Genomic DNA, 72,089 nt, shown 5'->3' on the forward strand with positions numbered 1-72,089 from the left:
ATAGCTGTTGAAAACGGCATGGAACTGACAAAGATGTTTTTGTTTATAAATAAACAAATAAATAAATAAATAAATAACATTATGCTGATACCTTTTGCTTTTCCCAAATACAATGTAACCTACAGGTGTAAATGACCTTTCATCAATCCAGTTGCAATGGATGAACTGTGATGAACTGCCCTACTTGTGATTTGTTTAGAGATTTTAAAGGTTTTATAACAATGCTACATCTTCTTTGGCTATTCTACAATCTATTCACCTTTTCAGCACCAGTAGGCTACTTTCTGTGCAGCCGCTCACACACACTCAGGCATGCCAAACAAGCATACACAAAAGTTTCAAGAGTGGGGGATGGAGTAAAAGATGGAGACAAATTGAAGTGTGATTTATTTTCGCGGAACGGATGTACAGGACTGAGCGGCGGTCATATTTTGTACCGCTATGCGGTACATCTAGTTTTATTTCTGTGTTCAAAATAAGCTGGTGGAATCTGATTAACCTGATGTGAGAAAATGTACATGAGTTCTTTATCTGTGGTTGATGAAACTGAGTTGCATACCAGTTTAGTAATTAATAAGCAGTATTGAAGACTGTTCCTGCCAATGGATTACATGATCTTATATTATATATACATGTATGTTGTGTAAGAAAACTGAGCCTTTTCTTAGAAGGGGGAAATGTTGTGTTCACTGCTTAATTAAACAGGAAGTAGGTGTACAGGATGTTTACAAATGATGTAGTTATGCTTCCGTACTGCCATGTTCTACTGATGCCATGCTTTGTGACTGAGTGAAGTACCGTCCGTTATACTCTGTCTACGCTGTCATTCCTTACATAAAACATTACAGAGACGTCTTCATATTTTGCTGCCCAGACATAAGATTAGATTAAATTAGATTCAACTTTATTGTCATTTAGCAGAGTACAGGTACAGAGCCAGTGAAATGCAGTTGACATCCAACCAGAAGTGCAAAAAGAAGCATTAAATACCGAAGTGTAGGTTGAGTACATTATTCTGTGCAGTTATGTAGACGATGGAGATTAATTATGTACAACAGTGAGTCATTTATAGGAGATGAAAATAAGATATGGAATTGTGTCCATTGCAGTGGTTACTACAGGAGTCATGGCAAAGCTGTTTATTTGGTTATACTCCAAAAAGATCCAGGACCACAGAGAAGGGGGTTTGTCTAAAACAAGATAAATACTGTCCACATCACATAGAGACTGCTTCATCCACCTGTGGGAGGTATGTCCGGATTATGCAGGTTTATGTAGATGTGCTGAGAAAAAACATCACATTGTAACGCCACCCTGCAGTGAGTAGCATACCTATTATCTCTATACCTATTATACCTACAGTACCAACCTATTATCTCTCTCTTTCCCTCTTTCTGTATTAAGGCAAACTTTGATCCATACCACCAAACTACATTTACTACTGTTTTTTTTTTTTACATATCTAGTCTATTGCAATATTATGGGAGCAAAATGGCCATTCCATTGAGCTCCTAAAATGGCCAACAACTCTGCTCAAGGAGCCATGCATAATTTATGCCCCACCAGGTAAAAGAACTGTGTATTGGTCAACATGTTTACGTTGTTCGCTGTATGAATTATTTATTGACTGCGTGTCATTTTACAGTGGTTCATTATTTATTTAAAACTCAAGCAAAGGTCAATTCTCTGCTATTATTACAAACCATCCAGAGCTAGATTTTGAATCACATCTGACCTGAGAGGGAATTTGTTTTTATAACCATGTCTGTTGTAACCGCAGTTTATACGCTTCTGTATGCAATATTCTACAGTAGTCATTGTGATTATGCAGTATATGACTCCGTGCTGACGGTGGCCGCTATTGCCTTGGCAATGGATAATAATGTCCCATTTTTACAGACATTCTGTGTTCATCGCTCTCATAACTACCCCCCAACCCAACCCCCTCCCCCATAGGTTACTGTGCTGGCATCATCAGCAAGGAGCCCTGTTGTTATGAAAGGACAAGACCCAGACACTGGAGGTTGAAAGGGAGCCGTACAGTACATGTGGAGGGAGTCTCCTCACTCTCTCGCGTCCTCCCCGGTCTTTCCTCCTCTTTTCCTACATCCTATTCTGTTCTGTTCTCTCACAGACTGCCAGAGCACCTTTGACTAAAAACCTTCCCTCCGCATCTTCTGTCCTCTCCTCTGCCCTCCTCTCAGGCCTCTCTCTCTCTCTCTCTCTCTCTCTCTCTCTCTCTCTCTCTCTCTCTCTCTCTCTCAGTCAGGCCACCTGAGAGTCTTTAGCATGAAGGACACACCAGAAGCGGTAATTTACTGTAATTAACATGGCTACAGGCTGCACTTAGCATGGGGCTGCCCACAGATGGAAGAAGGGTAAAAGTGTAATTACTTGTGTCGGAATGCCGGAAAAAAATGCTTCCTTTCTTTCTTCCCTTCCTTCTCTCTCACTCTCTCATTCTTTACCCTCCACTGTGCCAATGCCAGGCCCTGCCCTTGATTGTCCCTGCTGGCACTGTGAGATGAAACATCAGGATGTGTCCGCACAATGCCAGCTGCACAGTAATTTCGGTGTTTGCTTGCTGTGTTGTCACACTCAAGAACGTTTTGTCCCCAGAAACAGCAGCAATAGTTATTATTGGGACATTAGGCTGTTGACTCATTAGCTGTTATCAGTTCTCATCTTGTGATAGTACAAATGTTCTAATTTCAAAATGAAACAATGCTATATTGACAACAAAATATTTTTTTGCTCTCCAGTCAAGGACAGTGGACTACTCACACAGCCTATAGGTCAAGACTAAGGGAGTGTTCTTGTAAAGTATAAGGGGCCCATTGTTTAAATGGTCTCAACACAAGATCGACATGCAGCCTACGTTCTGAACCACAGCATTGAGCAGCACTGTATTATCTACTAAATCTCATTGAAGTGTGGCCTAAAGAGATCAATAGTGATTGACTGCACAGTGAATCAAAAAAAATTATAGATACTGAACATATCTTTTTGGACAGACCTGCCTCTGTGAGTGTGTGTGTCAGGCCAGAGCTGCTGGAGGAATATGTAATGCGTTATCCCTCATCTGAACTCATTTGCATTGCAAATACAATGAAGGGCCTTAGAGCTCCCTACTGCCTCTACAGGAAGCAGTTAGTGTGCATTTCCAAAAGTGTCAAAAGCACAAAGAAAAAATAAAATGGGTTCTCTGAGCGTGTTTAGTTTGTGATCTGGGTTATACTGTTAGATTCTCTGGTTGTTGCGTTGTGTTTTAGTTCTAATTTCTGTATTTCTGTGAACACATCAGAATACAGTGAGAATACCCCAGAATTCTACAGTCCCCCCTCTTGATCAATCAAAAAACAGATTTTTTATAGATCAAACAATCGCAAACAAATCTGATGTGTCCTAACAAAAAATAGAAAAATAATAAAACCAAGCATTACTTCTCAGGCACTTTAAGGAAAAGAAAAGAAGTGCAGGCACCTTGAAAGAAAACTTAAAAACTGATTATGTTGCTGATGATTATCTCACATTCTAAGGGTCAAAAGAAAAGGAAAACAATGTCTTTTGGAAGTTCAGGAAACCGGCCAGTAACAGTTCAGTTCAAAGGCAAAGTCTCTGTCCCAGATGTTGTCTGTGGCTCCCGGCAACCTCAGAGGCACATGTGGAGTGAAAAGAAAGAGCAGTATCAGTTGAAGGATAGTCATGAAAACAATAGTATATATGATCATTTATTATAGGGGTGTAGCAACCTCCCAACCCTGGTCCCCCAGTGAGTCCCTGGTTAACCCGTTGCTGTGTGTTCAGCTACCTTACGGGTGTCTCCAGAAACCCACCTTTAGAACCAGGACTACAGGATTACTCCCCCCTCTTAATCTATCTTAACTGTAATCATTCTCAAAAATCGGCAATTGTAATTGTATCCTCAGATTAAACATTTCACATATCAGTAATCACACATATTTAATCATCAAAATCAATTATAAGACTTATCTAAGTCTATCATTTTTCATAACATGAGTTTGTGTCAAGAAGAGTCCACTACCACAACACCCTGGGCATGTTCTCAAAGGAAGATTCTACGCTCGGATACCTAACCTTTCATTTCTCCTCTGACGTAATAAATTCCCCGTCAAAATGAAAGTCTCCCATGAATCTTCCCCCCTCTAGTTCACACATCACCCCTAAAAGAAGATCGGCGGAAACTCAGAAAGAATTCGTACCCTACCCAAGCGCGTCATGTTTCAGGCGGTTCTATTAGTTTGCAATGGTTTGCATGTATCCACTTTTCTCTCACCCTGGACCTTCACTGCCGACTATGTTATGGCAATCCGCATCGGGGAATGATGTCTTTCACGAGGACTTTGGCAGTGTGTAGTGCAGTTCCAGATCGTGCAGGGAATGCCTCAATCCACCTGGAGAACTTGCACGGGACAACCAGAACATCTCGGTAGCCTTTGCACTTGGGAAGAGTGATGTAATCTATCTGGAGAACTCTGAATGGTCCTGGTGGAGCTGGTGTCTTCAGCATTGGCAACTTAACCTTCTTGTCGTGATTGTTTTGCCGACAGGTGACACACTGCTAGACCTATATGAATCTGTTCCTTATCTTCTCCACTCCCACGTGTCCAAGCGAATGAATTTGCGCCGCCAGATATGGTAGAAGACTTTCTGGAGCCACTGTTCGTGTTCCAAACCTCCACAAGTTGTCATCATAGAGCTTCGCCGCATTTTCAATCCAAATCCACTTTTCTTCTCGGCTTCAGCTGTTCTGCATGTCTATGATGTTGGCCAAACTATCCCGTTTTCCCTCTTCAGATGTTTCCTTGACTTTCTTTGTCACTCTCATCATGCATTTCTCATCGTCATTTTCAAAAATGTTCCTGTTACCGTTAGATCCGTCCGTGTTTCCATTTCCGTGTCCATTCTCGTTAGTCGTTTCGTTATCTCCTCCCTCTCTTTTTCTTGCGGCTGTTCTTGACACCGCATCCGCCATTGCATTGCCTCTTGCTTCAATGGTGTCTTGCCTTGTATGTGCCTTTACTTTGATGATCGGTCTAAGTCCATCAAGGGCAGCTCGGTTGATGGGACATTGTTTCACACACGGAGGTGGTTTTCCAGTCAGTTCACAGTCATTCTTTCCCCTAGCCCATGCAGGATGTTCCAGGAGATCCTCTCTTTTTAGCCTTCTCAGGTTCCACAAGACTTCTCCATCTCCTTCTCCAATGGCTATGGTGACTGGGGCTGTCTGCTTCAGACTGAATTTTTCTCCGGTTGGTCCACCAGCTGTCTTGATGATGCCTGACAGAGGTATTTCGTGTTTCTTCAATAGGTTCAGTTCAGTTCAGCACCAGTATTAATCAAGAATTCAATTTTGATGTGTTCTTCAAGCAAGGTAGTAGCATAGAGGGTGTTGTCAGTTCTCGCTGGTTGGTAAAGCACAGACACGCCGTCGGTGGTGGCTACTGTGCGCACAGGGCATATGAGTGCCTCGTCAGCTGACTCATCCCAGGCATTCCCGTCCTCCATCGCTGGCCTGGTTTTCATTGTCTTTGGCCTTGTTACCGGAGCAGTCGCTCCCTGGGCAGCATTGGATGTAGATGCCCCATCATTCACTGGTGCAGGTGGGGGTGGGTGAGGTGGGGGTGGGTGAGGTAAAGAGTTGACAGGTGGGGGTGGTGGTGGTGGTGGTGGGGTAGGGAAAGAGTTGACAGGTGGGTGAGGTGGGTAAGGGCTTGTAGCCAGTGGCATTGGTAACAACAATGGGGGAGTGGGGGGTAGGCCTAGTGGCATTGGGTAGCCATCCTGGATTGGAACAGTTTGATGATGGTTGGTTGCAGACGTTGTTCCTTGTCTTTGTGGATTGTAGAAAGCAGTGGCTGCTGATGGGGCCAGAATGATTTGTTTTGTGTCACCTGCTGGCTGTTGATCAGGTGGGGTGCTGTTTCTTGGCCCATCTGGGGTTCCCATAACAGCAGCATTCTGTCCAATGAAGCTGTCTTTATCAATGTCCACTGCACTTCTAGATGTCTCCACCATGGCATATGGTGCTGTTGAGTCCAAGTCAGGCAGAGTCGGATTGAGGCGGGTGCTTGGTTGCCTGTTGCGACCCCCGCCCACAATAGGTGCCGGGGGTTGAGTGGGCCTCTGAGACTACTCCTCTTTGACTCATTACACTCTGTTCTGGCAACACATCCGCTTCCATGAGTTGTTCCTCCAAATCACGTCTGTCCATCTCTGTTCTCCAAATCCTGTCTCGGATCTCTAATTCCAACTTCTCTATTTTTCTTTGTAATTTTTTCTCAAATTTGCCCAATTGTAATTTCACTGCCATCCAATCTGACACATAGTCTTGTATCTCAGCTAAGGCCTGCAACTTATCTAATAAATTAGCTTTACTTTGGTTCTTTTTCCCGCATAAAGGAGTAAAGACTTTTTGCTTTCATCTGGTCAGAATGTCTTCACTGCATGCAGGGTGCGCAGTGCAGCAGTGTTTCCCCTCTTGGCAGGCTTCCAGCTGGGATTCAGTCACGTCAATCAGGGTGCCAAGAAGGACTCTTCTTACAGATGTTCAAAATCCAAAATCTGCCCCCGAAGTCTCTTTAAACCCGTTGGATGTTCTCATCTTTCCTCTCCTCTTGCGGTCGGTTCACGATAACCAAATGCTGTTGTCTTTCTTCTCCTTTTGCGAGAAGGGTCACGGCACCAAATGTTAGATTCTCTGGTTGTTGCGTTGTGTTTTAGTTCTAATTTCTGTATTGAAGATGGTCAATAAAGCTTGATGGCGGGATCAGGATCGGCGATTAGATGATGATTTATTGTAGATGGTACAACAATGAATAACAGCACACAGGCTAAGTCTCAAACAGTAAAACTGTGCAGAGTCTAACAGTTGTGGTTGTTATTAGAAGCGGCTGCTGAACCTTCCGACAGAAGATGCTCCTCGGGTCGCTTCCTCGATCCGTCTCTGTGTCAAAACCTAAGACAAAGCCTGTTATGCTAAAACATACAAACGTCAATCATGCCAACGTGGCAGGTGACAACCAGTGTACAAAACCCGACCCTGGCCAGATGGAGATACTAGCCCGAATAGGCAGACATGCTGTCTCCCTCGGCCCATGTTCTCACTGATGTTCCTTGGATGTTCCTAAACATCGGCCTGTATGACCTTCCTGCTGGTACACAGGCCTAAGGCACAGTTATGTACAATAATATGGACCTCCCCCTGTTGTATACTACACACAGATGTAACATATGAACACATCAGAATACAGTGAGAATACCCCAGAATTCTACAATACTTAGGGAAAACATTAATTCCGATACTCAATAGTTGAGTAACCCTGAGGATAGAGTTGCCATTTTTATTTATGGCTTTCATTATTGAAATAGTATTCGTGCTCAGGTCTAAAATCAAGAAATAGAAGTCGGGGTTGATTTAATACTTCTCATTACGTTCTCATACTGCAATGTAGATTTATAGCTGTTTAACCCAATGCATAGTAACCATTCAGGCAGCATTGTAGCATAGTGTTTTCATTTCCTAAAACAATACAATATCATATTGCAGATGTTGTGGGTTACCTGGCTGTAAAAATATTCTGTTCTCCATTCTCTGCATGTTTATTGTAACTAAAGTTTTCTCCGGGTTTCATTTAGAACAAATCAATTTGTCAGAGCAAGGACTGTTCCTCCATTGTGTATAATGAAATGACACGTCTCAAACAAACAATGCCTAGGTAGGTCCAACTGCACGCCATCCCAATTCCCCTCTCGCATTACAACAACATATCATCCAGATAAAACACAAATTAGTCGAAGTTTGTGTAACCATTACAAACACAAGGCACCAATCTAAAAACCCATATTACCTGAAAAAAGTCATCTGAGAGTATTTTTTTTTGTTTACACAGCCACATTATTGATCGGCCATAATTGACGTCTCAGTCAAACACGAAAAAAAAAAAAATGAAGCCTATGCTCTCATCAGGTTGAAAGGACGGCCCCTCGGCATAAAGAGGATTAAATAATATCTGAAGAGATGGGTGATGGGCATGGGGCCAAGGGAAGCTACTCCTCTCCAAAATGAATAACCTCATCCTTCTGGGGCGGGTAGGGTCCTCTTCAACTCGACTCCTCTGATGGGTCTGGCAGTGGACCAGAGTCAGGCCCATCCCCTGCGGTCTGACAGCACACTGTAAATTTGGGAGCAAGCCCATGCTAACTGACAGGCTTTTAGAAGTTTCCAGAGCTTTGGCATGGGGAAATGTACCGCCCTGGGGGCACATCCAGACTCATGGAAGCTTCTGGAAGCAGTGTTGCCCTTCAAAACGAGTTTGCATGCCTATGGTGAAGCCCGCTGAGTTCTGTTAAGATGGGCTCCAAAGTTTGGCACTGTTAGATATACTAAGCAAATATTATGGACATGCTCAATGTGATGATGTGGACACATTTATAGCCTATTTTCCAGTTTGTATTTTTCCCTATTTGTTGACAGGATTTTAACAGACTGAAATGCATAAACTCAACAAATGTTTGGTTTTTTGGTGTTTTCTTACATTTCTTCTTTCTCAGCAGTCCTATGGGGTGACAGACATCACTGTGTTCCTCCTGCCGGATCCTTCAGTACAGCTTTAAAAGCTCATCTTTCTCCCCTCTGGCTTACAGCCTTTCTCTGTCTTTCTTCCTGCTCTTATTCTCTCTCTCTCTCTCTTCTCGTCTTTCTCCACTCTCCAATACACAGACAACACTTGACCTCTGGCCAGCTCCAAACTCAATATTCTGACAGCCATATTTTCATAGGCTGTTATTATAATGATACAATGTGGCGGTTTCCGTTCCAGCCAAACACTTTCTGGTGACATTAATGGTCACTCTCTCGGACCATGAGAAAGTGAAGTCTCATTTCCGGGGGCCAGAATGGTCAGGAAGGCTACGGTACACTCTGTCCAGGAAACATGAGGCCACAATTAGTTCTTCATAAGTGTGACTGGGGCTATGACTTTGCCATTATGTTTTTACTCAGAGTGACCAGAAGAGGAAATGAGGGGGACATCTCCATAATGGAGGAATTGAACAGGGTGTTGAGATAAAACATTGTCCTCTCCAAGACACAGTGTGGGGCCTCCCTGTAGTCATTCATTCGACTTGACATTTTAGTTTAAGACCGCTTAAATCTGAGTTGACCCCCAAGGGTTGGTAAATACACTTTAATCAGGGATTTGCCCCCATGTCTACTGTCTGCCCCATAGTACTGACCCCCAAGGGTTGGTAAATACACTTTAATCAGGGATTTGCCCCCATGTCTACTGTCTGCCCCATAGTACTGGGCACTCTCTCTCTCTTTCTGTATCTCTCTCTGAATTCAAATGGGTCCACTGCTTTCTGATTTTGTATCTAGTGCAGATGTTTTACAGTTTGATATATTTATATCAGCAGATATTTGCTATTGTTAATATGAATGGGTGTTGCTATGGAGCAGGGGCTATTGTGGATTACTTTTTTGTTAGTGATCTAAATCAATAGGCAGAGGTGTGTTTAGGATGGGTCTAAATCCACATTTGCTAATTTGACAGAGAAATGGTTGATGCAACTAATCAATGATAACCCATTCCCAATGATGAGTGCTTACATGTGTTGAAACAACAGTCTCCACCAAAACCTGCTTTGCTGAAACAGGTGTGTATATGTGATACACCAAAGCTTGCTTTTCTGAAACAGGTGTGTTTGTGTGATACACCAAAGCTTGCTTTGCTGAAACAGGTGTGTATGTGTGAGAAGCAAAGTCTATACACACATTACTCTATGCACTCCATGTGCACTTGTCTACAGCTATCAAATATGTTGCTAATGTTCTTATGGTAGCAGTCTCATCTTTAGTTGGTATGGTATTGGGGCCAATGTTGTCCATCACGAGGGCTTTAAGCATAAGGTCACATTACTATTACCTCACCCGCCTTCACCCAGCAGGTCCTGGTGCCATGTGTGGCAATCTCTCCAGAGGTGGGCTGGGCGTGCTCAGTGTGGTTTATGGGCAAGCACTCAGGCGTAAAATGACCACAGACACAAGGGCCGGACCACTGAGTGGAAGGAATGTGTGTTTGGGGGGGGTTATAGATGGCACTTGACATTGTAAAGATCGATCATCAAGGAAACTATCATTGCTTTCCTCAAACATGGTATCAAATCAACCAGTGAGGGTTGTCACAAGCTGTTATTGGATACACACACACACGCTCACACACACACACAGGGTGAGAGAGACAGCACGAGAGACAAATACATAGACACACATGCAGATAAAGTGAGAGAGAATCTATATATTATTTATCTACTACATACCTTTCCTTTCCAGCTCCAGATTGTGGCGTATGGGGCCTCTTCAGTATGTCCATTCGTCTCCCCTCATGTGGCTGTCTCCAGTCCCACTCCAGACCAATCAGTCATCATTACGGGAGGGCCATTTCAACTAATGAGCTTTATAAAAAGACTCATAAAGGCTTAACTAGTATTAGACATTAGATGTGTGGAGGATTCTGTTGAGTTAAGCCACTGAGATTAATGCAGTCATTTGATGTGTCTTTAGCTATTAATAATACTGGAATGGTGTTAACACTGAGTGAAACCTAGCCTGAGAATACCCATACGAACCTTTGGAATTTGCTCTGCAGGTCCGTCTGGCCAAGAGGCCATTGAAGCCCATTTCCAATGTCCCTAAAACATAGCCACGCAAATACAATCGCTAATCCGGCATTGAGATGTATTTCTTTGGAACTGAGTAAACATTTAAAACTTTACACTAACATAAGGAGATTGCTTCACTTCTGAAACAATTTGGTAAGAGTTTAATGCACCAATTTAAGTTTAAAGTCAACAAACCTTTTCCAGACCCACTGTAAATTACAACTGAGAAAGTATGCGTGCTAACCAGGCTAAGTGTAATTGGGGGTCAGTCTGGGGTATTACACAAAACAAACATGAAAATACTGAGATATTTAAGACACAAGTACAACGTATAAGTATACTCTTTTGATCCCGTGATGGAAAAGTAAAACAAAAGATTAATTTGATGATGAACTACTCAATTTCATACACTTACAATTTACATTTATTCATTCAGCAGACACTTTTTATCCAAAGTGACTTGCATACTGTATGTATTCTATTACAAGGGACTACATTGTGCCCGGAGCAACTTGGGGTTAAGTGTCTTGCTCAAGGGCCCAACGGTGGAAGCCAGGAATTGAACCCACAACTTTTCAGGCAACTGCACGCTATCCCAGTTCCTTATTCACTACTCTATAAGATGTATAACCTTAACTAAACTGTAGGAAGAAATGTTAACCTTAAGGGGATGTGCCTTATACATACTGATCTATATTTACTCATTTACACTTTTGGTCTTGTTTGTGAGCAAGTTATTCACGGAAATGTACAAGTAGACAGAAACTGAGATGATGATTTGTAACTAGCATCTGTGGTATGCCTGTTCTTTTCAAAGTGTTTTGGAGTACATGCTGTTTCTGTATGGATAGTATGGGACTTAAAATAGAAAACTGTCAGGCCTCGAGAAAGCTGGCACCCATTATTTACAGGGATCAGGTCAATATTGAGGGAATACCACAGATGTCGGTCGTTAGGGGATACATCCTTGTGGTCACTGTTGATGAGTTAGGTAATGGAGTCATAAGATGATTGACATACTACAGATGGAGATGTAAGCCTGACAGAGGGGCATAAGAAGAAGTGTATTTGTATCGTATCTTCGGACTGCGCCTGTTAGCGACATGACGTAAGTCCCAGGTACCGTGAATAAAGCTTTCTGAGATTTATGATTGACTACTGACTCTGCCTGAGAACTTTCGAGCAAATCCAGAATTTTACACCACAAAACACAATGTCATGACTACTGTACATTGAAAGTTAGACATTTGGTGTGTATGGTTATGGACTGTGTTTCCACTGGCAAAGAGGGCTATGTCTGGCACGGTTATTTCCCATAAGCATTCCCCAAAGTGAGTAATTTCTCTGCCAATTCACTTCCGCTAATGAAATATTTACTGTAGATCCTTCAATGGTGCACAAAACCTCTCAAATTGTGCTCTCAGTCCCATGGAGAGCAGAGGTATGTAGGTATGTGAGATAGGTATGTAGATATGTGAGGTAGGTTGGTGGGTATAGGATGTCTGCATGGGCAGTGGTGAGGGCTGTGACTTAAGTCTAAGGTACAGATGGGGAGAACCACTGTGATTATTGTTCTCGATAATTCTTGCATTTTGTATCTTCTCTTGACATAGGGGTGAATTCTCCAATGTGCATTTCAGCCTGGGTGAATTTTCTAATTCACTTAAATCTGTCCTTTTTTGCAAGGAGCAAGCCCAAAATCTGGGCATTTCTTATACAACTCTTGCACGCATTCTGCCACTGATTGTTATGCCAGTCTCTCTACTGTAAACTGCAACTGCAGGTTTAAAGCTTTGTTGGCATAGATAAATTATTAGATAGCATCTGCTATTGGCATAGATATTATTAGAAGCAGCTGCTATTGAAACTTTGCCTTTATAAACGTTTGCCTTTATAAACAAACCACAAAGCAAAAGGAACATTTTGTTAAGTCAATTCTTTGTTAGGCTATGTGATGGGGCAGCCGTGGCCTACTGGGGGGCAGCCTAGCCTACTGGTTAGCGTTTCGGACTTGTAACCGGAGGGTTGCCGGTTCGAACCCCGACCAGTAGGCATGGCTGAAGTGCTCCTGTGCAAGGCACTTAACCCCTCACTGCTCCCTGAGCACCACTGTTGTTGCAAGCAGCTCACTGCACCGGGATTAGTTTGTGCTTCACCTCACTGTGTGTTCACTGTGTGCTGAGTGTGTTTCACTAATTTATGGATTGGGATAAATGCAGAGACCAAATTTCCCTCACGGGATCAAAAGAGTATATAAACTTATACTATGACACACCGTTTTACTGAAGGTCGTCCACTATTCAGTTCACCATCCTTACGTTTTCAAAATCAATATTAACATCAGTTATCCATGCGTCTGTTTTCACTGAGTTGTCCCAAACCGCAAGAGGCAGCGATATCCCTCATTTATTTAAATTTACCTCAGGCTCTGAGATTCTGAAACCGGACATCCCACAAAGCACAAAGCAAAATATCAGCAACTCCACTGGTAAAGGTACTAGCAAAGTCTTTATAGGCAAGCCCCCCCACTCGGCGGCCATCTTGGGCATCGGGCAGCTATTTTCCTATTCAAGTGAATGGGGAGGCATACAGGAAGGAACTCCCATATTGTCGTTATGAACTAACCCCATGTATTTCTATGGAGGATTATTTGAGTGCTGTGTCTCCTCGTTAGAAATTCTCTGGTACTAGTAGAAAAGCTCAATGCCCTTAAAAACATGCAGTATTAGAAAAGCATACTTTATACCTCAGTAGAAGTTAGTACTTAAGAAAAACTATTGCTAAAATCACACAGTGTATGTCCGGTCTGAGTCAGTCTGAGGGTAGGTGGCCTTTGGCCACCCTTTTCAAAGTGACACTTTTGAAGTTTGTTGATTGAGTGGACTTATTATTATTAAATTGTTATTATTATATATACTTTTTTGATCCCGTGAGGGAAATTTGGTCTCTGCATTTAACCCAATCCGTGAATTAGTGAAACACAAACAGCACACAGTGTACACACAGTGAGGTGAAGCGCACACACACTAATCCCGGCGCAGCTCGGGGAGCAGTGAGGGGTTAGGTGCCTTGCTCAAGGGCACTTCAGCCGCAGCCCACTGGTCGGGGCTCGAACCGGCAACCCTCCGGTTACAAATCCAGAGTGCTAACCAGTGGGCCACGGCTGCCCCACTTGTCCTGCTGCTGGAGGCTCGGAAACGGAACTAGAAAGAAGATCTAAAAACAGGAGGGAAAAATGGGGGATACCAAAACGAGTCATTGGGGGCTCCCACTCCTCTTTTCCCACATATTAGAAATACATTTGTTTCACTGCACTTTCAATTTGTCTCGTGTGTGTGTAAACATATGGTGATTGAACCCGATTGATGGAGTCAAAATTGTCCTACTCCTGTTGTGATCAATACGTGTCACAGGTTGTGTAAATATGCTGTTAAATTCGCATTACAGGAAAAGTAGCCCCTGGTAACTGACGCCATTTCCACTTTCAGAATATCAAATATTGCCTGCCGGTAAAGTACAGCTTTTCCAAATGGAAATGTGCTGACTGTCACTGACCAAAGCACGCCTCTGACAGATATTAGAGCCAATCTTTTTGGCTGTCTGTTTGTGAGAGTAACTTTCTCACACTTGGGAGCGGGGAGCGAGAGAATGTTATGTTAATACGACTCACTGCACAAACAACAAAGCAGCGAGAGGAATGACAATGTCAAAAGCTTTGGCTCAGAATGGCAATTCTGTTTCGGTGACTAACAGAGAAAATGGAGCATGTAAAGCCACAGAGCAGTACGTAATGATGCCAAACATGTGAAAATGCTTTACTTGACTTTTCAGCGCTGGGTTGGCGCCCACTTTCATTCATCATCCAATTCAAGGGTCTCAGTAGCATACAGACATCACACACAACATGCACTTACAGCAGAAATGGTAAACATAAGTATAAGTATAAACATATAACTAAACTCCACTGTACAATAAAGACAGTAGAAGATAAGAAAACTAACAAAACGAAATACTAAATATACTATATAAATTAAATTTAAAAAGTCCAATGTGCTTGATGGTGATCAAGCATAAGACGCTTGTAGTGACAGGGCCGGGACTGATAAGGTGCTCAAGGGAGTGAGTGTCATGGTGAAGGTGCAAAAAGTAGTCCAACCATAGTCCTTTAGTTATGTGTGCATGGTAAGGTGCTCAAGAGAGTTAGTGTCATGGTGAAGGTGCAAAAAGTAGTCCAACATTAGTCCAACAGTGCAAGAATAAGGTCTAGAGACCAGCATAAATAATATGGACAAATAGGAGAGTAAAGTATAATGTAGACAAGGTAATATAAAAAACTATGTCAGTGCAAGAGGTAATTCGGTAGTTGCACGATTAGAATGTTTACGATTTCCGCTTTAGCTTTGGTGAGCGCCCTCATTTCCGTTGTTCCTGAAGATGGCGCTGTTTTACACAAGGTGTCTGCTCGACCTTCCCAAGGTCACCATTAATGATGTTCATCGCATCATTCAGTCAGCATAGTCAGCGCCGAGGAGTAAGAGGGAGAAAGGTTTCAAGATGTACATATCAAGCTACATCGACCATTACGAAGGTAAGTAAATATAATCCGACCCTCACACCGAAGGTGGCACTAACGTTAACGTTAGCTATTGCCAACCTTGCTTAGCGCAGCTATGTTGCAGTGAAGTTAATTTAGCGGAAGCTTTTACTCTCGACTATAAGTTTATTTAATCGATGTTTTCCTGTGTTTTGAGTAATGTTAATGTTGTTCTGCTTTCATAATGATAATATGATGCTATACCCATATTAGTGTCGAACAAAGAGCCAGGGACAGGGAGAGTCAGCGTCCGAGCTACCTGCCACAGGTCTCTCAGGAAGAGTGAGAAACCTCACGACCTCAGAGTAGGAATTTTATATAGTAAAGTTATATTTTCCAAGCCAGTTCTGCACTAATTATGTTCTGGGTTTTCATGTAGGCATTATAAACGGATGTTGCCCTCTGAATGCCATTATATAGTATTTAATCAATACAGCACTTGAACATGGAACCGAAAATTAGTGAGCGCCCTCCCTCTCCCCCTTCCTTCCACTGTAAAGCGCTTTGGATCAACTGTTTTGAGTTAAAATCCACAAACTTCACTTGATAGGCTATCTGAAAACCCCAGAAACTGATTGTGACAACGGTTTTTAGTTACTGTATGTTAAGTTTCAGTTATACTGTGAAATAATTTCCACTTATGACACTGTAACATTGTTTATTGTAACATTAGATACATCTAACATTGATTATATTAATGGACCAGAGGGATGTTATTTTGTTGTACATTTAGCCTAAGCTTTGAGCGTAAACATGATTAATTATGGACTTTTCTATGTTTGTACTTTTTTTCTTTTTTTTCAAATATCATGTTAGTGGTTATGGTTATATGGATGGCTTAAATACATGTATTTTCTGTTTGTTTTGTTTTGTTTTAAAATGAAGATCATCCTTGATGGCTCCACTCCAGTGCAGCTTTGTGAGGCTGTGTGTTCCTGTGTGGCTGGCAAGGTTCTTTGGAACCACAACGTTGCCCTGCTTTACCAGACGGCGCATTATTCACAGCTCCACCTAAGTGCTGTACCACCTGTCCTGAGCTGTACTGAGACAGAGCAACGCTGGCACAAGCCACGGACTATGGTAACCCTGAAAGTATTATGAACTGCATAGCACATTGTGTTTGGTCTTTCTTGAATGGGCATGCAAAGATTTGATCTGAAATCATTACTACATTTTAACAGGGTATGAAACCAGGTCGCGTAAGGGACATGGTTGTCATGGCAGCTAAGCCAAAACAGCGGACCGTAGGAGGTGGTGTCAGGTAATATATTATCAATCTGAAACTACTTACATACTCTACTTTTATAAATGGCTTGGAACAAATAAAAAAAATTATTACTGTACTGAAAATAAATGTTACTGTTTGCATACAGGAGCACACTGTATGAAGCGGTGAAGGGGGAGCTGCCAGATCCAAATGTGCTGAGAGTTGCTGAGGTTTACGCTGACTTCCCTGCGGAGTTGGCGCCTCTCATCACCACCCTGGCAATCAGCCCTGATATCCCTCTGGTCGATTCAGCCCTCGGGAAGGTCCAGGAGGGAAGCCTCATTGCCATGCAGCACCCGGTCGTCGTCAGTAGGTGTATCCAGTACCATCCCGACGCACCTCCACCACCACCTCTACCGCTGGCTGATTACAGATTGGAGCCTACAACCTGCCAGTTTGTTTGCAGTCTTCAAGAACAGCTGCATCTAGTTTCCCTCCAAACCAGTTGGGAAGCAGCCAGACAGGTGGAGGCCTCTACTCGCGACCAAAGCCTTTCAGCTGAGTCAAAGTCAAAGTCAAAGTCAGCTTTATTGTCAATTTCTTCACATGTTCCAGATATACAAAGAGATCGAAATTACGTTTCTCACTATCCCGCGGTGAAGACAAGACATATTTTACCAATTTAAGTCCACAGACAAACATAACATTCAAGTAAACAAAAAAGTAAGTAAATAAGTAAATAAGAGGGCACATATAATAATGAAAAAAATAAGAGCAGCAAAATTTGGTTGAAATTGTGCATAGACAGTCAATAAAATACTAGTGCAAAGTCAGGCCAATAAAAGGCTTGGGTAGTTCTGTTTGACCTAAGTAAGAAAGAAAGTGGCATAGTGGTGCAAGTTATGTAAGAGCAGCAGAAGTGTTGTGTTTTCAGGACAACAACAACAAGTTGTAAAGTGTACAAGTGTGCAAGTGGAGTAGTGCAGGCGGCCATTGTGGGTCCAATGTCCAGGATGTTATGTAGCTGAGGGTGGAGGAGGGAGAGAGTTCAGCATCCTTACAGCTTGGTGTATGAAGCTGTTGGTGAGTCTGGTAGTGCGGGAGCGCAGGCTTCTGTACCTCTTCCCAGAGGGCAGTAGATCAAACAGATTGTGAGCCGGGTGACTTGCATCACTCACAATTTTGGTCAGCCTTGGGCGGGTGAGGTGGGTGCTGTAAATGTCCTTCAGAGAGGGGAGTGAAGCACCAATAATCCCTTCCAACTGTGTTCACTATGCTGCAGGGCTTTCCTGTTGTATTCAGTGCAGCTTCCGCCCCACACAGCGATACAGCTGGAGAGGATGCTCTCAGTGGTGCCTCGGTAGAATGTGGTCATGATGGCTGGTGGAGCACTTGCTTTCGCCTGAGTTTCCGCTTGGGAAGTACAGGCGGCTGAGCTCTCTTAGCCAGTGATGCAGTGTTGGTGGTCCAGGAGAGGTCTTCGCTGATGTGCACCCCCAGGAATTTGGTGCTGCTGCTCGCTCTCTCCACCACAGCACCGTCGATGGTCAGTGGCAGGTGTTGGGTGTGACCTCTCCGGAAGTCAACAACAATCTCTTTTGGTCTTGCTGACGCTCAGCAGGAGGTTGTTGTCCCTGCACCACGCGGGTCAGATGGTCGACCTCCAACCTGTATTGAGTCTAAATTAAGCCCTTGGTGATGAGACCCACCAGAGTTGTGTCGTCAGCAAATTTCACTATGTGATTGTTGCTGTAGGTTGCAGTGCAGTCATGCGTCAGCAGGGTGAAGAGCAGCGGACTGAGCACGCAGCCTTGGGGGGCCCCTGTGCTCAGTGTGATGCTGCTTGAGGTATTGTTGCCAACACGTACTACTTGAGGCCTCTGACAGAGGAAGTCCAGTAGCCAGTTGCAGAGGGAGGTACTGAGTCCCAGTTTGTCAAGTTTGCAGATGAGTTGTGGTATTATGGTGTTGAATGCAGAACTGAAGTCTATAATCAGCAATCTCACATATGAGTCTCTTTTTTCCAGGTGGGTGAGGGCTGGGTGGAGGGCAGAGCAGATTGCATCCTCTGTAGACCGCTTGGCTCGGTATGCAAACTGGAAGGGGTCCAGGGTGGGGGGGAGAATGGATTTGATATGTGACATGACAAGCCGCTCAAAGCACTTCATGATGAATGGTGTCAGTGCCACAGGGCGGTAGTCATTGAAGCAGGATGGAGCAGTTTTCTTCGGCACAGGTATGATGGTGGCAGCTTTGAAACATGATGGGACGATGGCTTGCTTCAGGGAAGTGTTAAAGATGTCTGTGAAGACATCCTTAAGCTCCCCTGAGCAGTCCTTCAGCGCCGCGACCTGGGATGTTGCCTGGACCTGTTGCCTTCACGGGTGTTGATAGCAGCAAGTGTCCTCTTCACGCTGTCGGCAGAGAGGCACAGGGGCTGCTCATGTAGAGGGGGATGGGTCTTCTGTGGGCAGGTGCTGTTTTGTGCTTCAAAGCGAGCAAAGAAGCGGTTCAGGTTGTTGAGCTGAGGGATGTTGCTCTCACAGCTCTGTGGCGCGGGCTTGTAGTCCGTGAGGGACTGAATGCCCTGCCATAGGCTTTGTGCTACTGCCTTCAAACAAATATGTCTCATTCGAATTCCATGCCATCACAGTGATCGCCCCAGCAAAACTCTACGTGCTGGTCATCTACCGCCCCAGGCCAACTAGGCGACTTTTATTGACGAACTTGACACTCTGCTATCCTCCATCCCTGAGCATGACTGTCCGCTTCTTGTTCTCGGTGATATGAACATCCACTTAGATGCCCCAGGCTCAGCGGACTTTTTGGCCCTGGTCCACTCCTTTGACCTCGAACTGGTTCAAAGCCCACCGACTCACAAAGCTGGCAAAGAGCTTGACTTGATTTTCACTCGGAACTGCAGCACAGACACCCTCATGGTGACGCCTCCATCTTTTCTGACCACTTCTTCATCCAGTTCAACGCCAGCCTGACAGAACAGCCTCCGCTCCTCAGCCGATGGTCACGCTCCGCCGCAACATCCGAACCTGTCTCCAACGCACTTCTCCTCTGTGGTTGCCTCCGGTCCACCTCCACTCAACACCTTCTCCTCTCTGGAGGTTAATGAAGCCACTGACTCGCTCTGCTCCAAACTGACCTCGTGTCTAGACGAGCTGTGCCCTCTTACCACAAGGCCAGCTCGATCCAAACATTCTCATCCATGGCTAAATGATACCCTCCGATCACAGCGCACCAAACTCAGAGCCGCGGAGAGGAAATGGCACAAATCCAAACTAGCTGACGACCTCATAAACTACCAGACACTCCTGACCTCCTTCTCAGCCAGCATCACTGCTGCTAAGACTGCTTTCTACAATGACAAAATCAACAGCGCTACAGACACTCGAAAAACTTTTTCTCAACCTTCAAATCGCTACTCAACCCTCAGCTGCCTCCTCCTCCATCCAGCCTTACTGCAGATACCCTCGCCTCATTTTTTTACAAACAAAGTGGCGGCAATCAGCAGTCAATTCTCTACATGCCCACTCAACGCATCTGACTCAGATACCGCGACTCCTACAACCTCTAGGGACTGCTGGAACATCTTTTTTCAGCATTCACGCCTCTCCGAGAGTGAAGTGTCCAGACTCCTGACATGCAGCCGCCCTACCACATGCTCGCTGGACCCTATACCCACGAGCCTACTTCAGTCCATCAGCCCGACCATCGCTCCAGCTATCACACATGTGATCAATGCCTCGCTAACCTCCGGCACATTTCCAACAGCGTTCAAAATGGCCCGGTAACACCGTTATTTAAGAAAAGCTTTCTCAACCCTGCTCAAGTCGAGAACTACCGCCCTGTCTCACTACTACCTTTCCTATCCAAAGGCATTGAACGAGCAGTCTCCAAACAGGTCTCTGACTTCCTTTCACAGAACAACCTTCTGGATCCAAATCAGTCTGGGTTCAAAAGCGGCCACTCTACCGAAACGGCTCTGCTGTCTGTAACAGAAGCCTTAAAGAAGCCAGGGCGACCGCCGATCATCAGTACTCATTCTGCTTGACTTATCGGGTGCCTTTGACACGGTTAATCACCGTATCCTTCTCTCTATACTATATCTGACATGGGAATCTCCTACCTCACAGGACGCTCGTTTAACGTATCATGGCTTGGTCAGCTATCTGCACCTCACCATCTCACCACAGGGGTCCCCAGGGCTCAGTGCTGGGCCCCCTCCTCTTGCTATCTACACCACCTCCTTGGGACAGATTATCCGTTTCAAAGGCTTCTCATACCACTGCTATGCAGACGACACACAGCTCTATCTGTCCTTTCCACCTGATCTACCCCTGGTTTCAGCACGGATCTCAGTTTGCCTTTCAGACATAGCTACATGGATGAAGGCACACCACCTCCAGCTGAACCTCTCAAAGACTGAACTGCTGGTCATCCCAGCTAAACCTACCATACACCACGACATCAACATCAAATTTGACTCCCTGTCTGTTTCACCGACTAGGACTGCAAGAAATCTAGGAGTTGTTCTCGACAACCAACTAAACTTCTATGAACATACGGAAAATCAGGACTTACTTGACTCAAGATGCTACCCAACTTCTGGTTCAGGCAATAGTCATCTCACGACTCGACTACTGCAATGCCCTCCTGACAGGTCTCCCAGCCTGCGCAGTGAAACCACTTCAGATGATCCAGAACGCGGCGGGCCAGCCTGGTCTACAACCAACCCAAAGGGCACATGTTACCCCGCTGCTCATCCAGCTACACTGGCTACCTATGGCAGCCCGCATCAAATTCAAGTCTCTAACGCTTGCCTACAAAGTAGTCTCTGGTTCTGCTCCCACCTACTTGAATGCCCTCATACAGACTTACACTACCTCCAGACCGCTCGCCCCTCTGACTAACGACGCCTAGCTCTACCACACCGCACGCCAAGCCAATCCAAACTTTTCTCATCTGTTGTTCCTCGTTGGGAACACACTGCCAGTTCCTACAAGGGCAGGGGAAATCCTTTTCCACTTTCAAAAAAAACTCCTGAAGACCCAGCTCTTTAGAGAACATCTACCTCATAGCAACACTTACAACAAGTCTTACTGATCCTAGCACTCACCAGCCGTTAAACTGACAAGTAACTGTTAAAATACAGCACTCACCCGGCACTTATTCTTACTGTACTCTAATGTGTTTTTTTAAACTGTCCTAAAATTGTGAGAATTGTTCTAAAACTTACTGTTTACCATGTTGTTAGTCGCTTTGGTTAAAAAAGCGTCAGCCAAATGTAATGTAATGTAATGTAATGTAATCCCACTTCAAAGAGGTCTGCCACATACGAGGTGAGAGTGCTGCACAACATCTTGCAGAGAGGATGCGGAAGGGCGTGGTTCAGACCGCTGCAATGAAGAGGGGCCTGGCACTAGAGCCAGTTGCTGTTGAGGAATACAGCAGGGTCAAGAACATCAACTATTGGCCCTGTGGATTTGTAATCCATCCTGACGCCCCTGGTTAGGGTTGTTCCCCTGATGGCCTTCTATTTGATCCCACAGAAAACCCTCCATTTGGCTTGGTGGAAATCAAATGCCCCAATGCTAAGAGCTATGTTGACTGCAAGTACTTGCGATCAAATGGCAACACCATGTCACTTAAACGGCAACACGTCTACTATTGGCAGGTCCAGGGGCAGCTTCTTGTCACTGGCATGGAATGGTGTGACTTTGTTGTCTTTGCAGAAGATGACATGGTCATTCAAAGAATATACAGAGACACAGAGATTGCTGAAGTGATACGGGAGAGGGGAGATCACTTTTTCTTTTATTTTTACATGTCTGTTTAAAATAATCTTTGTTCAATTACAACTGTTTAAAATTATCTTTGTTCACTTACAATAGTTCCACATTCAGTGTTCAGTTTACAATTGTTGTTGTTGTAGATTACTCAACTTTTTAAAATCATTTAATCAGTTCAAGTTTTAGTTTAGTAAAAATGAACAAAAACATCTCTACATTTGGCGATACCTGTGCACTTATTAAAATGAACAAAAACATCTCTACATTTGGCGATACCTGTGCACTTATAAAAATGAACAAAAACATCTCTACATTTGGCGATACCTGTGCACTTGTAAAAATGAACAAAAACATCTCTACATTTGATGATCTCATTGCTTGTGCAGACATGACCACCTGTGCCTTGTTTTCTGGTACACAAGTCTTGTATAGATTTGTAAAAATGAAGATAACATTGCTTGTGCAAACATAGCCACCTGTGCCTTGTTTTCTGGTACACAAGTCTTGTATAGATTTGTAAAATGAAGATAACATTGCTTGTGCAAACATAGCCACCTGTGCCTTGTTTTCTGGTACACAAGTCTTGTATAGATTTGTAAAATGAAGATAACATTGCTTGTGCAAACACTAATAACAATAACTTGTTTGTAACCGAACAACAGAAATCTGTTCAGTTGTATAGATTTGTAAAAATGAACAATAAAACATTTAAACCATTAAGAACTGATTATTTGCATAACTGATCATTAGATGAAAGAACTGATTATTAGGCCTAAGTGACAGAACTAATTCTAAAAACTAACCACTTTAAAGCTCTCACTTCTTTGCAGCCCATGCCTTAACCAGCGGTCCATTCTGATAATTGGACAGGAGGCATGCAACAGAAAACAGCTGGTTAATGCTTCCACACATGGACAGAGGGATGACAGCATCAAATAGTTTGTTCTCCTTCACCCTCCTGATGCTGCGCTCGACATGGACTCTCAAACGGGCAATTGCCTGTGTCTTCTGGACATCCTCTTTGGTCATTTGTGCGTTCTTCGACAGGAAAGCTGGTCGGTACACTTTTCCTGGGCAGAGATTGTCCACCAAGAAGCCCTTATCCACCATAATGGCCATCTCTGGTGTAAGAAGTTTAGTGATGCCTACAGTGGTGAGACAAAGGTAATTGCACCATGTGGTGCAATGCCAATCATGGCCTTGAAGGTGGTGTGCGACTTGTATGTAGAGTAGACTTCACTCTGCAGAAGGAGAGAGGAGGGAGTGACAGTAGATCTCTGTGCAATCAAGGACCATTTGTGTATCAGGGAAAAAGGAAAAATCTGGTGGTAGATGAGCTTTCACTTCTTCTGGTGGAATCCAGAGACGAATGGAACCAAGCAGATGATACAGGAAGTGGGTCCACGTTGTGATTATTCTGCTGGCCGTGGATGAATGAATCCTGAAACGGATGGCGAGGTCCCTCAGGTCCAGACCTGCAGAGAGGTGCATCAGAAAGAGCAACTGGTGTCACGGTGCAACTGGTTCACTGCTACCACTGCTACTGCTACTAGAGGTGATCCGTACCATCTTAGTCTTAGCAGCTGGTCCACCAACTCCCAAAAACGTTTGAAGTGCTCATAGGAAGCAAATCTGCAAAAATATAATCACAATATGCTATATGCTTAGAGGAGTACAAATCACATAGTGTATGAATGCTGAAAATGACACTTTGCAAAATATTATTGTGACTTGGTTACTAGCTCAAAAGACGACGTTGACGTTGACACACTGTATGTATGATCAGGTGGCGGTGGCAGCGGTGCTTCTGGAGGGTCAGACGCACAGGCCATGTCAGGGGACGGGGGTCTTGGACGTCGCTGCCAGACATTAAGCCTGGGAGCTGGTAAGGAGAAGTTGTTCCACGAAAACAAGCAGGGAACGACACCTTTCTTCAATCGTTTTGGCCCCTCGGTAGTGGTAAAGTCATCCGGGAGGAAGTGTCTGCTGCAAACCCAACTTTGATCTATAGGAACAAAGTTGTCCCGTCGTATCTTTACCAGCCATCTTGCCTTTACCTCAGGATCGGCGGGGAAACGGTGGAAACTCAACTGTGAGTTAAACCTCGAAGAATTTGTACACAACAGTGTAAAGACGTTTTACGTATTTGGCGTTGAAAAGTAAACCGCTTTCCCTTCACACTTAAAAGGCTCATGACTGTAGGCGAACGAATGAACGATGCTAACCAGGCTACTATAACAGACGCTAAGCTAAGTACAACCGGAAATGGCCCCGCTCACCAAAGAGCCCGGAACTACTCAACGTTCTAATCGTGCAACTACCGAATTGGGCCATTCATTCATTCAGTATTGTAGCAGAAGCCTGACCGCAGCCATTGATTATGTGTGCTAATATAGCATGAAAAACAGCGTAGCAGTAAAACAGTAGTGAAAACATTAGGCTGTGGACATTAGTAAAGCAGTAGTAAAGCAGTAGTGGGGAGTCGGTACTCAAACATGGAGAGGGTGGAGAGGCAGACAGACTAAGCAGAGAAGTCTATCTCTCCTGTTCCCTTTAGTGAGGCATTGAACAGTTGGCCCTGGGGACAAATGACTTCCTCAGCCTTTCAGTTGTGCATGGCAGTGAGCGAAGTCTCCAGCTGATCAAGCTCTTTTGCTTTTTAATAGTGCTGTAGAGTGGATGACATTTATTGTCCAAGATGTTGATCAGTTTGTTCAGGGTCCTTTTGTCAGATATTGAAGTGATGCACTCCAGTTCAGCTCCCACAGAGCCAGCCTTCCTTACCAGCCTGTCAAGTCACCCAGCATCCTTCTTCTTTGTGCTTCCTCCCCAGTATACCACTGCATAGAAGAGGACGCTGGCCACAACAGACTGGTAGAACATCCTGAGGAGCTTGCTGCACACATTGAAGGACCGCAGCCTCCTCAGGAAGTACAGCCTGCTCTGTCCTTTCTTGTAGAGTGCATCAGTGTTGGCTGACCAGTCCAGTTTATTGTCCAGGTGGAGACCCAGATACGTGTAGGTACTTACCCCTCCACATTGACCCCATCAATGGAGACTGATAGCAGAGCGGGCTTAGACCTGCGGAAATCCACCACCATCTCCTTGGTCTTTGAAGTGTTGAGTTGAAGGTGATTGAGTTTGCACCAATGCACAAACTCAGGCTCCTGTACTCCTCCTCTTGCTCGTCCCTGATACACCCAACAATTGCAGTATCGTCAGAAAACTTCTGCATGTGGCATGACTCGGTGTTGTAGCAGAAGTCAGATGTGTACAGGGTGAACAGGACTGGAGAGAGCACAGTTTCCTGTGGTGCTCCGGTGCTGCTGATTACAGTGTCAGAGAGACAGTTCTTCAGTCTGACGAACTGTGGTCGCTCGGTCAGGTAATCTGTAATCCAGGTTACCAGGTGAGTGTCCATACCCATCTGAGGGGTTGGATGGTGTTAAAAGCACTTGAGAAATCAAAGAACATGATTCTCACAGAAAAGGACTTTACTTGGACTAGATAGCGGTTGATTGATTGATTGATTGATTGTGTGTGTGTGTGTGTGTGTGTGTGTGTGCACATGTGTGATACAGAACTTGATAACCTTAGGCCGATAGTCAGGGCTCGAAATTAACGATGTCGCGATGTCCCGGGGACTATAAATAATGCCTCCGGGACACAATAGAATGATGTCTGGGACAACTCTGGGACAGTAGAAAAATGGCAAAGCAAATTTCTAAATAGGTACCTTTTTCCTAAACTGTTCACATGGGAATCTAAATGTATCTTTCTTGTCTGAATAAAATTATACAAAATTTGACCTGCCGTTTCACCGGGGAGCTGGCAAAAGCAGCGTTAGCCAGCTGATAAAGAAGCGGTTTTATACACACAGCCTTACAACACTGTTTATTGCTCTTCGAATCACTGTAGGCTACAATGTCATTTTTGGTACAAATACAATATAAGATATCCAAATGGGACCAAATGGGATGGGTGCTTGCGTTTCCTTCCTCAAAACTGTGCAACTAACCGAGTGGTTAGTGGTGTTTGTTGATGTTCCAAAACAAGTAGCATAGCGAAATACAGTTTCTGTCGTGTTTTATTTGCCATTTTGTAAAATCCCATTGATTTCTGTTGGAAGACTCACTGCACGTTGATATTACTGCGCCACCGTCTATGCTTCAGGCTCAAATATTGAGCGGAAGTTTATACGCGGTTGTGAGGTGTCTGAAAAAATAGTTCCACAATAGCAAATAAGACGGCTGGAAATCATACATTGCGCCGATATATTTGATTTTAATAATCAACAAACACCACTAACCACTCGGTGAATTGCACAGTTTTGAAAACGAATGTTAAGGGTTGTTTTAGGACATGTTTGAGCATGCCTGTAGGTAGCCACTCTGACTAGTCAAAGGCGATTCAAATCGAGTCGGAAAAGTCAAGACAGGACCAATCGTCAAAATGTCGGTGTCCACCACTCTAGTTCATCCAAAACAAACTAGAAAAGGGACTCAAAGTGCTAAATACCGGAATTTTCCTTTAATCTTTCGGATTTGGTTCTGGATTTCCAGGATTGAAGTAGTAACTTGTTGACAATAAATACCATGTCACCAGAGTACTTTATTGTGAGCTCACTGCCTCTTAAGATTATAAACCACTGAAGAGTAAAAATATGCAGGCTTAAATTGGTACGATGTATGCCACACAACTATAACTAATGTTAAAGGGTGTGTCAGATTTACAGTGTATGTGGGTGGTTAAGCATTGATAATATTCAAAATTATTGGTGGTGCCAAGGGGGTCAAAGGTCAAATTCTAGGACCCAAAAAAGACTTGAGCCAGTCAGCTCTATGTGCATTGTTCATTCAGTAGTGGTGCCTCCTGCTGGCAGGCCTCTGCATAGGCAGCATGAAGGTCACTGAGCTCCCATCAGTTAAAATAGACCTCAAGCTGCTTCATGTCCTCACTCACATACTTTATTTAGAAACTCATTACTTGAGACTGAAAGGACAAGTGTGTTTGTCTGTGAATGTGTCTCTCCCTCCCTGTGTGTGTGTGTGTGTGTGTGTGTCTGGCAAGTGTATGTGTGAGGGGTGGTGGAGACGGTGGGAGTGGTATGTGTCATGTAAGAGCCACGGGTAGACATGGTGCTAATGTGGGCCATTGTGCTTTGGCACTCTGAGGCCCTCATTAAATTACAGCAGTAAAGTTTTTTTTTTTTGAAGATGTCCAAGTCAAAGCTCTCAGCATCAAACAGCAGTCTGCTTTAAACACCCCCACCTTCCTCCACTGTCTGCTAATTACAAAGCAGCCATCACCATAAAGATAGATGGAGATGGGGTGAGAGAAGGAACGTGTGTGTGTGTATCTTGTTGTGTCTAAGTGTGTGTGTGTGTGTGTGTGTGTGTGTGTGTGTGTGTGTGTGTGTGTGTGTGTGTGTGTGTGTGTGTGTGTGTGTGTGTGTGTGTGTGTGTGTGTGTGTGTGAGCGTGTGTGTGTGCGCGCGCGCGCGCGGAGAGGATGAATCAGCTGAATCCAGAAGAACAGTCAGTCAACCCAAACACAGATCCATAGATGGTATCCTATTCTGTCAACAGCCATTTGGGGAGTCAGAGCTTGATGCCTGACTAATGAGGTAGTGTTTTAAACAATGCCTCTCGCAGGCAACGAGAGAAACTCACTCCCACGCACAAGCACTAGCACAGCATGGCATTCTCAAACAAAGCGAACTGTCATTCACGTTACCACAGACAAATGCATTGCCCTGGAGTGCCAATACGTGATTTCCACATACTTGCACACACAAACACACCACACTCACTCATGCAAACAGATGTTATGTGCACACAAAAACAACAACATTTGGCTGAATCTAAGAATTCCATTAAAACAGATCTTACTTGAATATGGTGATCGTGTTTGACTTCATAGGTCTTTATAAGGACACATACAGTCGATTTGTACTTGATTCTTATTTACATTATGCATTACCATTGCCAGGGCACACTGTTTTAAAAACATCATACAGCACAGACAGCCTACAGTATATTTCTACCCGGGGATTTTAAGTTTATATAATGAACACAAGACATGACTAGTTTATCTAGTCCAGAAAGACCAAAGATTTCTCCGATCCCCTCAATCTAACGCACTATGCAGCACTCTGGGCATGTAGTTCCACCAGCGGTCCTCCTCATAGGGGTCGATTATAGCTGCAGTAAATTTTACAGGCACTTAAATGGAGTGCTGGAACAAGCCATAAAACACCCTCATCAGTCAACTTTATGTTCACACATGTCACTGTTTGTCTAGTTTGATTGTGACCATGTTTCCCATGTTCTGCATGTGTGTGTGTGTGTGTGTGTGTGTGTGTGAGAGAGAGAGGAAGGGGTGCAGATGGAACAACTAAATGTGATTGTGTATGTAGGGCTTACATATGAACAGTGTGTGTGCATGTTGTGTGTAGTGTGTGTGTGCGTGTGTGTGTGTGTCATAAAGCACCCTCATCAGTCAACTTTATGTTCACACAGTGCACATTTTGTCTATTTTGATTGTGACCATGTTTCCCATGTTCTGTGTGTGTGTGTGTACGTGTGTGTGTGTGTGTGTCTGTGAGTGTGTGTGTGTGTGTGTAATACCATCTCCCTGAGCTCCATCTCAGATATTGCCTGTCTTGGCCTCCACTCTCCCAGCCTGCTGAGTCATGGCGATGCCAGGGAGATATATGCTCCACTAGTAACCTTGAAAAACAATCCGATTAAACACACCAGATCCCTGTCAAGGACAGTGCAGCTGAAGCCTCCGGTGTTGGGGTGTGCAGGTCACCACGTGGGCTTTACAGAGGCCAGAGGGTGTTAAAGCTTGCCGTGCACCCTTGTCAAAGAGGGTCACAGACAGCATAGTTGAAGTGCTGACCATCACAGCCAGAATAACCTCAGCTTGGCCATTCTTTAAAATGTACAGTATGGACCACAAAACTGGTGTGAATGCTTGCGATGTCAATTTTTTTTACAAAACACTCAAAGGAGAGGGGGAAAAATATACCTGGCTGTGTCACTGTTGAAGGATGCAGCAAGTTGTTCCGTACATAAACAGAAAGAATCAAAGGCGACATTCCAAAGGGAAGGATTTAAGAATGTTGTTGAGGAGAAGAACTGTGTGTGTGGTGGTGGGGGAGCACCTGAGAGCAGTCTAGTACATTTATGAAAGCAAAAATTTGCCAGGCAGACCTTTACAATATGTGGAAGCTATTTTTATATATATATTTATACTTATATTACTTTTTCTGCTGTAAGTGCATGTTGTGTGTGATGTCTGTTTGCTACTCAGACCTTGAATTTCCCCTTGGGGATCAATAAAGTACCTGTCTGACAGGTTGTCTGAAATTGTGCATTTACTTCACAGTATTTTAAAATATTTCCATGGGGCAAACACCCCAGGACTTTATTTGGGGCTAAGCCCCGAATGTTTTCAACTCTTGGTGACACGCCTGATTTACAGTAATAATGTATTAGTTCCTATTTAATGCGATTAATCAGCTCTCTCTTTTCCACTGAAGCAATGAGCTTTATTATGTCAAATTAAGGGCAATTCCATGGAAAATTATGTTTTTTGTAACATCCATAACGCCAATAAAATGTGATGGTATGGTATGATGTGAATGATTACATGAAATTTGAGCATTTGCTATTTTTGGCTGAAGAATGTACATGAGAAAAAAGGCACAAAAAATTAATGTTATCATTCACATCATACAAATGCCAAGGCATTTCACTGGCGTTATGGATGTGACAAAAAGTCCATTTTCCGTGGAACTGCCCTTAAACATAAAATTACAATATTCATGCTGGTTAAAGTGCTTTCAGTTAGATAATGTGTTGCTCTAAACTGCTTCAACTGCAGATTGTCAAATCAATGACCAATGATCACGGTTCTGTGATTTATGAAGGGCAAATCCTTCTGGTTCAACAGGATGCCAATATTGAGTTGTCTGCCAGTTTAATTGGGTGTCAAGAGATTAGATCACTAATTAATTGTGAAAACTTTAAGCTGCAAAGCTTACGACTCACCTAATATAGGAGTCGGCTGCAGTTGACCGCCACTTACCAGCCCATGTCTTATTCCTAGCCAAGGTGCCCCTCTTAACCCAGACACCTGACCATATTGGAGTCAGGGGCTATTCCTTTCTTCTGTTACCTGTGTTCTCAGTGTTTTCACTTGAGGGTTGAAATCTACTGCTAGATTGAGGTATTCAGTAGATGTATTGAAAACCCATGGAGCCTTTGCAGCAGGGGCACCTGGTGGGTAGGTAGGTAAGCCATTGTCCTCAGAGGATATGAATGAGTATTATGAAACATATATGGTTGAGTGCAATCTTGACTGTGTGTGAGGGCACTTAGTGGGGAGGGAAGCCATTGCCCTCTGTGGATATGAATGAGCATAGACCTCTGAAGTTCACCTACAAACTTCAGAGGTCTATTATGAATCGGTGAGTGTGAGGAGGACTATCGAGCACAGCAGTCAGGCCTTATTAACTGTACAGAATGGGACTTGGACTGCTTTGGGCTGTTGAAAAACATTTGAGAAACATCATTATTTTCACTTAATGCTACATTGTTCATTCTTGGGGAAATTGTGCTTTTTATGTGTGCCTGTGTGCTATGATGCCCCAAGAATATTTCATAGTGCATAGTGCACTAGTGTTATTTTTCATATTTGGAATTGGAACAATTAAATGTCATCGGTATGCTATATGGACATGGCTGACATTTTTGGCTAGTTATTACACATTTATTAAAAGGTAACTACTATACTCCCAATAACTGTTATTCAGTTAAAGGACATTCTCTCATCATTGCATTAACATGCATGAAACACCCGTTAGAAATGGTTTGGCAGTCTGCAAATCAAAGCTCCAGCTCTCTTCTGTCCCTTGATCAAATCAATTAGACTGGTACAGAGAACATATGGCACCCACTTACGTTGTTGAATGGTCAGAGTCACAGTGTTGGCTGCTGTGCATACCATATTTCTCTGTGGTCAGTCACTCACTGAGGAGATGAGGACTGCCTTCACTTCAGGGCCCAGGGATAGATTGGAACATTCACCCTCTTGGTTCAACAATTGTTCTAGTCTGCATCGCTTGGAAAGGCTTGTCTGATTGCAAGTGACAGCATTGTTTACAGAGCTTGAAGATCCATTCAAGGACAGTGTGTGTGAGGTCTTGAAACAAATTAACCTTCAAACTCAGCCTAAGCTTTCAACTTTTTTTTTTATTAGTTTATTAAACTTTTAGGACAAGGTTTTTTTTCTTGCGCAAGTAATTCGTTTTACTATGGATTATTACACATTTCATCCACATATATATATGAATGACAGGAAGTGAGTGAGAGAGAGAGTCGGGGTGGGATCCGGAAAGGACCACGGGGCGGGAATCGAACCCGGGTCGCCGGCGTACGGTGCAGGTGCCCCAGCCAGTTGCACCACGATTTTAACCTATCCACCTCATTCATTAAACCGGAAATCCGTCCGATTTTCATCTTCAGTCCATTCTGTTTATATTGTAAGGCTGTCTTATATTTCTTTGGAAATGTTGACATTTCTGCATTCAAAATGGATATTCTATAATATGTCTGAGAGAAAAATATAAAAGTTTGCTTTGAAATTGCTTAGGATATGTCAAGCACTTTCTACCGTCACATCAAAATCAATACAATGCGGATAGCACGAGTGAGAGTGGGGTTGGTCATGGATATTCCCACGGCTGTTGTTGTCTGCGCCACTCGGCCTCCGGCCACTCGGCCTCCGGCCGAACAACACCCGTGGGAATATCCATGACCAACCCTACTCTCACTCGTGCTATATTGCTTAAATATATACTAAATAATGAAATAGAAAAATGTATTTCTGAATACTGAGGTGTCATGGCAACTCCCATTGTTGGCTGGAGAATATTGTGGTTTATTACACAGCTCTTTAGAGTGCTACATAAAGTTCCATTCACGTGAATGGGCCTTCCCAACTTTTTCCCAAGACCAGTCGCGCAGTCGCGTTTGCCCTGTCAGGATTGATTTTCCGACTGGCCGACAATACAGTACATTATCTCTTACTGTACTTGTTTGGCTTTGTCATTGTTCCTTCTGATTCTACTCAGGTACTCAAGTTAACATTATGTTTAATTTGAAGGGTCTTACATTTACTACTATGCACAAATATCTTCATTCGGTTTTAAAAATGCACTCCAGTCAGAATAAAAATGACTGTAGATACGGCATGCTTAATGTACTGATCTAAAGAGTAATCAAAAGCACCTCAGTCTAAATTGATCTGGGAGGTTTTGATATGTGAAAACCCAAATGAAGTAGCCTGCCACCTACTCACTCATTCTCTTCTCTTTATCCCCTTTATATAATCTCGGCCTCAGTGCCTCGCATTCTCCAACCAACCAACCGCTCTTCTTTAAATCATTTCAATCAAATTTTCTATTTCTGAGAGTGGAAGATCTGAAGAATCTGTTTTCTTGCCAATGTACCGTGTGTGTGTGTGTGTGTGTGTGTAAACTGTCCTGGTCAAACTTGTGTCTGTCTGTCTGAGCAAATGGCATCAGATCAACAAAGGCTGGTTGAGACTGAGAGGCAGAGTCCCTATGGCTCCTCGCATTCTAAATTCATGAGTTGATCAATTCATTGAGTCCAAGGAATTGGTCATTTGAAATGTTATTTTTACATAAATCTTTCCTTCCTAACACTTACTCAACAATCATTCAAAAATAATTTAATTTTGTGTTAAATGCATGGTATTAGATATGCAGAGGTCTCAATTTGCAGCATTTGCATAATAAAGACATGGGCTGCCAACTCTGTCCCGATCATAAAATCATTGTTTTAACCAAATGCAATATTGGCACAGTCGGTGAGTGAGTGATTTCTCATTTTTAATTGTTCAACACATGTGGGAAAACCAGGCAGCCAACTGAGAGGAGAAATATATTAAACCCTTGGACAGCTCTGACACAGAGCTTTGCCACGGCAACCAGACATGTCAAACATTGTTAATCCCTGACCACTCGGACGAAGATGCTCACACTGGGCCAATGGAGATCTGGGCCAGTGGAGATCTGGTGTAACAGGTAAAAACAACGTTAGTAGATATTTACCAAAGTGTGTGTGTGTGAGTGTGAGTGTGTGGATGACTGTATGTATGTGTAAGAACAAATCACAGTGCCAGATGTTGTGACATTTCAAACAAATAGCAGGAGGCAAACGAGACAAGACATGCCAATGTACATACAGTACATCTCAACTAGTCAAGTTGACTACTCAACTATATGTAATATAGAGGGGCCATGGAGCGCTCCAACTGTACTGAATTTATGCTTCAGCAGTGAAAGAGATGGATGGTTCAGGGTGAGGTTACCTTTCTGCTGCCTGAGAAAACGTTTTTAGTGTTTCTGTTTCTGAATGACACACACACACATACTACCTCTCAGACACACACACGCACACACACACACACACACACACACATTTACTCCCTCGGAAAAAAGAGTGAACGATGCCTTTTCTCTAATATAAAGCACGGTGCCCTGTGAAAGAGAAAGAGATGGCAAATCAAGGGTGAGTCATCACTCACCTGATTGGATGAAATGTTCCACACCAAAACCACTGAAGACCAAAACATTTGGTCTGATCTATGGCGTTCATCACCCAGAGGTCACCTGACTGTTAGTGGCTTTAGGGGGGTGCGTATTGAGGTCCTTTTTTGGCCCTATCCCTCTCTGGCTTTTGAGGGACTGTGTATACTCAACATTGGCATTGTCTCCCGGCTTCATAGAGCCTTGTGCTTGAAGTGAGTCATGCTACCTTGTGATGCTTGTGTGCAAGATTATGAAATCCATCTATATTTTGTCTTTGTTTATTCTTTATTTGAACAATGCATTTACAAACATTGAAACTGCAACAACTGCAAAGATACATTATACATACAACATTATACATACTGCACTACATTATTAATATAATATTGTTATCGTCGAAGCCATACATACTTTATATCATATTATATTACATTATATTCAGCGGTGAAAGTAGGCCTGCCAACTAGGGCTACTTCAGCCGCATCATTGAAGTACTCTGTTCACGGAGCCTATGCCATAACAAAGTCAATGGCATCAATGAAACTTGCAGGCTACACTAGATGCGAGAGCACTGCGCACAATAAAATTAACTAGAAAATGTAATTCCAAGGAATTACCAGTGCATGAAAATGCAAAAAAAAAATATATATATATTAACATAAAATGCAAAAACAAACTTTTGTACAGTGTCTATTTCTCGCAAACTTTCACAAAATTTAAGCATAATAAAGCCAAACAAATGAAGTTTTTCTGCAAATATAGCCCCTTTGGACCATCTACACAACTCCGGGTGCCATCTAACTTCCGGTGAAGTGATGTAGCTATGTTCACTAGCTCCCTGCACACTGTGTGCAGTTCACTTCGAACTGAACACTTTCGTTCCCTATGGAACGGAATATCACTTAACACGGCTGAATACCCTGTACAGTTCACTTCTCAGTCCACTACTAGGCGATTGGAATGCACCCTCAATCTACGCACATCTCACTCAATCTGAGCTCTTGCTCGTGTGAAATGTTCCTTCTTCTTCCTCCTCTTTTCGTTTTATGGCGGACTTCAATCTTTAGATCGGCCAGGTCCCTCTCAGATAATCAGCTACATGCAACTATAGATATTAACAGTAGATTGCAGGAGATAAACGGAAAGATGATAAACAGAACCAGAACCATTGTCCTATCGGCCACAGCACACCAGTGCTGAGTTCTTCATTCTGTTTAATCTTTGCTAAAATGATAGTGTTAAGAACCGAAAACTGATTATGAATGCAGCTCTGTGCACAAATTGAAAAAAAAAGGAAATAATGATTTATTAACTTCTTGTGTCTCTCTGCTTCTTTTAGCCAGAGTGCTCTGTTTTTCATCCACTCTCCATGCGTTGGCTGTCTCTCGTCTCCACGAGCCATTTTTCACCATGACGTTTTCTTGAGCTCATCATAAAGCTCTCTGGGTGCATCAGAAGCACAAAGTTTTTCAAAGGTCTGTGAAGTTTTGGGCCTTTTTAACTTACTGTTGTAAAGGGAATTAAAACTCTGTGTTCAAAGTTTGTTTGGTCGACAGAGACAGTGGAAGAAAGAGAAATACTCCAGTCTTTATTCTGTGATGTGTCAGTGGTGATTCTCGTTGACAGTAAAACATTGGCTTTGGATGGGACAATTCAACAGAAAATGAACACAAATCAGTATCCTTTCATCCTAAGCAAAATATACCATTACATCCCTCTTTTCCTTTCTATCTATCAAGTGTCTGCAGATTATTCATTCTTTCTTTCTTCTGGCATAATAAAAGAAAGGCTGCCTTTATCACAATGTTCTTTGCCAGATCCATCACAGGGTCTTAATTTGAAGGATATAGGCAAAGTGCAAAGCTAAGTTAATAAATAGGCTAACATAATTTGCTAATTTAACACTATGGACAAGACCTTAACAACAAACCTTGATAAGTTACCTTATGCTCCAAAGTAAGTGAGGATAGGTGCAGGCTTCACTCAATGTGTATACTTTTAAACTTTTAGAGTGCTGGCCTGAATAGTTTTTTTGGAAATAAAAGTGTGTATGCATAGTGCGTCCTCTCTCCTACTTTACGTATTACCTTATGCTCCCACATGATAGCTGTAGTGCACCAGAGCGTTGCTTGTTGATAGACGTTGCTCTTTGCTCGTCATTTATAATAGGGCCCTCCGTGTCTGATCTCTGTGAGGGACACCTACCACCTACCCATGGCTCCCAGCACACGAGAACATTTCCCATAATTCATGTTGAAGCCATGTGAAGATTATTAAGCATTAAGCCATTTCTACAGAAACTGCTTACGACAAATACCAACAAAATGTCACTTTATTCATACTGTGATAAAGAAGCTACTATTTCTCAGTGGGTGTCTTGTTTTGAGAGATTGAGGACACACACACCTTCATAGGGCTTTGACTGAGAGCAGAAGATGAAGATGGCCCATTTTTATAATAAGCCATAACACATAAATATATCTACTCTTTTGATTCCGTGAGGGAAATATGGTCTCTGCATTTATCCCAATCCGTGAATTAGTGAAACACATACAGCACACAGTGAAGAGAAGCACACACTAACCCGGAGCAGTGAGCTGCCTGCTACAGCGGCGCTCTGGGAGCAGTGAGGGGTTAGGTGCCTTGCTCAAGGGCACTTCAGCCGTGGATGTGGGCATGGGAGAGCAGTGCTCAACCACTTCCCCCACCCACATTTTTCCTACTGGTCGGGGATTGAACCGGCACAAGCACGATGCCCTAACCAGTAGGCCACGGCTGCCCCATGAAGAGTTGAAGGGTAATGTATGCACATTTTCACTTTCTTTATTTTCTGGAATATACCATGCCCACAAACACATTGGATGTTGTGCAGTGTGTCATGCTACAGGTCACTAGGCAAGGTATTGCAAAAATTGACAAGTCAGGGCTGCCAGATAAGCTCAAGCTGTGGTGTTTGCCGTTTGGTTTATTGCCTCGGCTAATGTGGCCATTGAAGTTCCTCCGTCAAAGGTAGAGAGGTTGGAAAAAATTATCAACTCCTTTGTCAGAAAATGGCTCCCACGCTGCTTAAGCAGTGAAGCCTTGTATAGATAGATAGATAGATAGATAGATAGATAGATAGATAGATACTTTATTGATCCCCAGGGGAAATTCAAGGGTGTGGGAAGGGCATTGTAGAGTTGCCAATATCTAGTCTGGCAGAGCAATTTAAGTGTGCTAAGTCTAGATTGGAAATTACTCTTACTCAGTCCAAGGACCCAGTGGTGAGGAAAGTTGCACCCACAGTTAATGCAGGGAGGAAGTGGCACCCAGAACAGGCAGTTAAGCAAGCTCAATGAAGCATAGGGATATAATGGGCCATGTGCAGCACGGGCAGGGGGTCTAGGGCATGGGCGGATTATGAAATTTCGGGCCCCTGGGCCCAGATGTATTAAGGGCCCCCCACTTATTGTTGTATATGTGGGAGGGGGGGTTTGGGGGTCCTCCCCCAGAAAATGGTTAATTTGTTTGATGTGATTTCCTGTATTCTGGTGCATTTTGGGGATGGCCAATACTAAATTCAATCAGATTCATAGCCTACATCTTGATTTGTTGATATTGAGGCAATGATTCCATGCAAAGGTTTGGGCTTCAGGGCCCCCTGACCCCTTGGGCCCCTGGGCCTGGGCCCGGTAGGCCCGTGCAGTAATCCATCCCTGGTCTAGGGGTGGGCGTAAGTAAACCCTTGTGGAGTAAGGCTTCTGCAGGAGAAAAGAGGAAAATGGTAGTGGAGGAAATGCATAGACAGGAGGAGGCTGTAAGATGTCACAGGGGTCTCAAACTCAAATGAGCTGAGGGCCACTTCTGCCAATGTCATCTGATTGGAGGGCCAGTGGGCCACGTCAGTGTTAAAGAATAATACAAAAAAGAACGGCTATTTCCTAAAATGCTATGTTTTTTCAAATACTGTATTTTCAAACACAAAACTACAAACAGAAAGTGCAAGTCTTTTTTATCTAATTTTAGACACCTGTGCTAGCAGCCTTAGCTTATAACTAAAATAATGATAAAATGGCCATGTAAAAATCAAACAAAAGTTTAAGAAGGGGGTAAATTTACCCATCTAATTTGCCACTGGATGACAAGCACCTCAAATTATGCACCTTTTAGTAAATACTGGATGAACATATTTGAGCAGGTTTACTTTCTTTTTTGTCATATTACCCACATAACAGGAAAACACCTAAGATGTATACCAACAATAGTCAACTATTACTAGCCTATAACCACAAGGCCTACAATAAAGTATCCTGGTCAAATCAGTTCCTATCGCAGGTGACTTTTAGTTCTTCAGAGCCCTATTTCTACTAGCCCTGCTGTCTGTACCACGTCCATTACGGACACTTATCATCACGATTACCACTGCAACCTCCAAGCTATGTTGGGCAGAGGGTCGAAATAAGCATGGTATGCTTAGTGGACACCGTATACACGCAAAGACGCACCTCCATTCACATGACTCACCGTGACTATCACTGTCAATAGACGATCGATCATAATCTACAAAAGGATATTCTCCTTCAGATAGGCTATGTTATTCACCTATTCTATCTAAGACGTTTTTCAACATTTGGTGTAGGCCTATTTCTGCTTCAATTTGTGCAAAACTATGGCCTGCATGCTTCCACATCATTACAAATGCACGTCTTCGTGTTTCTCGCGTGTAATACAAGTATTTCCTGAAAAGTTTGTGCAGCGATTTTGGGTTTGAATCAAGCTCTGGATGTCTAGCAAATAGTGGAGGAGAGTACAAATGAGATGTGTCACCGTACTTGGATCTATCGTCTATTTTAATCAGTATCGTTGTTTGTCGCAATTAAAAATACCCTCAAGGGCGAATTTAAGAAAATTTAAGTAAATGGTTTGGTGAGGATGATAAATGCATACTTTGCTCATGTGTGGGCAGTCTCCACCATATCCTATCAGGGTGCAAGGTAAGTCTCACCCAGGGCGTATACGCATGCGCCATAACCAGGTATTGAAATGTGTGGTAGCGGCAATAGAGGATAAAAGGAGAGAAGTCAATTCATTAGCAGCTAGTAAAGGGGTAAGGCAAATTAACTTTGTACGTCAGGAGGATAAACCTTGTTCCGCGAAGTCCAGGTGTAAAACCGGCCAGTTGAAAAATGGGGCGGGCTGGGAAATGAAGGTTGATCTTGGCCAGCAGATGGCGGTATCTCCACATATAGTGAGTACTAAACTACGACCCGACATAATTCTATGGTCGGATTCAGAGAAGATAGTTTACTTCATTGAACTTACTGTTCCTTGGGAAGACAGAGTAGAAGAGGCCAATGAGCTGAAGAGAGCGAAATACACTGAAATAGCAGAGGAGGCAGCCAAGCGAGGTTGGAGTGCACGATTAAGGCCTATTGAAATCGGTGCACGTGGGTTTGTGGCCAGATCTGCTATTGGCTTGCTGTCTGAATTGGGCATTTGTGGTCGAAGTCTAAGGCAGGTGGTTAGTAACATGTCTTTAGCAGCTGAACGGCCAAGCGAATGGTTGTGGGTAAGGAGAAGTTACCCTTCCTGGGGCGCAAGCTAAGGTAAGCTAACTGGCTCATTTGTTTTGTGTTTGTGATGGTCTAGGTTGATGGTACTTGGCTAAGGTTTTTTATGGTTATGGTTCAGTCCGCATCAACGGGACGGACCAACCTAGCCAACTTAGACCATGCCTAGGTTGGTTAAGGGTATTTGGATGTTTGTTGTGGTAATATGGTGGCAGCATGGGGCATAAGCTAACTGGCTAATTTGTTTTGTGTTTGTGATGGGCTGTGCCTCGGTTGATGGCGGTTGGCTAGCGTTTGTTATGGTTATGGTTCAGTCCACATCAACGGGACGGACCAACCTAGCCAACCTTGACCATGCCTAGTTTGGTTAAGGGTATTTGTTTATTGTGGTAATGTGGTGGCAACATGGGGCGTAAGCTAACTGGCTAATTTGTTTTGTGTTTGTGATGGGGCCTAAGCTAACTGGCTAAGCTAACTGGCTAATTTGTTTTGTGCTTGTGATGGGCTGTGCCTAGGGTGATGGTTGGTTGGCCAGGGTTTTTATGGTAATGGTTCAGTCCACATCAACGGGACAGACCAACCTAGCCAACCTTAACCATGCCTGGGCTGGTTAAGAGTATTTTGGGTATTGGATATTTCAATGTGGTAATATGGTGGCAGCATGGAGGGGAGTGTCTTCTGGACGCTGGTTTCACTGTTAAAGGAACACGCCACCCAATGTCAGTAGTAATATATTTTCTTACCTTAACTTTCACGAGTTGAGTCATACCTCTCCGTCGTCGGTATCGCACTCAAACGCTTCTGGTGGCGCCGAATGTGTTAGCATGTTGCTATGCTAGCGGGCTCAGACGTAGCCATAGAGGGAGGAAGATAGCACTAATCAAAAACATCCACGTTTTCCCTACTTAAATACAGTTGCACGAGTAGTTGATAAAAATGTGTACGGTCACACAACATGAAACGTGGCGATTTTCCAAGCAAATAAACAGGAGAACTACAATGTGTGGCGCAATAGCACTTGGGAGTACTTCAATGTTAGCGTAGTAATATTAATTATTACCTTCATGAGGTGTCATGGGCCTTAACTTAACGAAACATCGGTGAATGAGGGTGCCCACTTGATAACCCCAATGACATGCCGCATACTATATACTGCTGTTGGATGGGCCATTTGTCTTGTGTTAGTGACCATTTGTTGGCGGATTCGTGGGTAGTGTGCTTTTTAAAGTTAAACTTGAGCAGGGGCTTCTGAATGTGTTTTTACCTTGGATTTTGGCACAAGGGATTTTAACATCTAATCCTGTGTATTAATGTAAAGTAGTGCAGTGTGTCAGTGAGTGTTCCATACCACCATTCCGTGTCAAACAGACAGGTTTTGTTATTTTGGAAATTTATTATGATGGAGTCAGTCAGTTTTTCTTTTTTTTTTTCAAAAGTGAAAGAAGTTAGAGGTTGCAAAAGGTGATGGTTGTTTGTATAGTTTCCCCCCAAAATGTACAGATAGTGGCTCATTTTGGGACTCTAGATTTTTCTTTCTGAAGTACCTTTGTATCTGTATTTGTGTATTCAAGGCACACTCACCCTGAGATGAGACTTGAAGGTAATTGTCAGGGCTGGATTATGATTGACGGGCCAAAATAAGAGGCTTACCTTATCTCCACATTACGAAGGGATGAAAAAGAAAGGGATGATTATGATGTGGGGAAACAAGAGAGGAAAAGAGGACAGGAGGAGGAGGGGTGCACAGACAGAATATACCCAAATGAGGTGATGATATATCCCCTATCATTTCACCTCAATGCAACTGACATCCACACATTCTCTCAGCCAGCTGATAAAGCAGAGCTGCATTCATTTTTAATGGCCTGACAGCACAGGGAGTCCATGGAATTAAACCATTACTTTGTAGCTGACACTAATGTGGCCTTTCCAGATTTATAGCATGACCAGACGCTCTCCTGTTGCGCCTGTGGGGTGAGAAGCAGGGGAGACTGAAGGTTGAGAGAGTAGAGGGTTCTTATATGGAGGCGGGCTGGCCAGGACCATCCTGGTCAGAACTGCAGGCACAAGACAAATAAGGGCAGAGCTTCACTTGAGCCCTCATGTCAGTCATAAGACTCATATCACCGTCCTAAACATCATCACGTGTCAGACAAATGTCATGACAGTCAGAGCCGAGTGCTTCTTAGATTAGCGATAATGGTAAGATGACAAGTTCATATCAATGAACCGACTCCCATGATGAAAAGATATGATAACTACAGTAAATATATGTATGTATATATATATATATATATATATATATATATATATCACGCCAAAAACGTATAAAACAAATAAACAGAAATACTATGTAATTCCTACTGCCTCTAGGTGAGTGTGTTGTCTAGAGTGGGGATACCACAGTTTAAACAAACATCCCCCGGCCACATGCTCATAATGTTAGGCAGGGAAATTAATTTTATGGATGACTACTACGCAGGAAAGAATATTAAGTTTGGTGGAAACTCATTTTCGTTCCAGCTGATGGAAGTCAGGTTATTAAAACACCAAAACAACCATTTAAAAAACTCAATATAAATGCCTGAGTGCAAGGTTGTTTTCAGTGTGTCTGATATCTAGTTATAATCCTGTAATGAAAGCTTAATGACAATAAGTAAAACTGCGCTGGATAAACACCTCTCTGTGTGTGAAGCTAAACAGTCCTATTCTGTTTGTGCAATAAAATGACCAGTGTATTAGGATATAGATTTTTCACAATGTCATCACATACTGTGACATATCATAGCTATATTGAAGCAAGCGCATAGGATGCCAGTTGTTGATTTTGCAGTAGATAACAAATGGGGGTGAAGGAAGGTGGCTCAGAAGGGGGAGAGTTTGCAGCTCCCCAGTGAGGAATAACAGTAGGTATTGGTTTTATGCGTATGCCAGCAATCACATTAGTTAGCATATTAAAGACAATTTGCTTCAGGATACCAACACACAAGTGTGTGAATTGCATTTGCATTTAAGCTTGATACAATCACATTTTAGTATATTCTGTCCAATTTAAAATGAAAAAACTTTTTTGTACTTTTATTTTTTTCAACCATAAGCATTTAGTTATTATTCCTTAGCGAATGTAAGCAGATCCACAATAAATAGACTCTTCCTGTATAGTACTGACTACCAGAGGCGCACCTTGTCAACAGGCAAACCAAGCAACTGCTTGGAGCCCCGAGCCGCTAGGGGGCCCCCGACTTGGTCTCAGCGCGTTTGCCGGTGGGTCAAGCGAGAATTTCGGCCCATAGAGATTGAATGATGTATTTTGCGTGCTCCTGCCCTGTTGTACAAACAGTACGTGCATACTGTATGTAGGCCCTATGCTATGGCCTTATGAACAGCGGATCTGTGTTCAAAAAAGTTCAAAGAATCCGCACATATTTAGGCAACTGTGGTAAACTTCAATCGAGGGTGCAGTGATGACCATGTTAATTGGCAGAAAGATTTAACATGGTTTGCTACATCTATACGACAGTAAACTTAAGCTAGCTAGAGGCAGTTACACAACTAGTTAAGCAAGGAGATGGTTAACGCTATGTTTGTATTAGGGCTGTCAGCCATAACATGTTAATCGCGATGCAGTAAGGACCAAGCATACGCGTTAATTTGTTAGAACCCGACTGACGCAAAGTGCGTCAAAAAACACACCCTTTCTTCTTTGTTACATTGCTCCGTAACTGTTCATTGCAACGAGATAAAACTTTTATTGCGTGACAGAGCAGAAGTGGGGCTTTCCAACGAGACTATGTCTGTACGATCAAGTATGAAAATAAAAGAAAATCATTAAATTAAATTGCATCACATTTACAGTCTATACTTCTCTGCGTTCACCTGCTCACCCATTACTCTCCTTTGAATTACTCGCAAACCCGTGATCGCATATGGCAAGCATATCAGATGAAATAGGAGACACAGGGCTATCCATTGGTACCATGAATATCGATCGATCCTTTTGGCTTATAAAAACAGACAAAGTAACTGCAAAATAATAACGTCATGTACACAAACCAACGCTGCACACCCATTACTCTCGTTTGAATTACTCGCGGACCCGTGATCGGATAGATATGCCACGCAGATGAAAGAGGAGACACAGAGCTATCATTTGATATCAAGTACATCCTTCTGGGTTATAAAACAGACGAAGTGAGAGCAAAATAATAACTTCATATAGCTGGACTTTCCCCTCGTTTACGAATTTTTGTCTGTTTTTGTGGCAAAGCATGTTTATAATCCAACGCTATCGTGTGTTTCTCTATGGCAAAGCATGTTCATAATCCGGTTTTGAAATCCTAGCAAATTCCTGCATGGCATCCAATTCAAGGCTCACATTGCATCCTAATTTGTTCAACAAAGAAACCCCTTTTTTGCCTCTACTTTGTTCTTGGCAATGCAGTAAAAAAATGTTGTAGAGAATCATTAGTGCATACACCATGCACTCAAAGTTATATTTTGTGAGATACATGTCAAAATATAAGAATTTTTATAATACGCTTTTTGTATTTTTATTATTTAACATAATAACCTAAAGGTGATATAACATAATGGTGATAACACTTGTCGGTAGGGCCCCTTTGGAATTTTTGCTTGGGGCCCCCACAGACTCTAGAATCGCCTCTGCTGACTACTATGGCAACTTTCTGTCAGAATCATTCAGTAGTGAACCATCTCTCTCTTCCTCCATCTTTAGCCCTATCATTCACCATCAGGCTTGGAATTTCACTATTCTGGGGGCAAGGCCACTTGGCCTTCAGTTGGGCATATTTGGTGGGGGGCACAAAGGCCACATGTCAGGGCACCAAGGCCAAAGTTAACTATACAGTAGTAGGCTATAACAATGATCAAAGTTTAGCCTATTCACTGCAGTAGACCTGCATCACTGTATGAAACATTACAAAAACATGAAATGAAAACATGACATATTACATAGAACTGAAAATCATCTGACTATCTAGGCTATATATAACATTTATTTTATATTTGGCCTATTTACTCAAATAGCCTAGATGCATGCTTAGCATTTTGTGATCATTAAGGCTACTTTCACAAATTCTTAGTCAGCTGTACTCTGATTTACCAATATCTAGGCGATATTTGTAACATTTATTTTGTATTTGGCCCGTTATGAAATCATGTGGAACAATTTAAACACATTGTAAAACTTAAAGCCCAAATTTGGAGACATCCATGTATGTCGAACTTTACTGCAAATTCAAAACTGGATTACTCTGGAACAGCCAACTGTACAGGGGACTGCTTTACACCTTTGTGTTCGGTAAGGTCTCCTGTTTATTCTGATATATGGTTTGTCATGTGTTAAAAGAAGGGTTCGTAAAGTATTCCACCGAGATGAATGGGTAGGGAGATAATGGGACGCAAAACCTTCAGTAGAATGTATGATTAAATTTAATTATATTATTTACTTTTCTCGCGAACCGTTCAACACAGCAATTATCGGCTAACATCGTTTAAAAGCTGAGAAAAAGCTCTTTCATGTGATACTTCTGATGTCTGTGTGATGAATAGGCTACTTTGCGAGTAGTTCAACTGAGAATGGGTGAATTCGGACGCAATTTCTTTCTTGCGCTGTCACTTTCTCCACTGCGTAAAAGACTAAATAAATTTGCGCTGTGAATGCTAAGATTATTTTTGACAGGCCACAGGCTAAATAAAATTGCTATTAGTAGGACGCAAAGCAGAATATTGAAAGAAGGGGGCACCAAGGCCACCGTGGCCTGTAAACCTCTGATTTTCAAAGGGGCCTCACGGCCAACGCAAGGGGCTGCGACGGCCATGGCCGTCGTGGCCGCCGTGAAATTCCTACCCTGTTCACCATATTGCGTTATATGGTCTTTTGGGCCCCCATTGTCAACTTCAAGGCAGCGCTGCCTGGAAGGCACTAGGGTTAGTCAAGGGTTAGGGTTAGGGTTAGAATTAGGGTAAGGGGTAGGGTTAGGTGCCTTGAAGTCGACAGTGGCAGCTCTGCCTTGAAGTCAACGGTGGGGCCCAAAAGACCATTAAGCTCATATTGCTGACTCATTTTCTCACTCTCCTACACTTTATTGCTTCTTCTTTAAAACTCTTTCTTTTTTCATCTGTCTTCTTCTCCCCCTCTTTCCCACCCTTTGTCGGTGTCTCCAACAGACCTCTGAGTGAACTCTTGTGTAATCTTTCTCTTTTTTTTTCGCTGATCTGCTCCTTTTGTGACTTCCCCATGAATTTGCCTGTCTTTCTTCTTGCCAAAAGAGGGCAAATGAATGGATTATAGGAGATGTCAGGGATTAGTTTAGATGGGATAATTTCACTTTAATGTCAGGGCTGTCTACTAATGGAGAGTCATGACAGAGTTTATGGCCCTTCAACATTTTAATTAAACATTTCCAACCTTTTTAAAAGACGTTTTTTGCTGTTATTTTTTTTTTTTTGCCACAAATTGGGCATTGGAAACACAAGGACAGCCATTAAGAACCTTTAGGGGAATCCATTTAAGTTGTTCTTTTAAAGGCCTCACCATAATGTCAAGCATTTTAATATCCTTTCCTTCAGATCTGTGTCTTCATAGGTACTAGAGCATATCTAGAGGCACACTTTCTAATGGATGAAACCAAAATAGGTGTAAAACAGGAACAGTAAATTCCTGAAAAAAGAAATATACCGGTATGTAAAATGAACATCCTTTAAATCCTTTTTATCTGTGAACCTTTTTGTTCCCAGTGAACCACTCTAATCCATTGTCTTGGTAAAAAATTGACCATTGGTGCAGAAATCTGTCACTGACTGTATTATGCTTTTTGTTATAATAGTGATGTCTCCAGACTGCTCTGCTGAAGCTGTGGTGACTAGGTGGAGACTCCAAGCACACACTCCTCTTATGAGGGACGTCATTGCTGAGCTGTTGTCAGACCCAGAAGTCCGGCATTAACCACCAGAGGAGACATTTTATGCCTTTTGCTACAGTTTAATTATTATCCCGCAATCCTGAGGTTCGGCCCCAGACTGCACGCTGCTCATGCTAATTGTTTTCTGCTTTTGAGTGAGCCTCACCTCAGGAGTGCTCAGCATTGCAGGCTGTGTGATAACGTGTCTCATTTTAGAGCAGCAGTCGAGGCCAACTGACAACTGAAATCCCCCATGTTCGAGCCAACCATTCAGCACCCAGTAAGGAAGGAAGCAAGCTGTGTTAAACAGCACGGTGAGGTCAGCCTGTCAGTTTTAATATCACCTTCCATTCCCCCACATGCAAATGACGTCCCGATGCTAGGTTAGCATTATTAGCATGGGGTTAACATTAACATTCACTTAACATTAACACTTGGTGTTGTTGTCCTGAAAACACAACACTTCTGCTGCTCTTACATAACTTGCACCACTATGCCACTTTCTTTCTTACTTAGGTCAAACAGAACTACCCAAGCCTTTTATTGGCCTGACTTTGCACTAGTATTTTATTGACTGTCTATGCACAATTTCAACCAAATTTTGCTGCTCTTATTTTTTCATTATTATATGTGCCCTCTTATTTACTTATTTACTTACTTTTTTGTTTACTTGAATGTTATGTTTGTCTGTGGACCTAAAATTGGTAAAATATGTCTAGTCTTCACCGTGGGATAGTGAGAAACGTAATTTCGATCTCTTTGTATGTCTGGAACATGTGAAGAAATTGACAATAAAGCTGACTTTGACTTTGACTTTGACTTTGAACATTCGCCCACATGACATCCCCATGCTAGGTTAGCATTAGCATGGGGTTAACATTAGCATTCGCCCACATGATGTCACAATGCTAGGTAAGCATTAGCGTCGGGGGGTTACATGTTCTTTTTCTTCTTTTCTTTTTTCTTGTGTGAATATTTACACTTATAGATGTTATAGCAGTCTCTGATGGACCATGAGTCTATTTCCATGATAATCTAGTCATCCATTTCATCTCATTTCCTCGTTCCCTTTTTTAATTATTTTGTCACAGAAAAAAATGCACACCTTTGAGATATATCGCACAGTCGCAGCAAAAACAATGAAAAATTTGTCTCTCTCGTGAGATTTTCATCAAATATTATTTCCTACACCGCACACTACACCGCAATCGGTCCACGCCTCCAAATTCAATGACCAAGGAAACTAATTTCCCTCTGGTACACTCTGTCATTCTGGGCTGATGGAATGAAATCAGAAGAAACTGATGAAAAAAGTAGAAAAAGCAAATTAAAAACAAAGAAACGCTATCTTCTGCACTCATCAGTTATTCTGGTTTTTATTTCTGTCACAAAAACAACAGCCCCATGAGAAACCTGAACAGATTTTTGTTTTTGTTTTGGATATGGGCAAGTTGACCTTTCATGATGCGCAGTCTGTCAAAACCTTTTACTCATGCAGAGAATGAGAATTCAAATTTCACATGCATGTGTGAATGCCCACAAATCCTCTGTCACACACACACGCATGTGCGCGCACACAAACACACACACGCGCGCGTGCATGTGCCTCAAGAGCTTTAATAACTCGAGACGATATGCGCATGCTGTGGCACATAATTCAGTCCTCTCTCACCTCACACCCCCGTAGCTGTGAAGTGTCACTCAAACACAGGACACTCACCACACACGTTGAAAATGGTCAGGCCTCTTGCACTCTCTCTCTCACTCACATTTTCCCACTCACACGTTCTGTCGTTATTACACACCTACACACAGTCACACACACACATACACCCACTCCCACACACAGGCACACATACACACTCACACACACATACACACACACACACATACACACACGCACACACACACACACACACACACACACACACTCAGTACTCGGTCAAATAATTTATTTTCAGTGGGAGGTGTGTGTATACGTCTCCACTTTCCATCTCCAAAACTGATTTAGTGCTCAGAGAAATGCCTGCTTCTCCCATTTTATATGTAATTTCATTTTATCCTGGACACAAGCGCACACACACACACACACACACACACTCAGACACACGTGCACTCATCTCTCCGGCATCACTCATTCATCCTGAGATGTCACTCACCATACTGTATGCTAACATCTCCAATCATTCTAGAATAATCCATTTCTGCATGAATGGGAGGGAGGGGGAAATAGATAGGTGCTTTTCATCTACTTTGAAATTGGTAGAAGCTATAGTACATTTGAATTGAGGTGATGCTGAAGAAAATGAAATATTCTATTTTTCTGAAGTACCTTTTTTGGATCATATTTGTAGAATTCGAGTTGGGCAAAAATGGTTGGCTCATGCTTTGTGATTATAGAACAAGGGTGTCAAGGGTGAGCACACATGGATACAATGCAGAAGGTGAACAGGAAATGCAAAAAAGAAAGGGTGATAGAACTTTCCTGCAAGAAAGACGTGGCCTTCCCTGTTTTTTCACCCAGAAAGACTCAGGAAGCCATGATTGAAGTTAACCAATATTTTAATCCATTTGTTAACTTCAATTAACTCCATTTCCTTTAATCCATCAAAGGATTAACTCTAGCATATTTACATTGTGTACTTGTACTGATGTCCATCAATATGCACTGTCCCCATCTAAATAAACAATTAAAATAAAAAAATAAAAAATATATATACAAAAGACATAAGCAAATGGATGAATACCAAATGAATGAATAAAATATGCAGCAATGAGAGAGTCTTTGGCATACACCCCATCATAGGTCCAGGTCTGGTACACTAGTGATTGGTCCACCGAGTCATTATTAAGGCCAATGTAGACTGATGATTGGTCAGGAGTAATAAATGAATGAGTGACGTAGCATTGAGTCTTCCTGGCAGAACTACGCTGGCACTTCCATTTCTACGGAATACATTTCTTGAGTCCTCCATAAAAATGAATACTGTCAGCTTCTCATTATGCCCAGACTGAGCATTAAGTTGGACTTATTTTTCATGCCGTAGCAATATCATTATGCTTGCTGTTGAAAAGTGCTCTGGGCTGGCTCATTCATAGTCAGTGCCCCCCAAATTGTGTTCATTATAATACGGTGCTGTTCTGTCGTTTTAATCCATGGTTTATACTGTATTAATAAAATCCAACAGGGTGCTGGTGTTTTGATTACATAATTCCACCTTTTAATCAGTCTACCAGCCAAACTCATGCAGACAATGGACCCTAATTTGAATGATGGGCACAAGTACAAGGTCTTAAGTCGAGCTAAAGCTAATTTAATAACAAGGCTTAATCAATTTGCTAATTTAACACTATGGGCAAAACCTTAAGTGCAAACACTGATGAGTAAGCTCAATTCTCCCAAATGCCTCATGATAGCTACAGTTCATGCACAAGAATTTTGCTTGTGGATAGACTTTACACTTTGCCTGCCATTTAGAGCCCAGTAGTGTTATCTGACCAATGTGAAGGTAAGAATGCATTTTGAAAAAAAAGCTTTTGTCTGCGCTTACTTATTCATTCCGCAAGACAGTGTTGTATTTGAGCAAACCAAGAATAAAATTCTCTTCCTTAAGACGTAGCTTTCAAGAAATCATCAGGAGAGACCTTTCTCAGCTGAACCAGAGTTTTTTGGCTCCCCTTTCATCTTGTAAAGCTCTGCTGGCCCAGGGGACCATGGTGTGGGTGGAGAGGAATCTGAGTGGTTTGGTTCCTGTCTTGGGACTCTCACAAAATAGAATCAGAGCAGAGACACACTAGGAATCAGCAGCCAAGACCTGGATGATTCACCAGGCAGACTGTCACTCTGACAAACTTAAAACTATTTAAAGGTGTGATGGCAGAACTATTTGATCATTACAGGGTAGTTTAAAAATGTTTTACAAATAAAGAACATAAGCAAAACATACTATAACCTTGTTTGTGAAACTGCAGCCGGATCTAAATAGACAGTGGCTTTTTATATCAGTTTAGTCAGTGAAACCAGAAGTTATGTTTCTCTCTGTGTTTTTTTTCTTGCATTTTGTGTGTCCTTCTAAATTGGTCACGCCTATTTCAGAGGGTCCAAACCTCTGCTGGGTGGGGACCGAAGGTTTGGTGCAGAAGAGCCCTCCCATAAGAGCATTCATGGATTACCTTACAGTGACCAACAGCAGCATCACTTTGCTGATGGACCCTTCCAAGGCTTGGAATGACTCATCAACTGGGCACAGATGGACCTATAAGCCTGTCAGATCCAGGGTGCTGGTTGCGAGGACAGGGGAAGTGACGGACAAGTTTCTCTTTTCCTTGGGAGGAGTCCAGATTCCATTACTCACAGAGAAGTCTCAACAGTCGGGCAACTCCTGGCAACAGAACAGGATTGGCAGCTGAAGGAAGACCTTGGGAGGCAGCTCAAATGCCCAGATACTATTGCACTGAGTGCACTTAGGCCAGACATGGTGTTAGTGTCAGAAACAAAGAGACAAGTGGTCCTGCTGCATGGTGTTGACTTCCCTGGGAAGATGAACGTATGAAGAAGGCCTTTGAGAGGAAGAGAGAGGAGTATGAGGGTCTAAAACAGGGGTTCTCAAAGTTTTCATTGCTGAGGGCCAATCCAGGAACCCAACATTGAACTGGGGGCCGCCAAAGGGGCGGGGGGAGGAAAAAAAAAAAAAAAACCTGGAAAGAAAATCCTATTTGTAATCATTTTAATGACCAGGTTGCATCTCTACAGTTTATATTTATTGCATTAAACACATTTTAATTCATAACTGAGGCTAAACCTGGCAAAACTTGTGAAAAATATGTACCTTAGTCCTACGAAAAACAAATTATTTTGCTGTACTGTATGTAGTACGTAGCTTACTCCGGTATGTGCCATACAGCAGCTGCTAATGTTACTAGCGAAGTGAGGTTAGCTAAGTTACATACATCGATTTCCTACAATGTGTATACCATTGGATCACTTTCTACCTTTACTTATAATTTCTACATCTAACCAAGCACCAAATATAACATGCCAGTGACAGAATAAATGTATTAAGCATGATATTAAACTCACCGTTCTGTATCCGTCGTCTTCTTCTGTCCCCACAATAACTTTTCATTTGAGACTTTTTCGTCTGACTGTTTTTTCTGACAGCGTTTTTTCTGAGACCTGATTTTCTGAGACCTGGCTCCACTTTTTCTGATAGCATTTTTTCTGAGACCTGACTCCTTAGAGATGTTTTTCTGAGGCCGTTTGGTTTGAAGCAGTTTTATCTGAGGATGACAGAGGTTTTTCTTACGCTGAGGCAGTTTTGTCTGAAGATGACAGCTGGTTTTTCTGAAGCTGAGGCAGTTTTGTCTGAAGATGACAGATGTTTTTCTGAGTCTGACACCTGAGTCTGTTTTTTCTGACGCTGAGGCAGTTCTGTCTGAAGATGACAGATGTTTTTCTGAGTCTGACACCTGAGTCTGAGGATGTCCTAAAATGAACACCGTAATACAGTCATTATTTTGAGTTTGTGTCAGCTAAACATGACAACATTAAGGTACGTTGTACATTCTGTGCTGGCGACAAAGTGCTGTCTAGCTAGACATCCCAAGTCTCCCGAAGTTTTGGGAGTCTCCCACATATTGATATCCTGACACCCGCAAATTACATAAAATCTCCCGGAACCTAGAGCGAACAAGAGCACGCAAGCCAGACCGGACTTCGCGTGTGCATCTAAGTTTAACGCGCACACAACAGAGAGGGAGAGAGAGAGGAGTGGTGCGTGTGTGCCTGCAAGCGCATCCAAGACAGAGCATCCTGGTCCGTTTTGCTAAATCAACCATCAATCAGTTTTTAGTGTAGGTGGGCTTATATCTCTTTTCTCCCGAACTTAATTAATCAGTTAAGTTAGTGTATCTAGGAACAGGAGCGTCATGGCAGAGTCAGTGCCCCTCAAAAAGGAACATTTAAGACCCATTTCACATCAGACTACACAAAAGTGTACCCAATTGTCTCATAAGAGTAAAATATAATGATAGTATTGCACACTGCACTGTTTGTAACAGTAACTTTAGCATTGCTCACAGCGGGTTAAATGATTGCAAAAGACTTGTTGAGGTGAGTTTAACAAGTGTAATTTCATTTGCATATTACTCAGGCCTATACTAGATGGCTAGTTGCCAAGGCTACATTAAAAGGCCAAACTACCAAAATCTACATATTTTACTATCACAATTTCTATCAATAGGCCTTCGTTATTTGGTGTACTGATTAGACATTATTAAACAAACATCTGCACAACTGCAATGTCTAAGTACAGTAGGTTAGGTTGGGATGTCTGCTATACATTGTTAAAATGCACTTCCAGTATAGTGAGTATTGGCAAAACCGGTTATCATTTTTATGTTGAGGCGGTGGGGGTGTTGTCGGCAGCTGCTGAAAGTAACTAATAAAGTAACTTGTAATCTAACTTAGTTACTTTTAAAATCAAGTAATCAATAAAGTAACTTAGTTACTTTTTAAAGGAGTAATCAGTAATCAGATTACTTTTTCAAGGTAACTGGCAACACTGTCCATTACTTACCCTGCAATTTCCAGGCAGTAATTTAATGCATTATCCTCATCTTTAAAACCCCATCTTAAATCTACCAACATAAGTGAGATGGACAAGTGTGTGTATGTTGAACATTCATTCACACTCATTTAGAAAGTCTGTTTTGTGGCTGGCCACTCATAGACCTTTGTGGGCTATAGGCTTTTGTGTTCATTTTCTGGTTTGCCATTGTGCAATGAGGAGGAGAGTGTTCTACATGTCAGGTTCAGACCAGCTGCAGCTGCCTGGCTGAACCTCTTTCATCCATCTCTCTCTCTCTCGCTCTCTTTCTGATTTTCACCTTCTTTGTATGTGTCTCACACACACTCTTTTTTCTCTCATTCCTTCATTCTCTCTCTCCGTCTGACGCTTCGTCTCACATTCTCCGTGATCAGACACTTTCACTTCTTCCTATTTCACTCTCCTCTTGTGGATTACTGTTTCACCGCACATGGTGTGTGTGTTTAATTAAAATAGCCGCGCCAATGCATTGACTTATACAGTCCATACTCACGCACGCTCACGTATATTCACACTCTGCCGCTTTCTCTGTCTGTCTCTCTCTCTCTCTCTCTCTCTCTCTCTCTCTCTCTCTCTCTATATATATATATATATATATATATCTTTCTCTCTCTCTCTCTCTCTATATATATATATATCTTTCTCTCTCTCTGTCTCTCTCTATCTCTCTCCATTCCTCTGTCCTCTTGCACAGAATGGAGGACATTTAATGTAAATACTAATAGAATTCATTATGCTGTTCATTTGCAGACTCTTGCGTGAGCAGAGGCAAGCGGAGCGGCAGCTTGATTTCCAGTGGCAGCTGGGCCCTGCCTCCCTGTGAGAAGGTACTCAGGCACATCCAGCACAAACAAGTCCAATAACACCTTCAGTCCAGGGTTGACATTTTTATTTCCCCCGTGAACGAGATGGGAGGGGGAAAGACGTCAAAATAGCACAGGCACCGTCTCAAACGAGTGGCAGTGCCACAGTGTGGCTGGTGTGAGTGGGTGATGGAGATATAGATGTTGTCTTCTCAAACTAAAACAGCTCAGTGTATGTTATTTTGCATTCATACATACATACATAACACATTCACATAGAAAACACCTATTTGTTAGCCTGGAAATACCCATACGAACCCTTGGCAAATTTGGGATTTGCTCTGCAGGTCTGTCTGGACAAGAGGCAATTGAGGCCCATTTCGTGTATTTTTTTGGAAGTAAGTAAACAACTGCATTTAAAACCTTTGTTTACGAGATTGCTACACTTCTGAAATGATTTCGTAAGAGTTTAGTGCAATTAAAGTTTAATGGTTACGTCCTGCTGGAAGTCGTAAATCAATTAAACTTTTCCAGATCCATTCTCAATTACAATTGAGAAGGTCTGCGTGCTAACCAGGCTACCTATTTGTGTTGTTATGAATACATTACTTATTGATAAACTAATCTATTTACCGATTTTGCTCTTTGTTCGTGTACTTGTGACATGATACACACCAGTTGGGACAGACCTCAATTCAATGAAACCATAAAACTGCTAAATGAAACTCTAAGCAAGAATATCTCACAATACAAGCAAATATTCCATCTGACTTTGTGGAGGCTCGATAATGCCTTTTATTATGGTGAATCTTTCGTTGGTTGCCCACTTGGCAGGGAGCTGTGAAACAGAGTCCGTCTTGTCTCTCTCTCTCTCTCCCTCTCTTTCTCTCTCTCTCTCTCTCTCTCTCTCTCTCTCTCTCTCTCTTTCATAAAATAATCATCTCTGTTCTCTGTCCAGATGGGCCTGTGGATCAGCATCAACACATCCAGCCCAGAGCAGCAGAGAAACCCTCCTGTCCTGCCAGCAGCCAGCGAGTCACCGAAAGCCTGAGAGGAGGGGAGGCAGTCGGCCGTGTCTGCTGAGGTGAGCCCCCCTCCTCTTCTCACCTCCAGGAGAGAGACAGAGAGAGGGAGATAGAGAAAGAGAGAGGGAGGGAGAGAAAAGAGAGAGAGAGAGGGAGAGAAAGAGAGAGAGAGAGAGAGGGAGGGAGGGAGAGAAAGAGAGGGAGGGAGGGAGGGAGAGAAAGAGAGACAGAGCACCCCCTCACCTCAGCATGTCCAGTTCCACCTCACAGATTTGGGGTGATGAAATGCCTCGATAGCAGAGGAGTGTGTGTGTGTGTGTGTGTGTGTGTGTGTGAGGATATCAGGAAACAACTGGTAGGATACCACTGCCTCTCTCAGAGGCTGAGTCCTGCAGTGCATCAGAGTGATCCGTGCGTCTCCTCTCCAGTCTGAGAGGCTTCATGGAGTGGGGAGACGGCTTGTCCCAGTGCAGCAGCCCTCTGCATGTGTACTGCTGTAGGATCAGAAAGGAGATCAGCGTTAGCTTTCATCTGGACAACTATAGCTGTGCTCAGCACATACCGACAGCTTCACCCAACAGCCGTCTGTGGCATAGTCATAATGAGCCTTCAAATAATGAGCCTTAAAACAAATGTGTGGTCCCTATCTGGACACAGAGATGTGTTAAAAAACAACGCAAGTTGTGTTGTTTTTAACGCAAGTTGTGTTATTTTCAACACATTTTGTCTAATAAAAAAAAAAGGAAACAACACAAACTTGTGTTGTCCCTATCTGGACACAGAGATGTGTTAAAAAAACACAAGTTGTGTTGTTTTCAACACATTTGTTTTAAAAGAGTGGGAGGCGTAGGAGAATTAAAGGGTTGTAGACAACACTGTCGCTCACATCAGTAGTATTCATATGTTTATGTTTCTGTGCATCTTTTTTTCTTTATGCTTACATTTAAAGGTTCAGCCAGAAATGCGTATGCGACTTCCCATGACATTTTTTGTCACATTCAGTAGTTATCTCATCACGATCCGCTAGCTGCCCATTCCGTGAGTACACAGTAGGGGGAAAAAATGGTCTCTGTAGGCAGCCCAGGTCTCGAGAACTGGAAACAAACAAAGTGGGGGTAGCCTGTCCCCCAAAGAAAAACGAAACCATGTGTGGAGTTTCTATGGGAATATTGAAGGGAAGAGTGTTTTGAAATCCTGCGCTGCTCAGTTAGCTCTTGATCTTTAACACATCATTGGCTCAAGAGACAGTTCCTACTTGCCTCAAGCAGTCTGTTATTGTTCCAGTACCGAAAAACAAAAGTCCATCATGTCTGAATGACTACCGCCCAGTAGCCCTGACGTCTACAGTGATGAAGTGTTTTGAGAAGCTTGTGAAAAACATTATCTGCTCATCCCTCCCTGCCTCCTTGACCCCCTCAATTTGCTTACAGAGCCAACAGGTCTACAGAGGATGCCATCTCAAACCTCATGCACACCACCTTAACTCACCTGGAGGAGGGGAATGGGAATTATGTGAGGATGCTGTTCAATGACTTTAGTTCAGCATTCAACACTATAGTACCTCTCACCTTGGTCACAAAGATGAAGGCCTTTGGACGGAACACAACCCTGTGTCACTGGATATTTGACTTTCTCACCAACCGTTCACAAGTGGTTAGAGTGGGGAGTCTGACTGCCTCATTAACCATCAGCACTGGTGCTCCCCAAGGCTGTGTTTTAAGGTCCACTGTTGTACAACATCTACACACATTGACTGCAAAGCCAACAGTAGTCATACCTCCATCATCAAGTTTGCAGATGACACAGTGATCTTGGGCCTGATTAGTAACAACAATGAACAGCTCTACTTGGATCAGGTTGATGAGGTGGCACAGTGGTGTCAATTTAACAGCTTGACACTGAATATCAGTAAAACCAAGGAAATGGTAGTGGATTACAGAAGGAAGCAGCAGAACTACAGTTACACCCCACTAATGATCAGCGGGCAACCTGTAGAGAGAGTCACAAGTTTTAAATACCTTGGTGTCCACATTACTGAAGACTTAACATGGAATGTTAACACTCAATATGTTCTGAAGAAGTCCAGACAACGACTCTACTTCCTTCGTCAGCTAAGGAAATTCAAAGTTTCTACATCCATCATGAAGGCCTTCTACACTTCAGCGGTTGAGAGTGTTCTAACTGGTAGCATCATCACCTGGTATGGGAACTCCACAGTTAGTAGAGATTGTACAGAGATTATAGTACTCTGCAGAGAGTAGTGCGCTCAGCTGAACGTACTATAAGAAACTCAACTCCATGCTCTACAAGATATCTATTCCAGAAGAGTACTCCTAAGAGCCCAAAAGATTCTGAAGGACTCTTCTCATCCTAACAATGAATTATTCCTACTGCTGAAATCAAGAAGACGCCTATGTAGTCACAAAGCCAGAACTGAGAGACTCAGGAGAAGTTTTTATCCCCAGGCCATCCGAACTCTGAACTCACACTATACTGACTTTGCACACATTCACTCCTCAGCACTCTCAAACATTTCCCAATTCTGAACTCACACTATACTGACTTTGCACTCATTCACTCCTCAGCACTCATGACCCGCCACCCCCCCTTGAGCCGTGGATCTGCCCAAGGTTTCCAAGGGAGTTTTTCCTTGCCCCTGTTGCTCTTGAGTGCTCCTTGTTGGCCCCCCCCCCAATCCCAATCCTCCCCCACCTTTCTTATGCAGCCCTTGCCCCCACCATAAATGCACAAATAGGCTGACACCAGACATAATTTCACTGCATTTCTTACTTCCAGTAAATATGCATGTGACAATAAACTTCCTTGTATCCTTGTATCCTTGTGCTGCCTCTCTGGTGTGTTTTATTTGGACCTTTTGTTAGAACACAATATTTGTTGTTTTGGACAAAAGCTAATAAGTTTAAATATAAACATAAACAAAACATTACTTCCTGCACAATCACTGAGTGAACCTTTAACATTTGGAAGTTACAAAGAGAGCAAAAATGACAACAGTGAATTTTGACAATGAAAGCTAAAAGCAGTGCCAAAATCTCTCTAGCATACCCGTCAATCAACTTGTGTCGCCCCTAGTCAGTTCCAGTACGGCTCTGTCATTCAGTGCTGAGACTGTCTAGTCTTTTTGCGTTTCACTGTGCTATGCCTGAGGTGTTTTATGTATCTAGATGAAACACAACATATGATTGTGCTAATGACCTCACAGCTATTACTATGACAAAACACACAACCACAGACCACACAGCTGCTCACATCTGTGAATAACATCCGCTCATTTTCTCACGCAAGTCTCTCTCTCTCTGTCTTTCTCTCTCTCTCTCACCATCTCCTTCTTTCTATCTATCACAAGTCTATATAAACACAAAAACGTGTTGGGCTGCTTTAGCTGCTGAGCGGTGCAGAAATATTTGCAGTGGATGCTGGGATGGTTCTGTGTAGGCTATGCTTTTGTAAGGCAAATCTCTCGTGGGCCTAAGCAGGCTTTTCCAATCTGTGTTCCATCCATTCAGACTGCATTACTTTGATAAATCGTATGGGCAAGAGCGACAGTGGGAGGCCAGCTGGTTGATGTTCAGCTGAGGACTGAAAGGTCTAATGATATTACACTGTCTCCTTGAACAATGCACTGTGTCTGCAGCTGGGGTTTTCAGTTTCATACATTACGGGAGGTACACATGCTCGGGGTGACTCATAGACACACACACACACACACACACACACACAGACACACACACATGCAAAGACAGTAGATGATAACTCCTTTCAGAGACAGTCATGATCCATGCTCTGAGATACTGTACAATGAGAAGCTTAACAGCAAATATGCACATACACACACACCCACACAAGACACGCACACACACATACATATGTATGCATGTTTGGTAATAATTAGGGCGCACATATCTTGGACTTATCTTGCACCCAAAGAATTAGTTCTTTAGTAGAACGTTGTTTATATTGTAGTAAGTGTTTTTGCCTTGTTTGATTGGGTGTGCAGTGCAATTGGTTGCTGTGAATTTCCATATGTTTGCTATGAAGTCCAAATGCATGTTGAGTGAGTTACTGTGTGTGCTCCCTGGTCTTTTTTTATAAATAAAAAATCTATATTTGTGTACTGGACTACTGTCTCTGGCTAATCCATCAAAGAACCTGAGTGCCTTTCTTGAATAAAAGAACTAATTTTTTGGGTGCAAGTCCCATCATGGCGTAGTCAGCAAATATATCTGGGCTCAAAGCCAGGGCTTGAATTTCCCCTGGGGATCAATAAAGTATCTATCTATCTATCTATCCATCTGGAAATGGAAATCTCCAATGTAACATCTTGTAAATCTCTCAAGCAAATAAAAAAAGCAAAGTTTCAGAACTTACAGAAAAATATAAGCCATACAATGTATTCAAACTCATCAGGTGACATGGCGAGGGCTTACAGATCAAGTGGATCAGTGATCCACACTTGATAGCTCCTCATGCACAGCATAGCATTCCTCTGCTCTCTCAAGTACCTCAGCTTGAATGCACTCTTCACTCTTCACATGTGAATGCACACACATACACACACACACTCACACTCAAATGCATCCTACACTGATATATTCCTCATGCTCTGTGTCGTCCTTAAGTGTGGATATTCTCCCATTTGTAGTTTGATCAACTGTGAAGTCCCTCTGCTCAGATTTCCATTCACACACACATTTGTGCAGATGCATACACACACCCAGTGGCGCAAAAAGTGGGTATGCGCTACAGTATATGCGGCGCATAGGGGCGCAGCACCATGGGGGCGCCAAAACGATGGTAAAAATAAATAAATAATATATTTGGTATTTTCTATATGTAGCTACTGCTGTCCGTTTCTAAATCATTTCAACATTTTCTCAATGTTCTATAACATTTTAGAGGACTAACAGGCTAGACTAGGCGACCTATCTCATAAGATTCCATCATAGAATTTTGACATAGAAGAGGGAGTGGGGGCGCCGTCAGCGCTGAGCGAGCAGGTAGGCCTACGAGTAGTAAGTTGCCGTCTATGGAAAAAGATGGATACAGCAAAAAAAGCTGTTTGCGGCTAAAAATAGAAAAGAAAGAGAAAAGGAGATGGCATGTCAAGGGATGCAACAGCAGTTAAATAAGTGGACGGTGAAAGGCAACAGGTAGGATTTAAAGTGATGACGTCTGTGCTTGGAGGCTTGCAAATATGAATGTTACATAACAGACTAACTAGCGTTTGTTAAGCATAATGCCGATTGAAACAGCCTATTCCATTCAGATAGCTAGGTGGCTACCATGCTCATACTGCACTTTTAATGGCCAACTGCAAACAGAAATGTCATGCTAGCAGCAACTCATTACATGTTTTCATATCCTAACAATGAAGGCTCCTTGTAATAACTTAATATTGCGTTGTTAATGTGGTGCAAACAAACAAGGCTAGAGTTGGATCAGCCTTATCCATTTTGAACAATAGCTGGCAAAATGACGTTATGAGAACCGTTTAGACTCTCTTAAAGTGACAATGCACCATTAATCAATACTTATCAAGTATAACATCAAGTGAAACATAAAATTGGCAACATTTCTTTAAAAACATATCCAATACACACTAATGCACAGTAATAGTGTAAATTATTGGCCTTTTGTTTTGCTTTAGTTGTTTGTGTTTTTTTTTTTGGGGGGGGGGGGGGGCAATATTGTTGTACACACCTACACACTTACACATAGGCCTGTGCTTTTGTATTATTATTAGAGTGCATGAAAATGCACTCTACTGTTATCCGAATTATTCTTAATTACAGTGCATGAAAATGCACTGTACTGTTCTTCCTAGGCTTCTTCTTCTTACTACAGTGCATGAAAATGCACTGTACTGTTCTTCCAAAGTCTTCTTATTCTTATTTTTCTAACGCACTTAATGCAGCTTCAACCGCTTAACATAGAAACTTCATTCAAACTTTGTTACGTAGGTCTTACTTGTGACATCCGGGCTTTGTATTTTTCATATTTGTAACTTTTATACTTTTTAAACTATTAATTAAAAACTATTCAAAATTTCCCCATAGACTTAACATTGGGCTGATGACATCACAATAGAGCCCTTAAGCAATTAGAATCCTAGGCCAGGTGTTCCGGCCACCTGCATCAACTGTCAGTTTCTCAGGCTTTAACCCTTTCGTGCCCGTGCCGAACATTCCATTTTTGGTGCTGGATGACCTCCTCACACAAAAAAACTTATTTCTTGAGTATCATACATACCATCAATGGGATATACATACCATTGTAATCAGAAGGATCAGATCTATGAAATGATGTAAAATACATATGGTAATGTTGATATAGTAATAAACAGTATTTGAAAATCCTCTCCAAATGTATATCCGGAATTTGTCAAAATTTAATTTCATTCACATAAAAATAAATTTTCATCATATTTCTCTACAAAATAGAGAAACATATAGAGTGTATGAAATGTTCAGCAAGTTGTGGGCTATTTAACAAAAAGGACTGTATTGGAATATCATTAACCTTTCAAAAGTTAGGATAATTTTAGTGATCAGTGTAAAAAAATGCAGGAAACGGGATTTAGAATGTTGACAGAATTCACATTCACTTTCTCACCAACAACATAAAAGTATGCATAAAAACTAATAATCAAGTCAGAAACAATGGTTTAGATTTATTTGGTCTATAAGAATAAACCATTTATTTGTATATAAGCAAATGCTACAGTCAATAAGAATGACATAAAAAAAACATACTGTACCTTACCAGTAATGCAGGAAGTAAGTATACTGTATTCATTGAAGACCATTTCGGAAAAGAGACATAAAATACATTTGATTCAATAAATACAACTTCCTTATATAAATCAGTATAATATGAAAATTATATACATATATAAAATGTATTATTATTTATGAAAAGCTAGGAATACAATCAACATCACTCAAAACTCAATGTGTTCTAAACATTTGAAAGTGGATTCCATACTTAGAACAAGCCTGTGGAGAATAAAGACATACACACATATACAGACAAACTCATACCCACACACACACACACACACTTACAGAGGAGGATAGGGAAAGGTGGGGTGGGGAACCTGAAGGTTGAATACAGAAGAGCTATGACTCATTACTAAACGCATCCCCTTTTGCAGAATGCCAAATCTGACAGCAATTTGTTTATCAATAAAACAAATTTGCCTACCGTTAAACTCCAGGGCCATACAAGCTACTTTAGTTTTATTATGTACGTTTTTTATAAAAAGCTCCTGCTGTACAGGAATATTACTTGATGGAAAGACGACAGAGTAGTAGTTGGAGCAGCTGAAGGTGAGGCTGAAATTTCTACGGAAATGCCTGCCGACTGTTGTGATAGATTTCCTCCAAAGTCTTTCTGGCTGTAGCTACCGGCAATGTCAATGGAGAAATAGTGCTTTCTGGTATTCTGCGTTTTTTGGAGTACACAATATGTATTTATCATTTGGTCAACGTCCCCTGATCACTGCCAAGACTTGGTTCCCCAGTAGCAATGGATATTAGGGAGGGAAGTGAACCCCATGTAAATGATCAATCCCAGAAACCTGTAAAACTCTTCTGAGGTCTTTGTTCCATGGCCCTGCACTGTTTGCATACGACAGCCTTCTAAGCACAAGCTCCCATTCCTTCCGGTTGGTAAAACCATATATGCCTGGGACAACAATGTGAGTAAAAAAGAACATAACAAATCTATTTCACACAGTATTTTAGTGGAAGTCCAGGGCCGGAGTTGGGCCACTTTTCAGCCCGGGAGTTTCAGGCCCAAGACCGGCCCACTTTTTTAGTGGTGGTGGAAATTGGATGAATAAGGCAACATTTCAGCTCTTACTATCCTGTAGTTTTTATTATAGGCTACCAATATTCCACTATTCCATAAGGATAAGTTGATAAGTTAACAAAAACAGGAAGGAAGAAATAAAGCATTTTAAATGTATCCCACAATTCCACTAAGAGGCGTATTGAACTATTGTTTACAGTACATGTTTTTTCTGCATGGGTCAGCTATCATGTTGTTTGGTGATTTGCTCCTTTACTACACCCACTTCTGAGCAAACAAGGCATATAGGTTGATCATGTAGCCTACTGCTGTCATATAGCCTACTGTTCTTTCTTACATAAAATAATTTTAATTCATATGGTTAACTCTATTATCCTTTCTACTTATCCCTGTAGTCATAGCTAATTTCAGGCTCATCATTTTCAGCGGGGGACTGGATGATCTGCTGCTCAGAGGCTACTTTTGTTTTTAGGCCTAGGCTACTGCATACACAGATCAAGCTTGAGTTTTGTTGTCAATATTTGCAAAGTCTATGAATCGCCATATTGGATGATACAAAAAGGCTATTTTTTTTTAAATTAATTTGATATGTTGCTTGTGAATAGGTTGACAACGCTACAACGTCCAGTATTAGCCCAATAATTAGGCTACGGCGCTATAATCATGGCTTATTTACCAGTTGCCACTTATTCTGTCCTCTTCAAAAAAAATCTGGAAGCTTGGCACATTTGGCAGCATTTTCCTCCAATACTTTTCGTCTTTTTTACCTAGCCTTTCCAGTCCCTCATGGCCTCTTTCTACCATCCATCCTCCCTGACGCTTATCACTACGGTAGGGCCGGCCCAGCTGGTATCTGAGAAAACTTTTTAGAAAAGACGGGCTATGGACCCAACCAATTAACTCTTCTTGGGATGGGAAAACAACCCGTGCAGAGACTGCGGTGTTAGGCATAGGATGCGAACGTGTGTAGCCAACTTTAAGAGAAGATAGATTAACGTGGCGAATGTTAATATTTTTCCCTCGACCGGCCCAAAAGTGATTCTCCCAATTACCCACTCCGGGCCTGAGTCGAGGTAAACTCCAACTTAAGTGCAGGTGGCATCCGGCTGTCCACGTCAAATGCACCGACTCAAGTGAAAATATTTTTTCAAGACTCATCTTCAAGTATCCAAAACATTTCGCGCCATAAACCCCTTATCAATCATATCAAATTAAAGCTTATGTTGTCAGCATTACGGGGAAGATTTCAGAAATAAAATCAGTCATTGGACAGCTCAGATTTTAGACGATTGGTCATCGTTACTTTTGTAATGAAATTAGAACGGTCGGGCTCGTACTACCAGAGCCCGTTTACTGAGAGCCGGATCACTCCCTATTAACTCCATTGTACCTGCAATCTGTTGTAGTTCCGCTAGGGGCGATCACGAATAAGTGCAAAAACAATGGGGGTCTATGGAGCTAGACGGCTAAATGTGTCTCTTTCACCTGGTTGTCGTTGAAAAATCGAAGATTTGATTGTGGTTTCTGCAAGCTTAATATGGATTATAGGTCAAAAGTTGAATGAACGAGTACTCAGGTCCTTTTGATATTTTACAGGTTGGGTCGTTGTTGCCCACAACACACTAGCTTTCTGCTAATGAATGACGTCATTGACGCATTTGAAAGGCTTTTTAGATCAAATAAGTGACTCAAAAAATATAAATCTCAGCGGTCTGTATTTTCTCTGCCCCCTCTTTCGAATGCAACATTCAAATTTCTGGGCAAAAAATGATATCCAGAGAAAAGTGGATTTGAGGGGTATAGCTCCATAGACCTCCATTCATTCTGCACTTATTCGTGAGCGCCGTCATGTGGAACCAGAAAAGGAACTGCAACCAGTTCAGAAACCGGAAGTTTCCAGAGAGTGGCGGTTCTCCCCTTATTAGACAATAGGCGTGTTCGACTTGAGGCAGATCTGACTTGGTCTGGCTTTCTACGTAAACGTGATCTTCAGAGGCTAGCCGGGAGGAGCTACAACAGAGTGCAGCTCATCCCGGACAGACAGGCTACAGTCTGCCTGACGTGACTCGCCGGATACATCGCGGGAGATATCGCGGAATTTTGTTTGCAATAAACACAGCAGAACTTTCATTCTTACTCATTAAAATGAGCATGATGACTGACAAAATAAATTCTTATGATGTAGTTTAAATAAACCACTGTTGTCATACAATTAACAGGCCTGCATTGTCTAAAATAAATTCAATATCAAGTGTTTTCCTTATATGTGTGTCTATCTATTTAACCAACAGCAGGAAATAGCAGAATATCCAAACGTTTTCAGTAGGCTAGCCTACCATTGTTGCAGAAATCACGTATAAGAAGGTATCCCTTCGATTTCTGTTTATTTTCACATATTCCAACATAAGGAAGCAGCACGAGACTCCCGTCAAAATCGTCATGAGGACATTCCTCCCAAATGGCCCTATCACGTCTTTGAACTGACGTCATGAGGGCATGTTTTAGCTCGTGCAGCTCGTGGAAGGCAACTGCAAGATCTGTCTGCAGGCTAAGACTCCCGCGATATTTTAAGGTCATGTGTCATGGTGTCACGGTGGTAAGTCCCTCCCCGGCTAACAGAAGTCAGACAGAATTTCTAACCAGTATGCATTGCGTCCATCCCAGTATGCATTGTGTTCAACCCAGCATGCATCACATCAAGTCAGATCTGCACAGATCTGCCTCAAGTCGAACACGCCTATTCTCTGGTACTACACATCATCAGAGAATAGGCGTGTTCGACTTGACGCGAGTCACGTCAGGCAGACTGTAGCCTGTCTGTCCGGGATGAGCTGCCCTCTGTTGTAGCTCCTCCCGGCTAGCCTCTGAAGATCACGTTTACGTAGAAAGCCAGACCAAGTCAGATCTGCCTCAAGTCGAACACGCCTAGTGTCTAATAAGTAGACGGGCTCTGACATCATGTTCAACTGTTTCCTCTGTCCACAACTGTTTCAAAATAAAAGTCCTCACTACAATAATTCCCTATTAAATAATTTAACCATTTAAACTATCCACCTATTTAACTGTTCAGTCATTCCAACTATTTTAAACCTCATCTACCTAGCAAATAATTTAACCTTTTAAACTATCCACTTATTTAACTGTTCAAGCAACAGCCTAGCAACCATGTCAAATACCCTAGCAACAGCCTAGCAAGCTTTACCACAGTTACAACCTAGCAACCAATATAGCAACTAATGGGTTTAACCTAGCAACCAGCATAGCAACCACCACAACTAACCTAGCAACAGCCTAGCAACCACCTCAAGTACCCGAGCAACAGCCTAGCAACCATTAGCACAGTTACAACCTAGCAACCAATATAGCAACCAATGGGTTTAACCTAGCAACCAGCATAGCAACCACCACAACTAACCTAGCAACAGCTTAGCAACCACCTCAAGTACCCTAGCAACAGCATAGCAACTACCATAACTACCCTAGCAACAGCCTAGCAACCACCTCAAGTACCTAGCAACAACCTAGTAACCACCTCAAACACCCTAGAAACAGCCTAGCAACCATGCCAAATACCCCAGCAACAACCTAGCAACCACTATCACAGTTACAACCTAGCAACCAATGAGTTTAACCTAGCAACCAGCATAGGAACCACCGCAACTAACCTAGCAACAGCATAGCAACCACCTCAAGTACCCTAGCAACAGCCTACCAACCATGTCAAATACCCTAGCAACAGCCTAGCAACCACCACAATGTCAACCTAGCAGCCACCATAGAAACCAACAGGATTACCCAAGCAACCAGCATAGCAACCACTTAATTTGGCATAACAACCAATATATGTACCCTAGCAACACTATTGCAACTATATCTGCATATTTAGTTTTTACTCTGTATGAAATTTTACATAATATTTTTTGCATTTTCATGCACTGTATTTCCTTCAGGAAATGCTTTTCTAGTTCTTATTATTTTTCTACTTCTAACGCAGTTAATGCAGCTTCAACCGTTTAACGTAGAAACTTCATTCAAACTGTGTTGGATAGGTCTTACTTAGGATATGTGGGCTTTGTATTTTTCATCTTTGTAACTTTTATACTTTTTAAACTATTAATTAAAAACTATTGAAATTTCCCCATACAAAATAAGTCCCTTCAGGGCAGAACAAGACCCCTCCGCTGCGCCTCGGGGTCCGGTTCGCCCTGTCGGGACTTATTTTCCCAATAATGACCGGCGTTCTATTGATTATCCCTTACTTATTATTATTGCTATTATTATTATTATTATTATTATTATTATTATTATTATTATTTGTTATGGGTGTGTCACCAAACCATACTGATCTACTTACTGTATATTAAAGTAATGATAGATTGAACTAAACTTAGTCACTGTAAGTACATGATTATTGAAATTTAGAATGTGGAATATGGGATGTGGAATGTGGGCTAATCTAAGTGTTGTCTTGTTTTTTTCTCAAAACAAGAATTTTCTTAGTTCTTTTGAGCCCTCTAGAAATATTCTTCTAATCTGGCTCAAAGTGAGATCAAATCAGGGATCAAAACATTTTTTTTCATGTACTGTGCAAAACAGAATGAGTTGAAGGATGGTAGCCTGTGGACCCCATGGCTCTGTGGTAAAGTGGAGCTTGGTATTGGCAAGGCTTCTGTGGTCTGCCACTCCCCTGCCACCTCGTAAGGATCACCCTCATCCAGAAACTGGGAGAAAACTGACCGTGGCATGTGGACAGGTTAAGTGAAAGTGAAGTGAAGAGGAAGCTGAAAAGCACTGGACTGTGGTTAACATTACAAAAAACAGCACATAGAAGAAGAGAAGAAGACTTTGATGTCCAAGCAGACGCTGTCAGAATTTCAATACGTGTCACTTATAGAGTCCAGCAGTGTTGGGTTACATTATGCTGCTTTATCTCAAACAGCATGACAGGCACTGCTGGAAAGCCAATCTTTTTCTAGTGGCGGGAGTTGCTCTGGACATCTAAAAAGTCCGCCGAAGTGATGCAAGTGACGGAAAGTGGGCAGAGAAAGTTCAAACGGTCTTGTCCTTCAAATGGGGATATACACAGGATGTCAGTGTGTTGTGCCTTGAGTGACTGAAGCGTCTCCAGCTTGAGCTATCTCAGCCATGCACGCACGCAGGCAGCAACACAAAAAGCCCAAAGATCAGGTCAACACTCAAGTCTCGTCATCCTCTGACGTGGCTTTCGCCAGATTACTCATAACTGCCCCGGAGGAGACGGCAAACAGCCCATAAATCAGCGCCTTTTATCACCCTTCACCGTGTAAAACAAGGCACCGTCTCTGAGCGGCGGTCTGATTTACAGCAGGCCACACTGGGAACCTGTGGAAATAAATTGTCACGGTTGGCCACGACCGCGTTTGTAATAATTAGAAGGCGCACGGAGCAGGAGCTGTTTTCTGCCTCATTTTGCAGTGGGGGCCTCAGTGGGAGTTCTGCATTATGAATTTTTCACTCCGTGATTTGCTAATGGCTGACCTAAATTCACGAGGATTCCCTTTTTCATCCGTTTGTTGACAGGGTGTGTTAAACGTTTGGAATTGCTCTCTCTCTCTCTCTCTTTCTCTCTATTTGTCTGTGTTAATCTCTCTCTGTATTTCTCTGTGTCGATCTCTCTCGCTCACTCTCTTCTCTCTCACTCCTTATGTGCAACAGTGTCAGCTCCCTGTAGGCTGCATCCTTTCCTATTTCCTACTCGGAGTTCATTTTGTCTCCCACGTGTGTTTTTACTTCCTCAATTTTCTCCCTTTTCTCTCCAGCTCAAGTCGGTGGATTAGCGATTATTGAGCATGCTAATCACTCTGTGCTCTGTGCATCAGTCCAGCGTGTGTTTGAGTTTCCAGCGTCCAGACCACGCTCCCTCATCCGGGGCGTAATTAATAGCCAAATGCAGAGCTGGTCCGCAGCCTAATGCATCACACTGGGCTTATTTATCAGCTTCTCTGTGCTTCAGTGCAAATAAACAATTTGCATCTTAATGTGTTTCTCACCCAATTATCACTGGACTTCGCTTTTTTCTGGATAGCTGCACATAAAAGTGAAAATACTTTAACACTTTAATCTTTAAAGATGTGAGGCTGCATGTTATACTGCCATTACTGAGAGCTTCAGAGTAAAACAAGTCTCTGCAAAAGCTAAATCAATCTTGCATCAGCTACATTTTCATCTTATTTAAAGGATAGTTTCTCCAAGATTATAATGTCGGATCATTTGATACAAGAGACACAAATTAACTCTGTCCTCCTGTAATATCGTTGTGTGTGAAGATTTGTTTTTAAAAAAAGGTATTAGGAGAGAGGGATCAAAGAAAATCGATCCTGTTTCCCCAACCAAAAAGGAAAGGACAAGAGAGAGATGCAGGAAAGGACAGGAGAGAGATGCAGGTGAACGTGTGATGAAGAGCTTTTAATGGAGGCCAGAGACAAGGTGATGCGTTGTCACTGCTTGTTGCCATCACCACGGAAACGGTAGACTGAAAGAGACAGCTGGAGATTTCAGAATAATGGAGCTGAAAGTACAAACAGCAAAAGGTCAAGCTACCCTTCATAAGAAAAACCATGCAAAGACTTTTGTTGAAGTGGTCAGACCTGTGCAGCATTTTCATCTAAAGTGGTTTATAATTTAGGGAGAGATTATCCTTTGAAATATGATAATATTGTATTTGATAACTTTAAAAGTGTTTAAAGCAGCATGAAGATAAAATCAGATATCATAGAAAACACATAGACAAGGAACTTTTTCAGTGTTTTTTTTTTACTTTCCTTTGTCAGGATTTTCTTCATTGTGGTGAAAGAAGAGACTTTTTTTCTGAAGATCAACACGTAAGATCAACACATAATGCAATCACCACAACAGGTCAGTATAATACAAAACACACAAAAAATCATCTTGATGGCCTTTTTTCTTTTCATATGGAAAGCCTCTATTCTGGGATATTTCTGTGAATTTCCTTCTCTCCTCAGTGGAGGCAGCCGGTGTTTCCTTAATCAGGATTACAGCCAGATGGGCCAGACATAATGAGCTTCTCTACCTGACTGAGTCAGTGAGCGAGCCTCTGATTAACCCTAACCAACACATAATTGCGATTTCACACAGACTCTCCATGCGGATTCGTGGGCATTAGCGGAAACAAGATTTACTGTGGCTGCTCACACTGCTCTACTTCCTCAGGCTTCCCGGCAGTGATATGAGGTGGACGCTAATAGCTGATTGGGGATGCTAATTGAAGCTGGGGAGAATGCTGATTGCTTGGGTCTCATTTGATTACGGGGCCCCTTGGAGTCTGTGCTAGAATCCTGTTATTGTTTTTTTTTTTTTTTTAAGATTATTATTGTTTTTAATCTCAGAGATATGATGAGAAGTGCATGAGGATATCACAAGTGTACTGAAATGACCCTTTCTTCCCTGGCAGTGACTATGCTTAGTCCTGCTCTGCCATCTTTACAGACGGCCATGACTAATGTTCTAGTCACTCCACAGCAGGATAGCTGGGCAGGTACTATGAGCCCATTTCAGGTTCATCTCTGGAATCAAATGTTTCTCCACATTTTCTGCTTTTTCTTAGCCTGGCTAACGCCAAACCCCATCTCACTGAGATGGGGTCTGGGAACTACACATTCATTTTCTCATATTTGAAACATGGTTTACAAATGTCCAGAGCAGTTTATTGGGTGCTACGAATGTCAGATGCGTCTGTACATAGCTCATAACCGCTTCGGGATGTCGTCATCGTCTTGCTGTCCCCCCTCCGTTCTGTGATTGATTCCTTCGTTGAGGTGAAAACAAAGTCCATGGAATCCAGGCTGCCTAGCAGCGTGAATAAAATCGCGTGCGTAAGGCAGCATGGGAAAACCCAGGCTAGCTTTTTCTATAAATCAACTGTCATTACATATAATTGATTCATTTTAGCTGAGGGGAGGAGTGGCATTGATATATTTGTGTACTGCATATTTTGAAACAGCTGCCTTATGGAAAAAGAAAGACTGAAATGTCTCTGTGTATGACCTCTGCAAAGTATTATCATATTCTGTAGACCCACTTACTTTAAGCTAACTGACGTGATTTCTCTTTCCCTGGTCATTATTTGCCCATTTACTCTAAACCTGTGTGTTTAGCCTATTAGGTCAGCTGGGATTGACATATGGAGGACAGCTGCTGCCCAATCACAATGTCCTTACAGGGATAATGACACATGGTGGTTCCTCGTTGTGCCTGCGGAACCCGTGTTCCACATGTCTAGAATGCTGATGTTGTCCTGTGGAGTCCCGGCGGGTCCTGTTCTAATGAATGGGGGCACATGATGGAGAGGCTGAGATGGGGAACCGTGTTTGCAAATGAAACCACTGAGATGTGACCACAGCAGCCACCACCCACCACACACACACACTACACACACACTACACACACACACACACACACACTCACTACACACACACTCACTACACACACACACACTACACACACACAGACACACAAATACACACACTACACACACACTACACACACATACACACACACACACACACACTACATACACACACGTCTTTTCTCTCCTCTCTCTTTTCCATCAGAGGAGTCCCACTGTGGCCCTGTGTTAGCTCAGAGGCTAAGCCTCCTGATCACAGCAAGTTGACAGCCAGCCCTAACCAATCTGCGAGATCACAGTGACAAAGCACCCACCTAGCAACAGTGACCACCATCTGCATTTGCAAAAGGGTAATAGCCTTTACTTTGTCATTTTACACTTCGCCTGGCAAATCTCTCATCTAAAAAACTAATTCCAGCACAGCAGGGAGAGCTCGGTCGGTCCCTGAAGGAATTGAAATTCCGCGTGTTAACATTTCTCATTGCATTTGCCTTGTTCAGACTCCATCTGAGGTATTTAACAGGACTGTTTGATTACTCTCCAGGCTGTGCAGCATCCAGACAGAGCCACGAGCAGCTGGTTTGTCATACATACTAAAGTGGCAGGTGTTTATGAATTGAAATTATGACACCTCTGGCATGAATTAATTCATTTAAACCCTCAACACACAATAGATAATGTTCACACTATGCAGTCAGTGCATACAGAGTAGGTATGCTCTTGCATTGAGTATGAAAATCAGACCAAAGTAATCTAAAACACACATTTATTTAATGCGATGAATCCTGCAGACTTGACCCAAACCAGCTACAGCATTTTTAAACTTAAACTCACAGCACGTAATTCACCATCTAGCATGACCAATTATGGCACTGCTCTTTTCAACTGAAAGTCAATCAGACTGAATGAAATTTAAAAACCCATCATTGCCTCATGACTTTAGATTAGAGACCAATTACAAACTGTGAAGTATTTTGAGACAGATCATAGGACACAGATTTCTCTTTAGTTCCAAATGGCAACATCCATCG

The 72,089-nt window shown here is 42.5% G+C and overlaps 1 protein-coding gene across 1 annotated transcript; it reads left to right on the forward strand.

Moving 5' to 3' along the window:
- Positions 1-15,512: 15,512 nt before the first annotated feature.
- On the forward strand, positions 15,513-54,847 carry LOC125299368. Its single transcript, XM_048250617.1, has 6 exons — positions 15,513-15,582; positions 16,163-16,357; positions 16,459-16,538; positions 16,651-17,064; positions 53,760-53,820; positions 54,755-54,847. The coding sequence occupies exons 2-6, from the start codon at positions 16,355-16,357 to the stop codon at positions 54,845-54,847; spliced, it is 651 nt and encodes a 216-aa protein (XP_048106574.1). The 5' UTR covers positions 15,513-15,582; positions 16,163-16,354.
- The last annotated feature ends 17,242 nt before the right edge of the window (positions 54,848-72,089 follow it).

Source organism: Alosa alosa, chromosome 8 (genome assembly GCF_017589495.1).
Source record: "Alosa alosa isolate M-15738 ecotype Scorff River chromosome 8, AALO_Geno_1.1, whole genome shotgun sequence".
NCBI classification, from domain to species: domain Eukaryota; kingdom Metazoa; phylum Chordata; class Actinopteri; order Clupeiformes; family Clupeidae; genus Alosa; species Alosa alosa.

Bases quoted from the DNA above. Each gene is read 5' to 3' on its own strand.
- LOC125299368 (XM_048250617.1), top strand. The intron at 16,539-16,650 runs GTAATATATTAT...GTTTGCATACAG, and splicing joins ACCGTAGGAGGTGGTGTCAG to GAGCACACTGTATGAAGCGG. The intron at 17,065-53,759 runs GTCAGCTTTATT...TTGCGTGAGCAG, and splicing joins GAGTCAAAGTCAAAGTCAAA to AGGCAAGCGGAGCGGCAGCT.